Source organism: Electrona antarctica (assembly GCF_951216825.1).
Source record: "Electrona antarctica genome assembly, chromosome: 16".
Classification (NCBI taxonomy): domain Eukaryota; kingdom Metazoa; phylum Chordata; class Actinopteri; order Myctophiformes; family Myctophidae; genus Electrona; species Electrona antarctica.
In genome coordinates, this window is record NC_136797.1 from 42,007,302 (window position 1) to 42,074,069 (window position 66,768).

General features: G+C 41.9%; 3 protein-coding genes across 6 annotated transcripts; 1 reads left to right on the plus strand and 2 right to left on the minus strand.

Annotated features, from left to right (window-relative positions):
• Positions 1-9,929: 9,929 nt before the first annotated feature.
• Positions 9,930-31,945, minus strand: tmem38b (transmembrane protein 38B). The gene is made up of 6 exons (XM_079524191.1): positions 31,476-31,945; positions 17,809-17,965; positions 15,573-15,757; positions 14,560-14,647; positions 13,583-13,700; positions 9,930-11,356 (listed from the first exon to the last, which is right to left on the minus strand). Exons 1-6 carry the CDS (start codon positions 31,597-31,599, stop codon positions 11,048-11,050), a joined length of 981 nt encoding a protein of 326 aa, XP_079380317.1. The 5' UTR covers positions 31,600-31,945; the 3' UTR covers positions 9,930-11,047.
• Positions 31,946-35,906: 3,961 nt separating this feature from the next.
• On the plus strand, positions 35,907-41,870 carry LOC306939941 (mitotic-spindle organizing protein 2-like). Of its 4 annotated transcripts, none has more exons than XM_079524776.1 (5): positions 35,907-36,019; positions 36,424-36,603; positions 37,261-37,421; positions 37,923-38,054; positions 40,673-41,870. In XM_079524776.1, exons 2-5 carry the CDS (start codon positions 36,437-36,439, stop codon positions 40,810-40,812), a joined length of 600 nt encoding a protein of 199 aa, XP_079380902.1. In that variant the 5' UTR covers positions 35,907-36,019; positions 36,424-36,436; the 3' UTR covers positions 40,813-41,870. The 4 variants fall into 4 exon arrangements, with proteins under 4 accessions (XP_079380902.1, XP_079380903.1, XP_079380901.1 ...); XM_079524777.1 differs by having other exon boundaries at positions 35,913-36,047; XM_079524775.1 differs by lacking the exon at positions 35,907-36,019 and adding an exon at positions 36,095-36,193.
• A 9,811-nt stretch (positions 41,871-51,681) lies between these two features.
• LOC306939263 (kelch-like protein 17) lies at positions 51,682-58,179 on the minus strand (the record flags this gene model as incomplete). Its single annotated transcript, XM_079523818.1, has 4 exons — positions 51,682-52,042; positions 57,513-57,656; positions 57,756-57,947; positions 58,048-58,179. The coding sequence occupies 4 exons, from the start codon at positions 58,177-58,179 to the stop codon at positions 51,857-51,859; spliced, it is 654 nt and encodes a 217-aa protein (XP_079379944.1). The 3' UTR covers positions 51,682-51,856.
• Between the last annotated feature and the right edge of the window lie 8,589 nt (positions 58,180-66,768).

The following is a 66,768-nucleotide window of genomic DNA, read 5'->3' on the forward strand; positions in this document are numbered from 1 at the left end:
GAGCTGACTCCTGGATCACAGATCCTACCAAACTAGCTCTCTCTCAGTCTCTTATTTCCTGAGCGCACGCGCACGCACACGCGCACACGCACACACACACACACACACACACACACACACACACACACACACACACACACACACACACACAATGTTAGTGTGGGGTGTCTGAGTGGTGTATATTGGTACTATCCACCACCATGGAGAATGGAATGGGGTTTGATTCGCCACACAGCACACGCAGTACCTCTGGCTATTGGCCGGCCGGCGCTCCAACAGTCACAGCTGGCCGTGTTGGTGGCTGAGACACTGGCTGGGAAGGTGGTTGGTAGGTGGAAGGTATTCACCGTCTGTCTGTCTGTCTGTCTGTCTGTCTAATACACATGGGGATGATTACACATTGATTACAGCTGTGGAAGACATGAACATAGCATAGAAATCCAAGACCTAGACAAGACAGGCCAAGCCTGTAACTAAAACAATTGCAATTCTATAAAAGGTGAAATATATATGTATATATATTATTTCCAGTCATAATGGGGCATGAAGATGTGAGAATTCAGTCATGGCATTCACAGCAGAGACGGTGATGTTCTCTGCTCCATGGTCAGTCATGGATAGGGTTGCCAACCAGAAATTGTAATAAGTGACACCCAGCCACCAGCCGGGTATCCCTTATTTCGAAGAAAATGTTGATAAAACCTTACTGTATATACCTGTATATGTACAGTTTTTGTAATATTAGCCCCACTGAGCCCCCAGCATCCATATTCTGGGGGGAACATTAGCCAAAAATAGCCGATCTACCATTAAAGGGGAAAACCACCCATTTTCAACATTTTACTATGTCATTAATATACCTTAGAGCTGTTGTGTGGAAATAATAAAAAAGTCCCCCCCATTCTGTGTTTCCTAGAACTGTAATTATGAAAAAAATCATTAACATGGTGAAACACATCTTGATGACATCATCAAGATGTGTTTCACCATGTTAATGATTTTTTTCAGACCTCTAGTTCTAGGAAACACAGAATGGGGGGGACTTTTTTATTATTTCCACACAACAGCTTTTGAGCTGCTGAACTTGTAAGATGTCCTCGATTGATTCCCCCAAAAAAAGGAACAAAACGTGTCCCCTATCAGTTCAATATGTGGACAAGTTTCCATTCCAAATGAGGGACAATTGCTTTATTTCCGAGGACGGTTGGCAACTCAATGCAGCAGAGATGGTGATGTTCTCTGCTGTGCATGGCAAAAGCCACAGAGGAGAAAGAGCCCATAGTGTCCTTGAGGAGAATCACGTCAGTGTCAACAGACCGCAGCCTGTGACATCACGATAGAGGACGCCACTGACACGGAGCAGGTGCACAGCCACCAGCAACATGATTACACATCCACAATCACACGTTTTTTAACCACTACTTAAAACCCTATAGCTGACCGCAGTCCCCTGGGGCTCTCTATACTAGGCCTCCTGTTTTCGCTCGACGCTAAAACATCTTTGCCAAGAATAGCCGCTTTAATATCTCTACAAGCTCACTATACAGTGTCATTCCATCCATGCTTCATCTCTGTGATAACCCAGACATCTATACGTCCTTGTCAGCTAATAACACCAGATGTTGTTGTGGTTGATGAAGAGTCCAGGGAAGTGTCTGTATTAGAGATAGCTGGCACCTTTGACCCTAGCCTAGAGGGTATCAACAAAAAGTCTGGCAAAAAGTAATATGTTGTCTCTGTTGGCAGCCACCATAGATGCTGTTGCATAGAGTACTGAGTGATATGTTTATTATGATGCTATGATTTTGTGCAACATTAATATGTGGGTCCTTGTATGCTCTTATATGTGGACATGGATAAGGTGTTAAAATGTGGCTGCCTCTAGTCTGTACACACATGATACTAGTGTCATGTCAATGGCTCATAACCTGACTCTCTCTCAGGTCGTCCTCAGACGAGCCCTCCATCGTCGCTTCCAGTCATCCCGGTTCTCCAGACTGCCTGAGGGGATATTAGCTTTTCTTGAACCACTTAACCCTCTCTTCTTAGTAAAACTGACCTGAGTTACAACTGTACATGGACCGCTCCCCCCCGGTCTACACACAACTCTTCTCCAAACATAGCCAATCTACAAGCACACAGCTTGTCGATCTGCTATTTTCCATAATGTCCCCCCCAGATTAGGTCTGAACTTCAAACGAGAATCAAATAAATGGAATTATCAGTCCAAAAACAAAACAAACAAACAAACAAACAAATGCTTAGCCAAATGAAAAAGATTTGAGAACCAGATGCAGCAGCAGCAGCAGCAGGCCCCAGTAGGGTGTACATGTGTGAGCAGCTCATGTTGGCTCCACTTTCTGTAGAAACACAGAAAAACTAAGTGCCAGCCAGGGTCTCACTAGTGGTTGGAGGGGTTTGTGTGTGTGTGTGTGTACGCACACGTCTGTGTGTGTGTGCACGCACGCACGCACATGTGCAGCTGAGCTGAGCTCTTTGTGCCTTTTTGATGGACTCGGCCTTTGTTGTGACACACACACACACACACACACACACACGCACACGCACACACACACACACACACACACACACACACACACACACACACACACACACACACACACACACACACACACACACACACACACACACACACGTTGGTGTGTGGGCAGCTATACCATTGGCTCTCTCCAGAGGAGTCCCTTCCCTTCTGTCTCCTGCCCTGTAGCAGGCTCCTGTGTGCAGCTGCTGGCCAGCCCATCAGTTCCCATGCGAGGCACCCTGCCATCCGAGGAGGGCCATGCCTCCTCACACCGCCACCATGTGGTCAACATCTGCATGCGCACCCTCTCAAGTCAGGAGGATTGAGGCAGTTTGATGTGGTTGTGTGAGTGTGTGCGCGCGCGAGGGCCTCAACTGCTACGGTCGCTGAATGTGAATGAGAGAAGGACAAATAAAGTTAGAGTACTTTGTGCTGCGCTGCCTGACGAACAGTCCAAATCTTGAGTAGGCTATATACTTTACCTCTGAGAATATACACGTTTAAAGCTGATGTATCTATAGGGAAGCAGTTCAACTGACTTTGATGCTACAATACTACTACTACTACTAGCTTGGATTTATCTAGCGCTACCCAAATAAGTCTCTTTTAGAAGAAAAGGAAGACACATTTAGCTGGGGACCACCTTCCCGTCATATCAGGGATCCCTGGGGAAACCCAGAACCCACATTGAGAACCACTTGCGTTGCAACGCGATCAGGGTCGATCAGCTATTCTCTGGGAAAGCTTTCCCCATAGGGTTAGGGTTAGCCCTAACCCTAACAATACAATGACAGAAAACAGAAAAGACATTAGCAGCATAGAGCCCAAAGTACTCAAATGTTTTAAAAGTGAAAGTTGAAAGTATCAATGCTGCAATATAGAAATACTCTACACTGCACTCTACAATGCACTACAAAAGTATAATGTAAAATGTACTACAAAAGTGTACTACAAAAGTATACTACTAAAAGTAAAAGTACTCATTATGCAGAATATTCCATTTCAAGTTTTCAAATGTATGAAAACCTTTTGAAAGTAGCAGATCTACAAGCTCATGGCGACGCATTGTGAGCTTGTAGATCCGCTATTTTCAAATAATATAATAATAGCTATAAAAGTATAGTTAATGTATGTTTTGTAATAACATTCAACGTTTGCCAACGTCTCCTATGTCCAAATCAATACAGCATGGCATTTTGGACAAAATCTTATCTTATCCATTCTTTAGTTTTGGGTCTAAGGGGCTAAATCTCATCAAATGGTGGTCTGTGGCTCAAATGCCGAATAAATAATGGACCTTGATGTGAAAAGGGTTGAAAACCACTCTATATTGTATCCAAGATGAAGTCACCTCAGGAGCCTGTCAGTCACACACATTGTTCAAATTAATTGAGAAACCTGTGAACATTCCCACCTCAGAAGATCACACTTCGTGAGAAAGCATGGTGTTTCTTTCTTTCTGTCGACGTCTGCTCCTGTTCAGTCATCTCGGCAGGTTAGCTTGAACAATTTCCAATTTAGATGTCTGCTCTGACACCTTCACTAAGACAGGGTTCAGGAGATGACTTATGAAAGTAAATTGGGCATCACACTGTGATGATGAAGAAAACTAAATTGGCAGGCAATCAAAAAGTGTGATCCTATGTTCTACCTGCAATTATTCAAGCTTGCTGTGGTGGACATAGTACTTTACTTGGACTCGCTTTAGGTGGACTCGACTACAACACTATAACTGTGTAACACAAAATGTTATAAATAATACTGAGAATACTAATAAACCATCAAAGTACAATACATAAACCCAAGATACATAAAAACATACACAACATTTCTAATATTATTCAAAAATAGTTAGAAAATCACAGAAATAGGTGCAAGAGAAGGAACTGGTCCTGGACCCCCTGTGGAAGACCCCTGGTATTAGCTACTGCCTACTAGTGTTATCAGAAAACCTTTTATTTTTTATACAAAAAACGTTTATGCTTCAATTATGATCTAATTTGACATTGCTCTGCAACAGGAGCAGTGCGAGGAATGTAATGAGTACTGAGATGAGTCCGGGGGTCCCGGGTGAAGAAAGACCCCAGACAAAAGTGAGAAAAGATTATTCTGGCTACTTTAATATTTTAAAATGTACAAAACAACCCTAATATTATGAAAATCGGACATTAATTGTCTGGCGTACTATTATGGGAGGTTCCAAAATAGATGACCCCTCAGAAAAGGGGTGGGGGTCGGGAAAATTTGTACCCCATCATTTTCGAACAGTTTGGCAAAAGAATCCTACGGAAGTACACCTCGTACCACACTATAACTAGTAACTAAAGTTTTCAAATAAATGTAGTGGAGTAAAAGTATAATATTTACATCCAAGATCTAGTGGAGTTTCCAATCGGAAATTGGAAATACTCAAGTAAAGTACCTCAAAATGTCCTTTATAGTAACTTTCCACCACTGGGTTTAAGTGGTTAAGGAATACATTGAAATTAAATTATAACACACGTCACATGACATAGCCCTGCTTGGACAGGAAGTGATGGTGAAAGTGAATAACCATCCTCAGGTCACTGAGCTGAACGGCTGTCAGTGTCAAACATGACCTGATAGCAAAAGCAGCATTTAAAACGAGCTGCCATTTGTGTGTGTGTGTGTGTGTGTGTGTGTGTGTCTGTGCATGCGTGTCCTGGGGTGGATTGCACATGCATGAGTGTGTTGTGGATTAAAATTGAAGAACAGACCGACAGTCATATCGGGGGTATTGAAGGGTTGAAGTGGTGTAACTTGTTGGGCAAAGAAGGAGGTGGCAGTCCAGTGTGTGTGTGTGTGTGTGTGGGGGGGGGGGTCTACTCAGAGAGCGATCCAGAAACAAGCACTCCATAAGGTCAATATCAGGATCAACCTAGTGAAAACATAAACAACAGTTCCAACGCCCTTGCTCCAAATAGAACCACACGGAGAAACAGTCTAATATCTATGGTTCTCAACGTGGGTTCCAGGGAGGGGGGGGGGGGGGGTTCCAGGTGGTCCCCAGCTAAATGATTGATAGTTAGGAGAGGAACCTAACAGACCCTTACAGGTCTGTAACTCTGAGAATGTGCGAATGGTTTTTGTACACTCCCAGAGCTAAATTAACACTGAGGGTTTTTCAGTGTACATTGGGGTCTCAGAGATTTTAGAAAAATAGTGTCAAATGAGGGTACAGGGACTAATACATATCACTGTTCTATGATCAGTGATTCTCAACCTTTTACATTTCAAGGGCCCCCGATTACCAAGGATCCACATTCAATGTAGATCTCAAGTTAACCAGGCAGCCCCGACTGCATAGATTAAGGAGCATGAAGCCTCTCTTCCACATCTCACTTCCAGCACTTCACCTCACCTCAATGTCCACATTGCAAGAACGTGTTTCCATAAATGACCCACAATATGGACAGGACCTCCCCAGGAGGATCATCATACTCGACGACGATGGTGGGTATGTGCGTGCGTGTGTGTGTGTGTGCGCGCGAGTGTGTGTGTGTATTGTCTGGGCCCTTTCAGGATCTGAGCTGTCATCGACATGTCATTGAAGGCGATGCATGTAGACCAGGGCTGCATGAAGTCTTCCTTGTTTTGTTGATGACCTACTTTCCTAGGTCACACAGTTCAACATAATAGGCGCGCGCGCCTATTATGCGCGCACACACACACACACACACACACACACACACACACACACACACACACACACACACACACACACACACACACACACACACACACACACACACACACACACACACACACACACACACACACACACACACACACACACACACACACACACACACACACACACACACACACACACACACACACACACACACACACACACACTTTGAGCCTTGAAATTGACAGGCATATACACAGTATGTGTTGCAACAAAGGCATGTGCTGCAATTCCTTGTGCAAAAGTTATTTACAGTGTCACTAAAGTGCCACATGACTCAGCAGCAGTCAGCATACGAATATGGGCTTCAGGCGAAAATCTAAAGATGTAAGTGATTGTCTCCACCAGGCCGTAGGCATGGGGAGAGAGTATGTTTTATTTGGATCTGTGCTCTTTTGGTTCCGACTCACATATGCTCTTTAAGCTCATAACATGACACGATGTGAGCTTGTATGTTGGTTAATTCCGGCCAAAAGATTTGGTTTAGAGCAGTGGTTCCCAAACGTTTTCATGTCAAGGACCCCCAAATTGACACTCATTAGCCAACGGACCCCCATTAGAAAACATGTGCCAAGGAAGCCACAGAAGAGAAGATTTTTACGGCGCTGGCAGTGATTTCACCGATATTCATTTCAAGGACACATTTGTCACCTGGAATGTTTTAGTGTTAGTCTTGTGTGACTAGACTAGTGGACTAAATAAGATTTTAGTCGACTAAATCTACATGTGATTTAGTGGACTAAAATGTATCTTGGCGGGCCTTGATGCCATCATAATGGCTGATTTTACACAAAATAGCAGATCTACAAGCTCACGTGTCGCAGCGTGCCACGTCGTGAGCTTGTAGATCGGCTATTTTCAGCTTACAAGTGCAAAATGACTTGTCTTTTAGTTTGTCTTTGAAGTTTGAACATCTCCCATCTTTGTTCTTATTCCCAGGGGTGCTCTGGTCCACGTCTGAGGTTACACAGATGTGAGGGGGGTGGGGGTGTCAGGAACTTTTAAACGGGTGAGGTAGCAGTCAGGTGATGATGTTACCCTGATGCAATGTTTCAGCTTAAAGGGAGGAGGTTAGCTCCAGAAGCTGTGTGGAGTTTTACTTATTTATTTTTTTCTCTTTCAACTCACGTTCACATCCAATTTAGATATTCTCGCTGTCAGGTGGAAACCTTGTACTTTTCAGGAAATAGAATGGTCAGCAACGGTGAAAATTGCAGATCTTATACAAGCTCACTGCTCTTGCTTGACACTCTTGTACGACGAAGTACTGTAGGGCATTAGGTGACCAAATAAAACATAAAAAGGTTGAAATGTGGAGATGCAAGGTTTCTGCCCGACAACGACAATGTTCTCTACATATCTTTGTATTATTTAAAACAGCGGACCTTGGGTTGGACATACTTGCGGGGAAATAGCAGCTGAATGATGTTGAAAAACATTCCATATTTTGTGATATATTTTATCACAGCAGAAAGATGCTTCACCGTGTTTTTAGTATGTTTTAGGCACAGCTAGCAGGCCAGCAGTGGAAGACCTGAGGGGGGGGCGGCTCAGGACATATTTAGGCAGGCAGTCATGTAGGTAGGAAGTTGCGAGACCATTGAGAGCTTTATAAACAAGTAAAATAATTTTAAAATCAATCCTAAAAACAACCGGAAGCCAATGCAGTGAAGCTAAAATATGTTCTCTCATCTTAGTTTTAGTTATAATTACATAAGTTGTAATCTGTCAGTTGTTTTCTTTGGCAGTCCAGAAAAAAGTACATTGCAGTAATCAAGCTGAGAAAAAACAAAGGCGTGGATCAGCATGTTTGCATCATCCAATGACAGATAGAAGAGCCTAAGGTGAAAAAATGCGAGATAAATAAAGATAAATAAAGATACTGGCGTTTATGATTATAGAGCAAATACAGTCTGTCTGAACCAAAGCATAGAACCAGAACTAGATAACTTAAAGGGGAATACCAATCATTTTCAACAGTTTACTATGTCATTAATATACCTTAGAGCTGTTGTGTGGAAATAATAAAAAAAGTCTCCCCATTCTGTGTTTCCTAGAACTGGAGGTATGAAAAAAAATATTAACATTGTGAATCACATCTTGATCAAGATGTGATTCACAAGGTTAATGATTTTTTTAAGGAAGTTATCATGAAGATTGTCAATGCTTTTATTTTTTTATGGCCCCTCTTAAGTCTTACATCACTACTATTGCCATCATTATTATCTTTTGGTCTAAAGGTGCTTAAGTTTAGGACCATTTTATGATTTCAGTTTACTGTATGTCGTCAGCAATGCATGGTATAGTGTAGTGTAGGCTACTCTGTATTGCCGGTCATTTCCACTGTCCAGACCTTGAATGTCCATATGAGCAACATTTCAGTCTTAATTTCTTCAGACAAAGCACAGCAGTCTGTGATGAAAGCCAGATGCTATGTCTCCATGGTTCCGACCAGGTTGAATAGTTCATGCTACAATTCTGATGAATACAAATAAAAGGTTATTTTAACCAATCTCTATTATTACAAATATCACTAGTACATTGGGGGGCGACTGTGGCTCAGGAGGTAGAGCAGGTCGTCCAATGATCCATGGGTCGGCGGTTCGAATCCCGGCTCCTCCTGTCTACATGTCGAAGTGTCCTTGGGCAAGACACTGAACCCCAATTTGCTCCCGATGTGCTGGTTGGTACCTTGCATGGCTTCCGCCGCAATCGGTGTATGAATGTGTGTGTGAATGGGTGAATGTAATGCACAATCTATGTAAAGCGCTTTGGATAAAGGCGCTATATAAATGCACCATTTACCAATGCACCATTTACATTTGCAGTGGTTGGAGGGGTCTCCCTACTCCATTCCATTGAGACCCTGGTGTTGGTTTAGATTTAGACGGTAGTTTTGTCTGCTCATTTCTTATTCTGTATAGTGTATGACTTCTCTCTCCTGATGGGATACAGTTCATATTCCAACCTGAAAATATATTTTCTGTTTACTAAAGAGCTGGATTGACAGGGAGAGCCCCGTTACTGTACAAACACTCTATAGCAATGATTACTATCACAATATTAGGAGTTATTTAAGTTCTTTCAACAACACTTTACAGTAGCTTTAAGCAGACACCGGATTGGACACCAAATTAGATACACCATCTTCTTTATTGTAGTTTTATCTCTCTCCGTTAGTCGAGACATATAATGTATCGATTGTAGCTTTCAATATGTTTATCCTTTTATCATTCATTTTGAATTTTCTTAGGTAGTGGGTACTGTGTTTACAAATGTTATATGTCCCTGTTATTCTTGTATTTGTTGTTACTGGCAGAACTGGCCTCTTCTCTTGGCCAGTTCACACTTGTAAAAGAGACTTTAGTCTCAATGTGGCTTTTATTGGTTAAATAAATACATTCTTGATCTTTGTATCATTAATTTGTATTTTAGTCAGTGAAGACTTCATTGATTGTACACCAAATAGCAAAAATAGACAATAAGCTCACAAAATCGTCACATTTAAACATGAAAACACTTTCAGCGACAAAAACACCAGGTTGAAAGTTGCTAAGGCAATTGTAATATTGTAATATTTGTCTGTCCACATGTCTAATGCTTGAAGGTGCGAGGCTACGATGCAGAGCTGTAGTGCAAAGTGTATTATGTAAAAAAAATGCTAGAGGCTGAAAATCACGTCGACACATTTTTATTGTGCATGTGAACCCGTTTTCTCTCCCGATTTCCCTTTACAGCATCCACACAACAAACCGAACACAGCAAAAAGAACAGCATTCCATTGTTCAAGTCTTTACATCCACACATTCATGAGTGCAATTCTTTGCGCATAAATAGACTAAACCATCTGAATAGTTGTAGAATATATAATATCTCTCTTGTGAAAAAAATGCTTTGAATCATTTCAGAGCAGGAAACTTTGGAACAGAATATATACAGAAAAGAGCAGACCTGATCATAGACCAGCAGTGTCCCCAAAACCCAGAGGTAAAAAAGGATGCGTCACCATTTAGTTAGAAAAAGTATTAGCTTGCTTCCAGTATAAATATAGAAACTTTTGAGCTACATAACTGTTGCATTGTTGGACGTCGTATATCACAGTTTATCACAGCTTCACGTCATAGAGCGTATGGAATATACACGGTATGCCATAAAAATGTAAAATAAAAACCAAAACACGTTTGACAACATCATCTGAATTCGTCTCGCGATCTCAACATTTCACGGAGCACAGAAGACATAGGGGTATATTTTTGCCATACTATATTATAGATCTTCTCCTATCAGAACAATGGGATTTAGTTTGGAAATTAGTATTTCTAACTCAAATGTCTACATTCACAAACCTTTTGCAATTGTAGACCCCATTTCTTTTGGTAATAAAAAAGGCTCTCAATATGTGAAATACAGTACCTGTTGAACAACAGTCACTTATGCCTGTGGTTCACAAAGTGGTGTGAGCCAGGACCCCTAGCCCCCAGGGGTCCTGGCTTGAGGGGGTTCCAGGGGGTCCCCGGCTAAATAATTGATAGTTGGGAAACAAAATTGTCCCCAACGGGTCTGTAGCTCAGTGTACAAATGGAGCCAAACGGACAATCACTGGTCCCAGAGATAAATAATCGTATAAAATGGGGGTCCACAGAGTGGCACAGACTCATGCATCAAACTGGAGGTCCGTGAGATAGAAAAGGTTTAGAATCAGTGACTATAAATGTATCACTTTGAAGAAACCAAAGAAAAGAAACCGTCATACATGACGTCTCGAACCTCGATTAGAGCTGAGAAGAAGCCATTTAGTCGGTCTTCTTCTCCCCCTGTCCCTTGGCCTTGGGGGACCCCTTCTCCCCTTCCCCCTGGCCTTTGGCTTTTGGGGACCGCTTCTCTCCTTCCCCCTGGCCCTTGGCCTTGGGGGAGCCCTTCTCTTCTCCGTTGGCGGTCGCTGGACTATGCTGACATGCGGCTCCGTTGGTTGAAGCGGTGCTTGTGTCGTCGGCGGGCAGAGCGGCGTAAGGGGAGGAGCCGCGGGCGAACAGGGTCTCGTGGACCGCCGACTCGATGACAGCGAAGGGCGACACCGAAGAGCCCGTCAGCATCATTCTGGTCTGGAAGGTGACAACGAGAGGGTTAAGTCTCTTGCTCGGGCACACTTCAACACAGACTGGGCGGGCCAGGGATCAAACTGCGACATTCCGATTCACACACAGCCACTCCTCTACGGCCTAACCAACTGCCATGTGCGTGTGTGTCAGACAGAGTTGGAGTAGTCATTGTATTTCTGTTCTTGCCATGCCAAGGTTGCATATGTATTACTGTATGTGTATTGGATGACAGTCTGATGAGTTTAAGAAATTAAGTAGAGCCATGTGGCCCAAGGCCCAGAGGTCAGGAGCATATCTCCTGACCTCTGGGCATATTGTCCACGGAGTGTACATCAAGCATGAGGCAGCTTGATGTACACTCCGTGGACAATAACGCTAGTATGTCGCAGGGACTTGCCCCCGATCCAACCCTTGATGCCGAGTGCATCGCGTTCCATTTTTATAGTCCGTGGTATGACTCAGCCGGGGATTGAACCCCGGCCTCCCAATCTCAGGGCGGACACTCTAACCACAAGGCCACTGAGCTGTTTAATAAATCATAATATCTATCTATTTTACTCCTATCATATGCATTCCCTGTCATGGCTGAACTATCACACTCCACTCCATGTAACGACAGTCTGCACTCCCAACACTAGGAGCTTGAAAACAATGCACAGACAGGAGTGTCCACCTAGCAGGACTTTGGACTTTGAGGAGCCTTCTTCTCACTGGAGACGATAAGGGCAGTTTCACATTCCACGTGTTCATTTCGTATTTTTACATACACACACACACACACTCCTTGACACTGCTGCCATCATGACTGCTGATGGTTGCGGAACGTTACACAAAAAACAACAAAATAGGTGGGGAAACAAGTGTTGGATGTGATGAAATGTCTGTTCATTAATTTGACAGATCAAGAGTTTGGGGGGGGAGGGGTGGCTAACAGAAGACATGGTAGATTTATCAGTGTTTCATTCAAGAGCACAAGTCTCCCAGAGAAGAGAGAGCAGAGGGAATGATGCAAGCTGATGAAAATGATGCAAAAGCCCCGGCCCTATGGGTAATACCCAGCTAATGTGAGTCACCGTTGATACAACTACAAAAAAACACACACAGGGAAGGAAGGTTATTTAGAAGATAAGACTTGGGGCAATACCACATGATTAGAGTGAGTTCAGGACCAAAACATTTCTTAGACTGAAGTTATGAGAAATGTGCTCTGAAGTGGTCCTTGTCACAGCTGGTCCTTGTCATTCAGTGCTAATGAATGACACACTGTTAATTAGAGCCCGGCCGATAACCTGCAGTTTTGGGTCCGATGCCAAAAACTACATTTTGACCACAGATTACCGATGACTTATCAATATCTTGCCAGTGGAGTTTTCTAATACATTTTCTAAACTATTTGAGAACATTTAACTGATGAGCAAAGAAATATAAACAAATGCGTTGATTTTCTGTCCAATTTAGTGGAGGTAGTCTGCCGTTTATCACATATTTCTGTGGAAACTGAAATGGGTCACACTGCACAGCTTGGTGCCTGTCCGGTTGCAAACCACAGTTTGGGGATTCTGTCGCAAGTGGTTGCAAGGTGCAAGTCATTGCGAAGCAAAGCTTTGGTCTGGACTGGGCTTTACAGATTACACCTCTTAACAGGATTGTGTCTGCCAACGGCTATTAACAGGATTGTGTCTGCCAACGGCTATTAACAGGATGGTGTTCTATCAGCAACGCTACTCAAGTATTTTACTTTAGTTAAAGTATCAATACTGCAATGTAGTATGTACTCCGTTACAAGTAGAAGTCCCGTATTCAAAATGTAAAGGTACAAAAGTAGCGGCATCAAAATGTACTTATAGTAAAAGGTACTCATATTGCAGAATGTCCCATTTCACAAGTTCAAAATGTGTACAAAATCTTTTGAAAATAGCCGATCTACTCACGATGAGCTTGTAGATCGTTGTAGATAGTTATTTTCAAATGGCCAAAGGGTTGGAGTGGTTAATGTTTGTTTTCTAATCAAAATCAAAATCTCCAAAGTAACTAGTAGTAACTAAAGTTTTCAAATGATTGTAGTGGAGTAGTGTAGTGTATTGGTCCGAGACATCATCTTTACGTTCTACGAATTGAAGTACGCCTCTAATCTCAAACTACTGGATGAAATGAAGGACAACCTTCTGCTGGACATGTATCTGGCTCCTCAGTGGTATACTATATTGTATGTGACGGTGTGCAACATACCTTGTTGACCACAGTGAAGACGGTGTAGATCAACATCAGATGGTGTTTCTGGAGTGGCAGGTAGTTGGTGTGCTGCAGGGCAAACAACACTGCCCCTATCAGGGTGATCTTGGTCGGGCTGAAAAAAACAACAACCATGATGTTAAGGCAGCTGTGTCCAAATAGTAAAAGAAATCTATGAAAATCTGGGAACTAAATCGTTACCAAGAAATTTCTTCACCAATGTGTTTCTAAAAGGTGTCTAATAACATGTACTAAAAGTTTGAAATTCAACTCCCGTGGGAAATTGAGTTATTAGCATAATATGTGACCATACCCATAACATCCTATATAAGGCAAAAAAGTCCAAATTTCATCATTCTTTAAGTAGCATGTGACATATGAAACTAGGGGGTTTTCATGATTCTGAATACATTCCAAGCATTAGTTTTGCACAAAAAACACTCCTTGGGAGGAAAACGGCCTCACAAACGTGATGAGGTCAGCACATTTGGTCAAGTGGATATGGCCTAATTTAGCCCAAGGAGTGTTTCTTGTGCAAAACTAATGCTTGGAATGGATTCAGAATCATGAAAACCCCCTAGTTTCATATGTCACATGCTACTTAAAGAATTATGAAATGTGGACTTTTTGCCTTATATAGGATGTTAAGGGTATGGTCACATATTATGCTAATAACTCAATTTCCCACAGGAGTTGAATTTCAAACTTTTAGTATATGTTATTAGACACCTTTAGAAACACATTGGTGAAGAAATTTCTTGGTAACGATTTAGTTCCCAGATTGGTCAAATACCTGATAAAATGCCCTTACTAAAAGGGCCGGCAACCTTTTTAACATGTGCCATATTTACATTTTCTTCAAGTCAAGTGTGCCATATCTCTACTGAATGTTTCATCTTCAAAACTTGGCATCACACATGTCATTTCTTCCATGCGGGCCAATCTCTCCCCCGTCTGTAATGCTGAGAACTTACTAGGACATTTTGAGGAGTTCGTTGGTCTCTGGCTTCCAGACTCCTCGAACCAGCTGCTCAAAGTTACTTATCAGCCCACCGCCAGCACCTTGTGAAGGGAGAGAGAGAAACACATTAGCTAAATGCCAATACTCAAATACTCCTCCGCCCTCCAGTGTGACCCGGAAATAGTTTGCGTCCCAAAACTTAATTTGCTTTTGGAGGAGCAGAGAGCGAGGAGACAGGAGGCTCCCCAAGCCAGATGTGGCGAAGAGACATCAAATGTAGTTTTTTTTTACAGAAGTAGTGACTATCAGTCTCCACGGGCTATGGAATGCCAGGCTTCAAAGGGATGATGGAGAGCAAACGAAACTTTGATCTGCTCGTATTCTAATAATGTAAACATTATGCACTGCCTACGTTCATGTGTGTCAGTGGTCTGAGAGTTAAACTCTCCCTCTTGATTGAACTGGAAGAGATGAAAAGCGAGCTTGACATTCCTGTTAAAATTGATCCAGTGGGCGGAGGGCATTTCTGCCTTTATTACTAGTAAACAGTAGAGTCAGAAATCTTGGATCCAAATATTGTACTTTGACTCCACTACATTTATTTGAAAACTTTAGGTACTAGTTACTTTGTAGATTTGGATTATTATTACAAAACAACATACATTAACCACTTCATTGGCCATTTGAAAATAGCCGATCTACAAGCTCACAATGTGTTGCAAGCAATGACACATTGTGAGCTTCTAGATCAGCCTTTTCAAAAGATTTTTGCACAATAATGCACAATGAGTACTTTTAGTACATTTTTATGTCAATACTTTTGTACTTTCACTCAAGTACATTTTGAATTCCAGACTTTTACTTTTAACATTCGAGTACGTTTTCCCACCACCGATAACTGACGTTGCTTCAAGGTCAATCTGGGTACCCATCGGCAAAAGGAAAAACAGCGCCGTTTTTTCCTTTGAAGTTGACGTTAGTCAACAGTCTGTCTCGAGAGACCACTTCAAGGTAAACCACACACACCTTTGGCCCATCCGATGGTGATCATGACCAGCAGGCTGTCCTGGTATTTGCCGTGGGCCATGAGGACGCCTCCGAGGACCTTCCACGTGCGTGTCACTTCCTTCATGCCCGTCAGCACCAGCCTGAGAGGAAGCAGTGCCGCAGTACAGTAAACCAGGTCCAGGGGGCAGTAGAACACCAGGTACCTGACAGACACACACAGAATGGATCATCTCATTAAAACAGTGGAAGAGAGATAGGTACTAGGATAAAAGGTAGCAATATATACCAATATATAGTGTGACACGGTAAAAATTACCCTTATTCAAACTTTTAGTTGAGTAAAAAGTGCAAAGGTTGACATAAATGTATACTTAAAGTTTATATTATAAAAGTATGCATTATGCAGAACGGTCCAGTTCACAATCAATCGTTTCAGCACCTTATGTTGACAGTACAATCATTCTGTACGCTAGTTTTTTATTCCTAGGATAGCTCAGGTTTAGGAGCGCTCGTTTTACCACTCTTTTACTACCGTGGATTTTATAATAGTTTTTGGATTAAGGTTGGTGAGGGGTACGTTAATAGTTTTTGGATTAAGGTTGGTGAGGGGTGCGTTGCTCCCCTGCTTGCGGTTATGTTTAGGTTAGAGTTAGAGATAGGGTTAGTACAAGTCATAGAGTACTAGTAGGCATAAACACTTGTGTGCGGTCCAAAACACAGCCCAGCGCTTCATACTCCACTGACAACCAATCACAGCGCTCCAAATTCCCTCCCATCATAGGAATAAAAAACTCGCATTCTGTACATACATGGTACACAGTCTCCATTAACAGTTCTTTCCAGCAGAGATCCTTGAGAAGTACCATTTATCACCAGAAGAGGGAGCTAAAGCCTCATATATATTGGGTTGTGAAGCTCATTGAACTTCTCTCTCCCTAATGGCCTCACATTAAAGAAAACAAGAGTAAAAGCAGTGGTGGATTTAGTTTACTCTTTTTAAAGAGTAAAAGTAGTACAAACTAAAAGTAAGTAAAAAACGAGTAAAACTGAATACTGATCCTGGTGGAGAAAGGAACTAAATTGGTCATAAAATGTCAATTATACTAAAATGAGACGTGGAAAAAGTACTCCGATTTCGACTTATTTAAAGCCCAGTGCACACCAATGACTCACAATGCAAACTACAATTTAGCAGACGCTCTTAATCTAGAGTGATTTACAGTAAGCAAGAACACCACACGGTAATACATCAAATACATACCTTACTTATGATCCTTGATGAATATTTCTGAGAACCTAACATCCGTCTAATAGTAGAATATCTGCACAATGAAACTATAAGAATACACTATAGAATGCCATGTCTACATAATATGCCACCTAAATTACATAATTTTCACCTTTGTATATGCCTGCAAGGTCATAGAAGCACGGCAAGAAGAAAAAAATAACCCAAAAAAATAACAGAATTGCCCAGTTGCAGCAGTTCAGTAATCAGAATATGTCCAGGTCAGGACATCGAATCAGGAGAGTTAGTTTATCCTGAGAGAACTGACATGGGTGGGCAGCATGCATTTTCAGAGCATGTTCAATGAATCGATAATGTTCCAGCTAGGATCAATGGAATTAACTTAGTATACTTCAAGTTCCCCTTTAGCAGTATCACAACTTTTAAGAACAATATACTATGCACCTTTTCTTTTATGCCAACGTTATATCATCATCATCATCTGAATCTGGACGTTTTGCCAATTATTTGGGGGCCACTTGCAATACACTCACAGCCCACACTAGTGGGACTCAACCACAGGTGGGGAAAAAAAACGGAACTGAAACACTAGGTTTCAGAACATTGGACACAATGGAATGGACAGGGTGCATACAGTACGTTGGTTAGACATACCAACAGTCCAACAGGCATTAGTCCGACAACACAGTCGCTCCCGACATGCGTGGCCGGTTACAACTAACCCGAGGCAGGTTCAAACTCACCCATGGCTCCCGACATGTGTGGCAGGTTAAAACAAACCTGTGGCAGGTTAAAACTAACCAGTGGATCCAGACATGCGTGGCAGGTAAAAACTAACCTGTGGCTTCCTGTGAAGTATAGGGTGTATTGGAGTGTGTAGTGTGTCAGACTAATGCCTGTCGGACTGTAGCATGTCGGACCAAACACATGCACCTGGAGTGTGGACAGGGTCAGGTTTGGACACACAATGGACAGGGTTAGGGCTGAAATTTCCAGGTCTCTCACCAGAAGATTGAAGCCAGCAGAACGCTGGTGCCGTTGGACAGCGGGGCTATGGGGGGCTCGGCCAGCATCATGCTAGACAACACGGCACCTCCGAAACAGAAGAGCATGGAACTGAACCAGCACGCAAACGGGCTCCTCCGTGACAGCTCCAGAGCTCCTGCAAGAACACGACAGCAAAAGTACGGCTTATTAGAATGATCATGTATTCATTTTAGACGGCTTGTTATTATCATGTATTTGGGTTTATTATTATTTTTTAAACCACTGTAGACAGCTATTTATTATCTTTTACATTATGAATCTATTTTAAACAACATTTGTTTTTCAGCATCCTTAACCTCTTAATCTATTTTCTATATAGTGAATGAGAATCGATCTGATTCACTATGATCGGCGAAGTAAGGTGGGTGAATTTCTTGACTGTGCAGTATAAGATGTAACATTTTTTAAACCTTTTGCCCAAAATAAAGATGCCAGGTTGTTAATGTAGCAGAATATCTTTCACATCGTGAGCTCAGTGGCCTTGTGGTTAGTGTCCTATCAGCACCCTGTGACTAGTGGGAGGACGGGGTTCAATCCCCCAGTCCGGTCATACCAAAGTCTATAAGACATGTCTGAAGTGAGTGGTGCAACAGCGCCCCCTGTTGGTACCCTAAACATACATAGGGACGGACAGACGGACATTGCTGGTTCTAGGAGTGGTTGCACCACTCAAAAATAAAAAAGGAAATTGGACCCAATGCCTCCCTGCTTTGCAATCAGCCACAAGGGTTGGATTGGGGGTTCCACAGTACCTCTCAGGCCTCCTCCATAAACCTACTCTGTCACGGAACCTGCGGTCCACAGACTTGGACCTCCTCTCTGTCCCCAAAACAAACACGCAAACCTTGGGGGACAGAGCCTTCAGGTTGTCAGCCCCCACCCTGTGGAACTCTCTCCCAATAGAGACTTGCAATGCTCCAACACTGGACTCTTTAAAGGCTGCCTTGAAAAGACACCCATTTTCTCAGGCTTATGGCATATATACACAGTAGTTGTTTGTTGTTTTGTTTGGTTGATTGTTTTTCATTTTGTAAGGCCCTATATCAATTCAAGCCATTATTATTATGTCCCACTCCCTGCTAGCGTCATGCCCAGAGGGTGTACTTGTACATGGCTGGGGAATGTTCTAGTACATCAAGCCACCTCACGCAGAACAGAAACAGGAGCCTATGGGGGCCACATGACTCGGGAACCGTTGGTCCCCAAGGCTACTATCATATATTTCACATTAGGTAACATTATGGGAATGGGTGTCGCAGGAATTTGTACATGTAATTTGTGTCTTGGAGATTAATTATAATTCATGTTTGTACAAAGCCCATCCCAGTCTGGACAACGATCATACTACTGTGCCAGAGTCACTCCAGAATCACCAAAAACAATTATTCTAACCGGCCTACTACAATAAAGACTATGGGTGCTTTCACGGTTTACCCTGGCATCGCCATTTTTGGGGCAAAGATAAATGCGAAAAAGAATTAGCATCAAAAGCAGGAGGAATCCTAGTAGAGTCCTGGGGTTTAAGTACATTTAAGTACGAGCCTAGGCTTTATGAAATTTGAACTCTTGTACAAATCCCACATTTTAGTAAATGTTATCTCAAGTTTACAGCATTTACACTGGCAATACTGTGTCAACATTGTAAAGATAACAGTGGATTAACGATTGCTGAAATGTGTACCATATACATCTACTATATCTGTAGACCATTTTAACCTGAACTACATGAACTCTAGCTTTCCTATTCTGGGGCGAACAGTCAGTGAAAATAGCAACTCTACATGCTCACAACATGTCGTGATGTGTTGTGACTGTGAGCTTGTACATTGATTGATTATACTTTCTGCAAACGGTCTTCAGATGTACAATTATACAATAATGCTAAAAAGGATGAAACAAAAAGACTAACGGTTTTGGTGTAGAGGAAAATATATATGAGGGGGCCTAGTATAGAACCCTGGGGGACTCTGGTCAATGAAGTATATAAGGTTTAAATGGTTAAGTTATAGCAGTTACCACCGATAACTAATACATGTGTAATAAATATCTATTTTGAAGAGTTAGAGATGAACTGCAAAGTCAAGATATTGTTCATCGTTTGTAAATATACTGTATGACAGACTGTCAGCACCCTGTGACTAGTGGGAGGACGGGGTTCAATCCCCCAGTCCGGTCATACCAAAGTCTATAAGACATGTCTGAAGTGAGTGGTGCAACAGCGCCCCCTGTTGGTACCCTAAACATACATAGGGACGGACAGACGGACATTGCTGGTTCTAGGAGTGGTTGCACCACTCAAAAATAAAAAAGGAAATTGGACCCAATGCCTCCCTGCTTTGCAATCAGCCACAAGGGTTGGATTGGGGGTTCCACAGTACCTCTCAGGCCTCCTCCATAAACCTACTCTGTCACGGAACCTGCGGTCCACAGACTTGGACCTCCTCTCTGTCCCCAAAACAAACACGCAAACCTTGGGGGACAGAGCCTTCAGGTTGTCAGCCCCCACCCTGTGGAACTCTCTCCCAATAGAGACTTGCAATGCTCCAACACTGGACTCTTTAAAGGCTGCCTTGAAAAGACACCCATTTTCTCAGGCTTATGGCATATATACACAGTAGTTGTTTGTTGTTTTGTTTGGTTGATTGTTTTTCATTTTGTAAGGCCCTATATCAATTCAAGCCATTATTATTATGTCCCACTCCCTGCTAGCGTCATGCCCAGAGGGTGTACTTGTACATGGCTGGGGAATGTTCTAGTACATCAAGCCACCTCACGCAGAACAGAAACAGGAGCCTATGGGGGCCACATGACTCGGGAACCGTTGGTCCCCAAGGCTACTATCATATATTTCACATTAGGTAACATTATGGGAATGGGTGTCGCAGGAATTTGTACATGTAATTTGTGTCTTGGAGATTAATTATAATTCATGTTTGTACAAAGCCCATCCCAGTCTGGACAACGATCATACTACTGTGCCAGAGTCACTCCAGAATCACCAAAAACAATTATTCTAACCGGCCTACTACAATAAAGACTATGGGTGCTTTCACGGTTTACCCTGGCATCGCCATTTTTGGGGCAAAGATAAATGCGAAAAAGAATTAGCATCAAAAGCAGGAGGAATCCTAGTAGAGTCCTGGGGTTTAAGTACATTTAAGTACGAGCCTAGGCTTTATGAAATTTGAACTCTTGTACAAATCCCACATTTTAGTAAATGTTATCTCAAGTTTACAGCATTTACACTGGCAATACTGTGTCAACATTGTAAAGATAACAGTGGATTAACGATTGCTGAAATGTGTACCATATACATCTACTATATCTGTAGACCATTTTAACCTGAACTACATGAACTCTAGCTTTCCTATTCTGGGGCGAACAGTCAGTGAAAATAGCAACTCTACATGCTCACAACATGTCGTGATGTGTTGTGACTGTGAGCTTGTACATTGATTGATTATACTTTCTGCAAACGGTCTTCAGATGTACAATTATACAATAATGCTAAAAAGGATGAAACAAAAAGACTAACGGTTTTGGTGTAGAGGAAAATATATATGAGGGGGCCTAGTATAGAACCCTGGGGGACTCTGGTCAATGAAGTATATAAGGTTTAAATGGTTAAGTTATAGCAGTTACCACCGATAACTAATACATGTGTAATAAATATCTATTTTGAAGAGTTAGAGATGAACTGCAAAGTCAAGATATTGTTCATCGTTTGTAAATATACTGTATGACAGACTGTTGTCATGTTAAAGTTCACAATAACAATGTTATTGTGAACTTTAACATGACAACGGTCTGTCATACAGTATATTTACAAACTAGCATCCAATAAACATTAACAAGGTTAACATGGAGTAGACAGAGAGAGGAACAAGATGAGTAGAAGCACTATGGCTGGACCACATTCAGTGCAAAGTGCACGCCACAGACAGCTCACAGTTAAACTGCTGTCTGTCCTGGGAGTTAAGATAACATGTTACTCAACTCAACACACTGTGACAGGGGGCAGCCCTGTACCCCTGCCCCCTTATTACAGGAAGACTCTGGATAATGACTGTTGTCACAAGTACTCAGGATGAATTAGGAGCCATTAGTGTACATTTTACAGTGCTTAAGTTATATTTAGAATTATTATAAGGTCAGCCAAAGGATAGAGAACGCCACAAGACAAATAACTACTAGCATGTCCTGTTCTTCTCAGTCAGCACACAGAGTCAGATTGTGTGCACATCTTATGCCTGCATTTAGGCCAGGTGCTGGACATCAATTAATTTAGGCCAGGTGCTGGACATCAAGGCATTTAGGCCAGGTGCTGGACATCAAGGCGAGAATCAAGGAGAGGATAAAAACATCCACACACCGTTTTATAGCTCTGAAGAACTTACTTTAATTACTGACGCAAAGGGTCGAAATGTTGAGCTAGTAATCAGTTCTTTGGAGTCTTAAAACAGTGTGTGGATGCATTGTGTGGATGTCCTTGCTTCTCAGTCAGCAGACATGCCTTGACAAATTACATAATAACCAATGTTAAATTTACCATGTTTATGACTGTGTGTGTGTGTGTGTGTGTGTGTGTGTGTGTGTGTGTGTGTGATGTAATTTATATAGAGTACTACAGCTGCCATGGCTGTAAATCTATACTATGAAAGAATGAGTTAACCCACTGCAACACATTATAGTTCCATTTAGTGTAGCTCATTTCTAAAGTAAGTGAAAAGAGGGTTTATTTTACTTTTATACTAAAAGCCTTGATAAATAAATAGCAGTCTGTCATGTGTATCCACATTTCAAATCCTAACCCAACAAATGCTATCAGGCACATTAGTAAATGATTTGCTCAGCATTGGCCAAAGCAACTCAACCCAACCGCCGGAAGCCCAAAAGCCTGATATCTCCACTGGCCGAGGAGGGATTCCCCCTTGACGTAAACAGTAGATGTTGGGCTTTAACGCCAGGTACAAACCTCAAGTGTTACACAAGCAGCTATTCAAATACATGACCAAGCCATAGCAGCGAGGCTATGCAGAGCAACACTGCTAATCTGAGGGGATTTAATCCAGATTACACATCACGCTCCTGAAGTGGAACAGTCAGACCAGGGCATCTATCAACCTCTCCCAACTGTAACTCATGATTTCTTTTAAACTTTGATGTACGGCATTGTCGCATCTCGCATGCCAAGAATAGGCGATTTGATTGCATTGCAAATTGCAATGTGTTGTAAATTACTGCCAGTCCATGTTCTCAATTCAGTGGCAGAATAAAGCTCACCACTCTTGAAACACACACACCCATACTGGACCCAATACAGACTTACCGGGTGGTTTGCACTACACACCACACTGTCCTGTTAAGAGGATTTAATGAGGTGTTGTGCACAAAGTCACAATCGTTGAAAAATATTTTGACAGAAGGAGAGGCGATAGACAGATAATTTGACAGAAGAGAGACAACACAGACAGATTGCAGACAGACAGAAGCCAGGGGGAGGAGGGGGATTTCATTTGTGGGTAAAATGAATCTTTCCATCTGTCATGTTTGCATAATATCTCTTTACATAACAGACGTGGTTATGTAAAAACCCATAGCAGACATGTATAAGACACAGAGACTTAATGTAAACCTTTCTCACAATTATTTGTACAGCAGTACAGCTTCATCAAGTGACGCACATCTAAAACACATACAATAGACTACGGTACAATAAGCATGTAATTATTGTTAAATAAACACAAACAATACAGCCAACTAGTACCATGCATTGCAAAACATCAATTGAATGTGAGGTTATATTTTCACATACTCCTACATGATGGGGCTTCATAGTGTAAAGCAGGGAATGTCTCTTATGTCGGCACACAATAAACTGCCAACTCTAATATTTTATTTAACCAACAAAAGCATGGTTCTGAACCCCTAAAGTAGGTCAATCATCACTGGGTGTCGTCACTCAATCTTCATGGTTTATTTACCTTTTCCAAACCAATGCATCTTAAAACAAATACACTATGGCCAGCTTGCATAAAGTGGGTGATGTGTTGCTTTTGTCGGTTAAATAAAATATGGGAGTAGGAGCAGTCTAGATACAATGTATCGTGTGTGGACATTCCCTTCTTTCCATGAGTATTTTTGGCCCAGCACTGTTTTTAAAGAACTGTGGGGATGGTGATGATCTTATCCTTTATTCATAGGACTTCACGGTGTGCCACCATTAAGCCCTATATACATTGTTGTACGAGAGAAAGTGAATGTGGGCTTGTAGATCTGACATTATTCCCTTATAATGATGTGTTCAAAAATAGGGAGGCCAGGTTGAAAGTGTGCATGCAGAGGGTTCAGACCTCCCCCATAGTGGTCGGATGTAACTAATGCATTGTCATAACATGACAATGTACAGTACAGCTGTACAGATGAGTGGAATGACTGGAGGCGACTGGAAAGAGAACATGGCCTACCTGTCTATAGAGACACACAAACCTGCAACATCAGCAAAAGTAAAGTGTTAATAATCAAGAAAGTTGATTTACCACTACTTAAAAAGGTACAAGGAGTGAAATGCAGTATGGCAAGATCATTCATGTTAAATGTTAATGACTCTGCACTTTGAAAACACCTTTCTAGATTGAGGTCATCTTCCCAATAAAAGCCTGAAGACAATTCCTCTCATGCTTGAGGGGATAAGAGTTTGGAAGATCTTCAAATATTTTCAGATATCAATGTATGACATAGTTGGAAAGCTTAAAATCATTGGAAAGCTTTACCAACTATCATAACGTCAGTCAGAAAAAATGACTGAGGGCCTACTTGAGATCAAAACGCTGGGTCACATGTGTATAGTCGTTGCCAGATATTATGTCTGTTTACAGTGTGATATGCAAACTTCCTGTTTTATCACTGAGGGACTGGGCGTGGTTCTGGTTTGTACATTTAACAGCCGGAGACACCATGCTACTGTAGTAACTAAACCAGAAACACCACATTGTTGTTCAGCGCAGATTAAACCCACGTTTGTCCATACTCTTAACTTCGTTATGAGTCGCCGTCAGACATAAAGTGAAGTCTTGCATGTCCAAAACCGTTACTTTTCAGGAAATGGGGAGGAAAAAAGAAACTGTCTAGTTTCTGCTGCCCTAGTGTAGCGATTCCTAAACTTTTCAGGTCGAGACCAATATGGTAGATGTTTGGGACCCAAACTAGTGAAAATAGCTGATCTACAAGAGCTTGTAGATCGGCTATTTTCACTACTTCTTAGTTTTTCGTTTCTTTTATTCATGGAATTTCTTCGATGTTGTTTGTTTATCATAAAATAATGTATTTTAAAAGATCTTTTGGAAAAAAAAATGTTTATGTAGGAAAAGAAAATGAGATTTTTTACTGTTTGGGAAACAGTGTTCTAGTCTAGTAGTGGAGCCAATGTAGTCGTTCAGTCAAAGGCTCTTGTGTTGCGAGACAGACTTAACCACTTTCAATTTGGCGTCCCTAACGTGTCAGCAACTCAGCATGTCATAGGTGAAAACCTTTAAACATTTGCTAAATGTTTGAAAGTTGAGCTCTACAAGCTCATGTGCCATGCATTGAGGGTTGCAGAGGTTAAATACCTGAAAAAAAAACATGAACATTAATAGAACATATTAATAGAAAGGGTAATATGTAAACAAATTAAGAAAAAATATGAATTTCCAGAACACTGATGATAGTGCTGTCAAACAGCACAGATATGAAATCTATGAAAAAGTTCAAACTGCAACACAATTTTATACAATATATGCCACGGGAAGTGTACAAGCAGTTAGTCCTTGTGAAGTAAGATGCTTTAACCACTTGAACCGTAACGTGTACTAGCCTCCCTATTCTGAGGCGAAAACAGCAGATCTACAATCTCACAACGAGCTTGACTTGTAGATATGCACCGTTTTTGGTGAAAATATTTGGTAGAGCCAAAACTGGAGGAGGCCAAGACAGAGCCCTCTGGCAAGCCAGTCCCTACTTAACCACTAAAACTAAGTACATGGTTCATGTGGTTTGGATTTATGTCTAATAGCAGCTGTTGGCCTCTGGTTCACTAGGTCACCATTTAGGCTAAATAGTAACAGATAGTTGCACTGACAACACCTTCAGTCAGCATCATTCCATTTACTGACAAGCAGCTCTACATGAAGAGGCCACTTGGCAGGCCTCTAAACTGGTACTGCAGGTACAATTACACTAATGCAAAGTTAAATGGCTAAAATAAAATGTTCACTACAATATTTGCTTTAATATACTACATGAAACATAAAAGTCCCTTTGATTTCCCTTTTTCATAAAAAACATTCCATTACTACAGCCTATATTGTTAATGTTTCAACCCATATAATAATATAATTAAACTGAAAGTATTTTGATTATTCGTTTTGAGTATTAGCCTCGATAAAGAAATAGAACGGCATCATTTTACAGTACATACAGTAATAGTATAAAATGCTAACTCACATAAAATCTGTGGAATAACAGATTTATAAAGTTCCATGGTGGAAACAGGCTTTTCTGAGCATGAAACAATGAGCATGACCGAGTGCTGTACATTTAACCAGGTTTTCACCAGCTTGTAGGTGCATTTTTTTTTTAAACGGATGAAAAGCAGAATAATGTGGACATATTCTTTCACATGCAACAATTTCACCAGTTGCTTCTAAGTGTGAGATTCTTCTATCCCCACATTGGAAACCATGGAAAGGCTACAGTAAATGTTTGGTGCCAATCCATTGTTTGTGAAAAAGAAAGCACTCTATTTGTTGTGACCACACATCCAAAACTGCTATTGTGACACTGGGCTTGGGCCCTACATCCCATTATAAACCTGCAGGTACAGTCAGTAAGTGTTAAGCCCAAACCACAGTTCTCAACCCTTGTGGGTTGAGACGGGACAAGACGGTTTTAGCGTTCGTCCCAGCGGTGCGATATGTCCTGTTGCATGACGAATTTTCAGTCAAACCAAGTGGACCCAAGTGATTCAATTCAATGGACCAAACCACACCAATGGGTCGCCATGCAACTCCTTGTGGTTTGGGCTTCATGAATACCCAGTATTTATATATAAATATATTCTAATAAATCCATACATCAGTGCTAGTGTTCTTATCAGGCTCCAAATGAAGCAACAGCATGATCAAGATCCTAAAAGGGTGGTTAGACTCCAGTGTTTGCATTTGGAAAAGAAACATTTACAATTCAAATGTTAGTGTGACAGAGACCAGATCCAACACAGCCCATTAGTTTGCTGCTCTGACTCCAGTATTCTCTCACTCTCTCCCTCTCTCTGCAAAGAGTGCTCAAGGCTGCATTTCAATTGCCTAAAGCAGTTTCTTAACTTAATTTATTCCTTTAAAAAAAAAAAAAAAAAAGGAAATCAAAAGCAAGCCGCCTTTTCCTGGACTTGCTGCATCTGCATTTATATAGCATCCAAAGTGGTTGACACTTGTGACTTGACAATATGCGTTACTTCACCAAATAACACACATTCACACACTGACCATGGAGGAAACCATTCAAGGCACCAATCTGCTGGTGATTAGGGGTTCAGTGAAGGAGCCGGGGATCAAAGTGATGCCCCCCAAAATAAGTAATACATTATCACTCAGTACCTTTTCCATTGGGAACCTGAAAGTGTTATAAAGTACTTTACATAAAGCACACAAGAATGTCCTTTTTGTGAAGTTCTTTATGACAACCATCATTTCATTGGACTTGCAAAATAAACATGACTTGTCCCATAACCTTTGAGAACCTGTTCTAAGGTTGCTATAGTAACAAGATGGGCACTGTGCTGTACAGTATAATTCAAAACAAGAACAAATCTCCAACCTAACCTGTCATTCACAATCATTCAATCCAACATAGGTCTTTCTTCCTATATCTTTGTCACAATTTTTTTCTCTCTCTACCCTCCTCTCTTTACCTCCAGCTAGAGGGATTAATTATAGGAAATGAAAATGTTTACAGATTCCACACATTTAAAAAAAATAGAAATATGGATTCAGTGTTTAACTTCATTTTCACAACTTCTTCAAAACTTTCACTTAAATGTAATTATATTCTTTGTATGTCTTTCGTTTACATTCCGTCTCAGTCATTTTGTTCTCCTCACATTCAGTCAATTTCTCTTAACACATCTCCAATATCTGTGGACATGATCTCTAGTCCACAGGGACGTTGCTAAAGAAACCATAACATGCTAGTTGTGTCCTTTCTGGCATGACGATGAGGTTAACTGATGGAAATATGACTACTAATTGTACTTCTCGTGATGTCACCATTTTACATACAGTTATCATTCTACTAACACAACCAGCTCAGTAGTTAATAGTGTCCGCCGGATACGAGAGGAATACTTTCAGCCTGTGACATTCCTTTCCTTTCTAGGGAAGAACTATAACAGTGGAATACCTACAAACAGATTTAAGCACTCAAACTCGATCTGTATATTTATTAGTTGACCGGGGTCCCCCCAGGGCTCTATACTAGATGCACTCGTTTTTCCCTGTCAACATCAAATCTCTTGGTGAAAATAGCACATCTGCAAGCTCAGATGCGCTATTTTCACCAAATGATCGCCCCATGAAGTAGCCCCTTAGCATTCATAACACTATAAGCCCTATAGAGCGTCGCAGTCCCGACCCCTGTCATGACGACACCAGGCCCAGGAAATGATTCCCAATGCATTTTTCCCATAGACATTTCAAAAAGTTGTGACAAATCATGACAATAAACACAATATTTGGACCAAACAAATAATTACAAAGAAGAAAAACAACAAAAAGTGTTGTAACCTGCCGTTTTTTTCTTCTAATTATTTTTTTGGCCCAAATAATTGTGTTTGTTGTCATGATTTGTCACTACAAGAGTTGGCTTTGTACGACGCTTAAAATGTCTTTAAATAAATACTTTTTGAAAAGTCTATGAGGAAAATTAACGGAGAATCATTTGCTGGGCCCTGGTAGGGGGCGGCCGGCGGGACTGCAACGCTCTATAGTGTCATGTGCTATTACACACAAACACACTTGGGTAATGTGAGGCTATGAATTGTGTCACTGACCTAGTATTTTTAGTGTTCATACTCTCCCTCTGTGTATATAGTTAGATAGATGGGAGCAGAGCACAGAGGGTTAAAAGGCCACAGAGTTTCAGATGCCTTCCAAAGCATGTCCTAAAATAGAATACTGGGACTACAATGGACTGATGAGTGACTGATGAATGTGCGTGTGCATGTGTGTGTAAGGTCAGCCCTCCCAGTAAAAAGTCCACCTGTCCCTCCAGCTAAAATCTAAGTGACATAATAAACTTGGCACCTCGCCTATCTTTGGCCTGAAACACTTCAGAGTTATGCTATTTGAAGTGGAGCTTTTGATTTTATTGCTTCTCCAAGTTCAAACAAACACAAGACCTGATTAATAATTTACGTGCGGGCATTTTCATAGTTTCACTCAACATACCTAATCAGTTTGTCTGTTAGTTATTGTAGTTTATGTCAGTAGTGAAGTGAAATCACACAGTAACTAACAAACAAAGCAACTGTGTGGACACGAGGAAAAACCTATTGGAGGAAAAGGCTGCCATGCTGCCTGCCACGCAGCCTCTGATATTTTCTTTTTTGTCATAGACAGTTTCTTTCTCTTGTTACAACACCTGTCTCTCAGGTTTACAGTAGAAAGTGGATTTCAAAACATTTGGTGCCCAATAGACACACCAAAGGACAAGTCAAAGCAAGTTTGCACAAAATATATTAACACAATGGCCCTGGGTGAGTGTTTGAACAAGCTGAAACTTATAGTTGAATAGAGAGAAGAGGAAGCGTGGTCTGTAGTTATCAGAAACTGAAAACACTAACAGGTGCTCATTGGAGAGGGTTCAAATAGTAGGATAACATATTTAAGTTCCTTCCCTTGTAGTAGTGGGCTGACATCCAAGTGTGAGACAACAGGTGAACTTAAAGAAATTCCAAGGCAATCTGCTCAGTTGAGTTTTAAAAAGCCTTTAATGTCATGGCTTAGCTAGGCAAAAGTTAAAAACGACACGTTCCGGCTATAATAGAGCCTTCATCAGGGTCATCTTCAGCCCACTACTATAAGGGAAGGTACTTAAATACGTTTACCTACTTGTCTTTGTCTTATAATTTTTCTCACACAGTCCAGTCAGGTCATTTTGATTATGCATTAGGGCAGTGATTCTCAACCTTTTCTGGATGAGGCCCACCTGAAAAATCACCCAAGCACTCTAGCCGCAATTTGCAACTCTAGATTTTTTTATAATGGGATGAATCTAGAGTTGCAATACCCTCCATTGACTCCCCACTCATCCAATTTGGTTTGTGATCTGCTTGTCTTAAACAACGTTAAACTCACAAACATTGCAGCTGTAGTCCAAGCTTGAATTATCCTCTTTCAATCTGCCGAGCTTGTTTTTCATAAAAATCCCCCGTATGAGCTACTTTCTGTAAAGACATCCTCTGCAGGTGATTCTTTTTCTAAGTGTTGCAGTTTGGAAGCACTCGTTTTTGTTAACGGGTCGCGCTGCTGCCTCCTGCATTATGTGCAAATTCGAAACAGGTGGTACGCAGGACCGTTCAGTGACTTATGACGAGTGCTTCCAAACTCCAGCACTTAGAAAAAGAATCACCTGCACAGAATTTCTTGACAGAAAGTAGCTCATAACATGTCTACGGGGGATTTTTATGAAAAACAAGCTCGGCAGATTGAAAGAGGATAATTCAAGCTTGGACTACAGCTGCAATGTTGGTGAGTTTAACGTTGTTTAAGACAAGCAGATCACAAACCAAATTGGATGAGTGGGGAGTCAATGGAGGGTATTGCAACTCTAGATTCATCCCATTGTAAACAAATCTAGAGTTGCAAATTGCGGCTACCAAGCACTCCTGGGCCACATTCATTTTTATAACATGTTTATTTGAATGATCAATCGATTGTGTTCCACCTTGGATCAATGGAACTAACATTATAGTATAGTTAAGTTCTTAAGTATTAGTTTTTCATATTATCATTAAAAATAGTGTTTTGCCAATTATTTGGGGGCCCACTAGCTCTGGTCCATATCCTTACTGCTCTTGCTGCCGTTGCATTAGAGCTATGGACCAGAGCTAGGGGCCCACTTGCAAAACGAGGTTGAGAACCACAGGTTGAGAACCAGTGCATTAAGCTAAATTATTATAGTCATTGTTTAAGGTCAGGCAAGCTCCAAACAAAACTGTGTACCATGGTGATTTAGTTTTAAATTCTTAAACAGATAGTGTTCAGGACTGGAGGATAGTGATACTGAACATAGAACATATGAAGTTACTAGGCAGTTTGGGTTCAAATTAAACAAGCTAATGCAATTATATTCTCTTAATTTTTTTAATAAAATAACACACAGCAATGATGACAGCATGCCTTATTCAGAAGGTAGAGAAGAGACATTTGAATATTCAACAATATATTAATAAAGGAGAGTGGAGACCGATTACAGCCTGCAGAGAGGCGGTATATACTAGGCAATTCGATTTGAACTAAACTAAATATAAGTGAAGTGGATCAATTCACCATCACTTCGAAGTTAGTTAGCATCATAATGTTGCTCACCTGGCTGCTCGCGTAAAGCCATGACTGACACGATGTAATGTGCCATGTCAAAGTATGGGAACATTGACAGGCTGGACAGTCCGTGGGACAGCTCGTCCAAGTTCAGCATCCCGAACAAATCCATAGTTCTGATCGTCCGTATTCTGTCTGTAAACCGTGCAGTCTGCCGTCCGCTGTTGTTATGATGCTGTCAAAAAAAAGCTGTTGACAGGCTTGACGGACGCTACGGAATTAGAGTCTTATTAGCAGCAGCTGTGTAGGCAGGCTTGAATCAACGCCAAAATGGTAAATGGTCAAAAGCTGGCTAATGAAGCCCCGAGATCTACTTCGGTCGCTGGGCAACAGACCTGTGCGTCGCCTCCATGGACAGCATCACACCTTTATGTGAGCCGAGCGCATAGATGGAGATACATTACGGAATTCCTGCTACGTGTTCCGCCATACCGCTGATGATGATGATGATGATGTGAAGGGGGTGGAGCTGCTAGCACAGCAGCGGCTGTTGTGATTGGATCAGCTAAAACAAACCCGCCCCCGTCACTGCGTGTGTGTGTGTGTGTGTGTGTGTGTGTGTGCGCATGTGTGCGTGCGTGCGTGTGTGTGTGTGTGTGTGTGTGTGTGTGTGTGTGTGCGTGTGTGAGTGTGACAGGTTTGTGTGACAGCTCTCAGTCACTAGTATGCCATAATAATAGTTTGTATTACAGTTTAATTACATACAATAAACTGGTGAACGAGTTAAGCCTTGCCTTACGTGTCACAGGTTCGTCACATCACTAATCATTGGTAAAAAAGCACCAGAATTGTTTTAACAGTACACTGTAGGCTACTGTATTGCAAGTAGAAGAGAATGATACTATGTAATATTATGATTTATGTAGGGTGTCACGGTAAAGTTAGAATTGTACCAAGACTGTCAGAAATGTAGTCTATTTTATTAAGTTAAATAAATGGTGTATGTCTGAATGTCAGACTGGATCGAAGACATATCTGGCAGTCTTCGTCCAAGGCTATATAACTACAAGTAGCCGACATTTACTGAAGTACTGTACTTTTTTGTACAATTTCCAGTAGGCCTACTTCTACTCCACTACATATCACCAGGGCAGGAATTTCACGGCGGCCACGGCGGCCATGGCCGTCGTTGCCCCTCTCTTTGGCCTTGTGCCCCTCGAAAAAGTATATGCCCAGACGGCCACAGTGGCCGCGGTGCCCATGTGCCCCGACCGGCGCCCACAGCAGTTCATTTTACCGTGTTTCCTCTGCGCAATTTTCCAGTCATTACGGTAACCTTCCCCAAACGTCTCGCGCAGACTTGTATTGTCTGTAGGCTATTGTAGTTGTGTTGCCATTTGCCAAGTGGTTTGATTCTTTTGCGTTACTTTGCCTCCTCCCTCCTCCTCCTCCGCTCCATGCACGCATACACGCACTGACAGCTCTCACTCACACTGACACTCAGCGCTTCAGGATTATTATCACACAGAGCCCGTGTGTTAAGACCAACGTGACTCGTCTTCATGGACATATAAACTCACAAAACAACACCACGCAACAGCATAGACTGCAGGACTCCTCCACCATTTACCACGCTATCGTCTGCTACGTTAGTTGACAGAGTAAATTGTTTAAACAGCCAACGCTGGCCACTACACGGCTAATACCGCTAGCCAAACGCTAGTAGCCAAGCACCAGAGCGCGCTCACTGTACACCACGCGTCGCTCGCTTAATAATCATTCATTTCTGTATCAATGCGGACATAACGTGGTAAATGTTCATAAGCACACAATTGTACAAAATGCTTTTTACACTTGACTTATCTCCAGAGTCCTCAGTCCTGCAGCCCCACAATGCCATATGCCAGTCTAGCCATAAAATCTACATTGATTGATTGATTGAAAATTGTATTAACAGTTTGCAGAATTACAGTACATTTCAAGCACAAACTCAATACAAAGGCTGTTAACTGTGAGTGGACGACCCAATTAAGCATTACACTTGTTTACAACAGGGTCCACCATGTTCAATTCATCAATATGTTATGTTATGTTATTCAATATGTTATTCAATATATTACTTTAGCACAAAATATAGGCTTTTCTAAACCAAGCCCTCATTCAAAAGTTATGTAAGTAATTAAGTAAATGTTATTTATAAAGCACCTTTTGAAACAAAGTTAGAAGGTGCTGAACAATTTGCACAGTATAAACAATAGAAGAAAATTAAAAACAAGGAACATATCACACAGTTGTGACTATAGCAGAAGAAAAACAAACAAGGCAGAACAGAAACATAGGGCTATAAAAATGAATGTAGCCTATTTAAGAAGAACTATTCTGAACCAATGTTCGCCTTTAAATTAAAAATGTAATCATCCTTAATCTTTAAGCTAAAATAATGATTTACTTAAAATCATTGTTTTAATTGATGGCCTTCATGCCCTGGCACTTGGCCTTGTGCCCTCAAAAAGTTGACCACACTAAAGGCCAAGTGGCCTTGCCCCTAAAAGGATGAAATTCCAGGCCTGCATATCACAGGCAAATATTGTACTTTTACTCCACTATATTTATGTGAAAACTTTAGTTATTTGTTACTTTGTAGATTTGGATTAACATAACATAACATTAACATAACTTCAGCCCTATATTAATTTGGCCATTTGATATCAGATCTACAAGCTCACAATGTGCCGCAATGTGACTCATTGTGAGCTTGTAGATTTGCTATTTTCAAATATAGTGGAGTAAAAGATTTATACTTTTGAAAACTTGAAATGAGACATTCTGCATAATGAGTACTTCTACTTTTGGTAGCCTACTTTAAGTACATTTTGATACCAATACTTTTGTAGGATATTTTTTGTTTTACTCAAGTACATTTTGAATTTACTTGTAACAGTGTAGTTCTACATTTTAGTAAAGCCTTTTTTCCACCACTGATGATGTTCTTTGAGGAAGACTGGCATTAGTTCATCAAAATTCAATCCACATTCAATCAAATCAAACATATTTGTACCCCTGACAGCTAACCTCTCTTTTAGTAGTAGTTTTCTAATTGTAGTAGGCTAGGCTAATAATAAGGTAGGACGTTGGTTGAATACAAAATAATTAGAATGTATAGCTCTGGTAAATTAGAATCAAGCACGATTCTTCCTGACCCTGGCTTCTTGGTTAGAGTGGGTGACAATGTTATCACACGTAAAGATGAAATTACCTACCTAGGTTCCATCCTGGAGGCTAATCTTTCCGGTGATAAAATGGCCACCAACGTAATCAAAAAAGTCAACCAAAGAACAAGATTCCTTTACAGGATCTCCTCACTGGTCGACAAAAACACCTTGAAGACCTTAACAGGAGCCCTCGTACAAGGCTTCTTTGACTATGCATGCACCTCCTGGTACCACAGCACCTCAAAGGCCCTTAAAACTAGGCTCCAGACTTCCCAAAACAAACTGGTCAGGCTCCTACTTGGCCTCACCCCCCGAACCCACCTCACCCCTGCCCACTTTGACAGACTGGCATGGCTTAGGGTCGGCGACAGAGTACAGCATCTTGCAATGGGTCTGGTCCACAAGATTCGATACTCCACCAAGATACCCATGTACCTGTCTAGATACTTCCTTAATGTTAACGAAGTCCACACCCACAACACCAGAGGGAGTACAACGAACCATGTACAACCCAGATTCGGCTCAAACAAGGGACTAAATTATCTTCGCTCCTATGCCACCAAAATGTGGAACGCCCTACCAACAGTCATTAAGACATGCGAATCCCTTGACTCCTTCAAAACCGCTCTCAAAGGGCACCTACGGATGGCTGCAATTCGAAACTGGCCCCCGTAAAATCTGAATGTACTGTAATTCTGCAAACTGTTAATACAATTTTCAATCAATCAATCAATCAAACCCAAACATGCAATAACCAAAAACATGCAGCCACAAGGGGGCGTAAAAGTCAACATTTCATGCTATTTAAGCCTAACATTTGATTGTTTAACGGGGTATGAGTGTTGTGGTTTGATTGAAGATGGATTGATTGACATAATTTTTTATTAACAGTTTGTAGAATGGGTACATCTCAAAGAAAGTATAGGTCAATACAAAAACTGCTACGAGGATAAAACCAGGAAAGGCACTATTGTTTACACCAGGGACAGGGTCCTCCATTTTCAATTCATGAAGACATTTAAAGACATACAAATATACAAATGTATGCAAAATATAAATAAAAATAATCAAATACACATCAAATACAGTTAGAAAAAGGGAATATGTAGACGAACAGACGAAGACCAAGACAATGACACAGTAACATTTTCGCGTCATTAACCTACTTTTAATGCAAAACGTGGTTTGTAATTATATCCATGATAAAAATAAAATAAAAGTTATATTATTTATTATACGGCAATCCGAAGGTGGCGTGTCCCTCCGTGGATGACGCGTTTCTGAAGAGGTCTTTCACTGCGATGACGTGTTTTATGTGGGACCGTGTTGTTTGTTGTTAAATAAATAATCTGACAATCGGAACGTTTTTCTAACGAGACCGTATGTAATCACTCATTATTATTAGCAGGTATTAAAGTGTATGTGCGAGCTACAATTTAGGCTTTAGTGAGAATGTAAATAAAGCATGTTAACCCATTTTCTGTACTGAACGAATCGATTATTTGTGTAGATTAATTTGTTCATGATCTAAACGCTGTGAATTATGTCAATAATGTGCGTTAGTTGATTTACCGCACGTATATTTGTACGTCTCTAAATGTTATGATGACTGAATTGAAAATGGTGGACCCTCTTGTAGAACAAGTGTATTATGGTGTCGTCCACTCACAGTTGACAGTTTTTGTAATGAGTTGTACTTGAAATGTACTAGTGTAATTCTGCAAACTGTTAATAAATACTTAAATCAATCAATTCATTGTAATTGCATATATTCTCCTCTATAGGTGTCCGTCCGTGATGTCTCAACAGCCGCAGCAGTCTGCGCCCAGCGCCCCTGATGTGCTGGTGACCAGTAATGTCCAGAAATATGCGATGAAAAAGAAGAAGATTCTCAATGCTGAGGAGAGCGAGCTGTTTGAGCTCACCCAGGCTGCTGGGATCACCATTGATCAAGAGATCTTCAAGTAGGTTCTGTTTAGTTTCAAGGACCCCCACTGATTTGATTGATTGATTGATTGATTGATTACCTTAATGGCGACACTGTTAACATGAACTGCTTGCATGAAATATGGAATGCTTAAAATTAAATTAAAAAAAATTATTCAGGGTGTAGAATTGGCCTCTACAGTATAGTAACTTAATAGTTGTTTATGCTGCACTTGACCTAGCCTTGATGACCAAAGGTACATTTCTAGTATAGTATGTTATTTAGACAGATGGTAGGTTCATTGTTTACCTGCAGTGGTATCCTATAGTTTAGGCACTAGCATTTACACTGTCTCTCTGCATTTGATGTATGAGTTTACCTTGCTTTTTGTAAGTTGCTCTGGATAAAGAGCTAAATGCCTAAATTGTATTGCAATAATAATAATAATGCAGTGGTTGTCAGTCACAATATCCACAGCTGGTGTCATGGCACACCTTACCATACAGATTGGTTTTGTGCATGAAAATAAATTCCGGAATACAGCTTTATCTTTGAGAGTGTACATATGTAACCAAAAGAACCCGTAAGGGTCGGTGCATATGATTACATTTCTACACTTGCAGTTGCAAATGGATACATGGAACACAGAGGGGTTTGCTGTGCAGGCTAAATGGCTGCTATTTTGTCCAATTAGGATCATTGTGGATCTGTTGAAGATGAACGTGGCGCCCCAGGCAGTGTTCCAGACGCTGAAGTCCATGTGTGCGGGGCAGAGGATAGCTGACGCTACGTTGGGGGACTCGTTGACCACCTCCCACACCACCAGTCTGACCACAGCACCTGCAGAACACAGGGGTCAGTTTCCACCAACACGGCACGCGCTGCTTGCAAAGTGTTTCCACAAGAATTCAACCGGAAACAGGTTTGATGTAGCTGGGAGCCAGGCATCGCAAGGCTTTAAAAGTCATTAGTAAAATCTTAAAATTAACCCTGAAACTAAGGCAACCAGTGAAGGGAGGCTCGGATAGTTGACTGGTGTCCCCCAGGGCCCTATACTGGGTCTAATAGTATTTCCCTCTACACGAAATGTTTTTGCTGAAAATAGCAGCTCTACAAGATCAGAAGGCGTCCCATTATGTCGAGTCCTTAGCTTGTGGATCTGTTATTTTCTCTGAATGCTCCCCTCATAGGGACACTAGAGTTTTTAACTGAGGAGAGACATTTTCTTTAATAGTGCACCTACCAGCAGCAGCACATCTCCACTGACTCACTGACATGTGCCGTCATTTTACTTTCTTGTGGTTTTAATTTTGGTTATGAATCCACAAAAAGCCTCTTGTTTCTTGTTTCTTGAAGAAGATGATAGTGTGGTCTCTGGCAAGAGCGCTAAGCCTCCTGCACCTCCCCCTTCATCCTCTGGTACCACCCGGCCCACCAGGGTCAGCACTAAGATTGTGGTCTACGGCGCGCAAGACACTCACTCTCAAGGTCCCCGTTGCTGCACTGTGTTCTTGTGTAACTCCATTCGTATGCTTGGCCTGCAAGTCGTGTTTTGTACACAAAAAACATACAGTACAGTGCCTGTTCATTCATTCCGTGGAAGCGAGGACATGGGTGTTCGAATGTGTGTGTTTATTTATGCATGCATTATGCATGTGTGCAATAGTGCACGACTATTGATTTTTACTAGTTGCCAAGTTTTTCATAATAGTTTGATAGTTTGACTAGTTGACTAATTGTCTTTTAACTAGTAGTTATTATAATAGTCGACTAGTTTGACTACTGCCGACAGTGTCGACTAGTTTTTTTGTGTGAAACCCCTAGTGTGCATGTGTGTGGATGAGCACAATTGAACCTGTTCAAGGGTGTTGTAAAAGTGTATCATTCCCAATCATCTCATTCTGGTAGATGGATTCACCTTGTGTTTGTCAATTGTTGTTTTAAAGGGGCTATAAAGTGAATTACAAATATAACAAACAAATCTTTAGACACATTTTGTGTATTTCATCAAGTTGTCTGTAACTTGGGCGGCATTTGGTTTTCATAGTTGTAGATATAGTTGTATATAGTAATTTTGGTGATTGTGCATTGACAGATTGCACCACCAAGCTGGATTGCATGTGTCAGTGCTTGATTCATTAGTCTCCACAGTCCACACACAAGGCTTGCATGACAAAGATGTGCAAAGTCACAAATAGTAAACCGGATTATTGATTAATCCAATATAATGTACATAATTCAGATGGCATGTACTGTATGCCGACCACAGAACTCTATAACAGGTAGGATCATTTGTTTATAACTAATGGACCATTCTGTAGAGGTTGTTCAAGTCATGTCTTTATTCACACACACTTTCATTTTCAGTTTACCATATACAGGTATATCTGATGTGAGCGAAATACTCACACTGTAGAGCTGAGCAGTGAGTATCTTCTCAAATGAGGAGAATCTAATTGCAGTGCGTTGGATATGGGGTGGAAATGCATAGACATAAAAGGGTACTCTTTCGGCTCTGGGGCATGTGTCTCGAGAGTAGGCAACATGGATGCAAGCTTTTGCGGAAGCATACGGAAGCATAGCACGGAAGGGGACGTTCGGTAGGCCAATTAGAGGCAATGTAACATTTGTTTTCTCATGCCAATCATTTGGATTGAATTGATGAAGTCTGGAAAAGACGCGCTGTGATTGGCCAGTAGTCACTTGAGTGGCACTTGAGATGCAGCATGCCTTCCGCACATCCGCCTAACGCTGGAGACACATGGCGCCGCCAATGAGGCTGCTGAGGCACCTATTTATTTTTTTAAAATATCTATGTGGAAATGGGCTCTATGCACACAGAATTACACTTCATACTTCCAGGCCGCTTCCCTACAACTACAGGCGTTACCGATGAAACAAATTTAGGCTCTGTTCCATTTAGTGTACAGTGGTTTTCAAACTTTTTTTAATTTCAAGGACCCCCATAACTCTGAGAGTGTTGGTTCCATTTTGTACACTCTCAGATGGTTCCATTTGTACACTCTCAGAGTTACACATCCATACGAGGCCATTGGGAACCCACTCACGGACACTTCGAGACCCACTGGTGTAGCAGAGTGTTTCCAGTGAGCCAACATCAACATGCACAATAGCAGCACCCTGACTCTGTTTGACCAGAATGGAACAGAGCCTTTGATAGTATCATTGGTAGCAGCTGTGAGGGAGAGGGAGCAAGGAAGAGGCCCAAGTTCTTTCCAAAATGGCGTGTGTGCATAGAGCCCATTGGCACATCTACCTATGATTCAGTCGATGGGAGCTGGAACAGATAAATACCTGAGACTACTGCAGAGCCATTTGTTTTGATTGATTGATTGATTGAAAAATGTATTAACAGTTTGCAGAATTACAGTACATTTCAAGCACAAACTCAATACAAAGGCTGTTAACTGTGAGTGGACGACCCAATTAAGCATTACACTTGTTTCCAATAGGGTCCACCATGTTCAATTCATCAAAAACATTTAGAGACGTACAAATAGACACTTCTATATAGACAAAGGACAGAACAGGAATTCATCATAAAGGAGGTAAAAAGGGAAAAGAAACATATACAGTGAGGGAAAAAGGGGGGAAATTGTCCTGGCAATGAATGCAGATTGTAGCCTTTCCAAGACAACATCTGGGTGATTCTGTCGGTTTTGTCCAGTAGGAAATGTGTGGGCCCTATTTTACATACACCCGGCTTAAAGTGGGCGACCAGCACTGCGCAAGTGGCATTGTTGGTTTCCAACTGACACAGCGCAGTTGTCCTTTTCACACCCAGCGCCTATGATTTGTATAATAGTAAATCGACATACAGATCACTTTATTAGGTTAACATTGTGAGACTTCAGTTTTTATTTGATCTAAAAAAAAAGCAAATGCACCTTTGTGCCCCTTTACAACTAATGTGGATGTTGATGTGTACTTTTGAATGCAGTCCATGCGATATTGAAAGAACATAATCATGACCCACTGTATCTCATCTTTCTGATGCATGTTTTCTCAGTTTTTGTTAGATGTTATTTGAAATATGTGATGTAGGTCATACAGGAACAATCTTCTTGTTTGTTTTGTGCTCACAGTGCGCAGTAAAGCAGGAGCTGGTCACACTGACAAGAACTCCTCCAGCCAGAAAGTGCAGCGCCAGCCCAGTGCCACCAGGGGGCAGAAGACAAAGAGCTCTGGCAGCAGTAGCTCATCCTCACAGATAACTTCAACATAATTCATAAATTAATAATTATAATTGGCACAGGAGTTCTCAGACCTTTTTATAATTTCAAAAAACCCCAGCGTGCCATTAGGACACAGACACCCCCATAAGCCATAACTCAGTGTAGAGATGGAACCAAATTGGTTCCATTTGTACACTCGCAAAGTTACAGACAGGTCCGTTTAGTTCCTAACTATCAATAATTTAGCTGGGGACCCCTTGGATCCCCCTCAAGGACCCCTGGGCGTCCCCGGATCCCTCTCTTGAGAACCACTGAATCCTTACCCATCTCCAACTGTTGTCTGCCACACTATGTGGCTCTGAATTATTTACATTTGTTAAATAAAAATATTGGAAACAAGTCTTCAACTGCAAGCAGGTTTAAAAGAGACAAATATGATTGCGTAGGAGAATACTGTGGATGCTTAAAGGTAGGGTAAGTGATATTTTTTTGGTTAAAACAAAAGGTTTTTTGTTTAAAGGTTAAATCACTATATTGTAATCATTGATATAGATTGTTTGTTCAATAACAGGGTTCTCCGTCTCTCCAGCTCATTAATAAATGAGTAGGTGACGCTTGATGACACATTGTCAGCCAATCAGGAGAAAGGCTGCCTTAATGTTTTATAGGGTTCCCGTTCCAATTTTGTCTGCTAATTTCTTTGTCATCACTGAATCTGTATCCTGAGTTTGATTTGGTATCCCGACCTGAAAATGCATTTTCTGTATTTAAAAAGCTGGATGGACACTCGTTACTGAACAAACACTCTAGCAATGAGTACTATCGCAATATAGAGCTTTTTAACACTTACTTAAACCAAAGAAAATCACTTACCTTTTAATAAGTGTGGTACCCATGATGATGCTTACCTTGCATTATCTGGTTTTGTCTTGCGTCGCTCTGTTAAATTATTTTGAACGTTTCAGTTTAGGGAGATGATGTTATGTTTAACAAAAAAAGAAAGAAAGAGGTTTTCACTTCAGTGCTTCCTTTTAAGTGATCAGTTACATGTAAGTATTCAACTGTTGCATTTGTTTAAAGACCACCATTTATAATTAAAATAAACATTTTTTCATAATCTGCAGTGGTTATTCTGTTATGATCAAATAGTGTTGTCGTAGCAGTTCTTTTTCCTTATGGCAGGCTAGCTAGTCAGTAAAACATTTACAATCCAATAACCTGGACAACAATTATATTATTTGTTTGTATTGAAACGGGGAAAATCAGGTGCAATCAGGCCTTTCAATAGACTGAGTAGACGTCTACCCGTCTACTCAGGTGCTCAGTAGGTTGATTCCTTCCTATTGTGTAGGTTGATCTGTGCAGTTTAATGCATCGCATGCAGCTACTGGAGCTCAGTAGGTGATCATTCCTTTCAATGCAGCCGTGGTGTCTACCGCGTCGAACATCGAACATGCACTGCTCCCGTGCTTGCGGTTATGTTTAGGTTAGGATTAGAGATAGGGATAGTAATTTCGGAACAAGGAACCTTCTGACTAACGACACGGCACCGCTCCAGTAGCTGCATGCGATGCATTAAACTGCACAGATCAACCTACACAATAGGAAGGAATCAACCTACTGAGCACCTGAGTAGACGGGTAGACGTCTACTCAGTCTATTGAAAGGCCTGATTGCACCTGATTTTCCCCGTTTCAATACACTGATCCCATTCGAAGCGGGAGCACCAGCCCATAAGCTGCCACGTGTTGGTTTTGGGGTCGTATCTCTCCACTGAGTTCACGTACGTCTTGCCGCTCCAGCCCCCCACCGCAAACACGTAGCCACCCAGCGTCACCAATCCTATGGATCACGTAAGAGAAACAAAAAAAATACCCTGATCATTACAACTGATGACCGTGGTCCTTGGATCAGTGGTTCTCAAAAATGTCATGTCAAGGACCCCCAAATTGACACTTATTATCCCACGGAATCCCCATTTGAAAATATATGCCAGGGACCCCATAAGAGAAGGACCCCAGTTTGACATGCATTAGCTGAATACAGACCCCCATTTAAGGGCATTTCTATCACTTTGAGAACCACTGGATAACCAAAGCAACAACCCAAAGTTGTTATTCCAAAACTATAGGTTAAATTGAAGGCCAAAGTCAACTGGGTGGGCCGTGGGGATAATGCAAGTCGGCCTCCAGACACACCTGTGGGAAGTAACTAAGTACATTTACTTAACAATTTTGAGGTATTTGTACTTTACTTGAGTATTTCCAATTGCCAGTACTTTTGCTTCTACTCCACTAAATCTTAGAGGCAAATATTGTACTTTTACTCCATTACATATTTGAAAATGTTGTAGTTACTTTGTAGATTTTGATTATCAAAACATACAGTAACTACTTCAGCCCTATAAATAGCCGATTTACAAGCCGATCTACAAGCTCACAATGCTTCGCATTGTGAACTTGTAGATCTGCTATTTTCAAAAGATCTTTATACATTTAAAAACTTGAAATGAGTACTTTTGCTTTTGGTGCTTTAAGTACATTAAATACGACATTAATACTTTTAATCAAGTACATTTTGAATTCCAGACTTTTACTTATAATGGAGTATTTCTACATTGCAGTATTGATACTTTTACTCAGAGTAGTATAAAAGAGAGTAATGACACTCCCGTTGACTCTCATTGTAACAATGGAATGCGGAAGTGCTCATTCTATCTCAATGGAATAGTTCCAGCCATAGGAGCAATGTTTGGAACTATCGCCCATAGGCACCCGCTTTGCGGCGAGATCAAAGCGTGTCACCACTCTCTTACTACATTACTCTGCTTTTACTTAAGTAAAACATTTGAGTACTTTTCCACCATACTCTGAAAATGCATGTGCCCCCCACCCGTCGAACACTTCCAAGATTTTCAAGTTGGCCCTGATCCAGAAAGGCTTGAGATATAATAGAGGTATAGTCTAGTCTTACCAACATCGCTACGGGCCTCATTCATGTGAGCCATCTTTGACCACGAGTCACAGGAAGAGTCATAGCGCCACACCTCGCTGCTTAATGAACCATCAGGGAAGTCTCCTCCGGCCAAATACACAAATGGGCCTGTGGTGAGTGTCAAATTAAAAACATTTTATGACTTCATTGTTAAAGACATAAAGACTATCGGAGCTCAAAATGCGTTGCCACTATAAGATAATGTGCATAAACAACTTGCAAGGTCTTCACTGATACCAGAATGTGATGTCACACAACATAACCATCTATCTTCTTATCTATAAATGCACCAAGTCTCTGTGCATACTTACATGTGTGTAAAAGTTGTACACACTTATGTAATCCACGTAACTCGAGAACCGTTCGCCCCACCGACTTCAAATTTGAGACACGCGTTCCACACCACCACAGGGAGTGCAGTGCCCGGTGTCGAGTCCGTCGGATACACCGTTGTCCAGAACCAGCACAAATGCCTCTGCCCGGGCTTTGGACCTGATCACCCCTATATCTCCATATAGAGCTGGCCTGTACCCTCAGGGTTCCTTGAGGCAGTTCCAAATGGACCCCTTACAGTCTGGTCCGTGAGAATTATGGGTGTCCTTGTAATGAAGTTTGAGAACCACTGCATCATAGGTACTAAGGTACGAAAACTAAATCAAAACTAAGCAATGGTGACTAAAACTATGACTAAATACACTAACAATTTCCTCAACGAATAAAAACACTAAAATGTTAGGGAGGGTGTCACAGGGCAACCCGTGCCCTATATAGCAGTATCTGAACATTTTCAACAGGAGAACTGAGAGTTTTAAAGGTGTGTTTACATTGATTGATTTATTGACACTGTGGGGAAATAAAAAGTTATTTGTGGGAACACCCGTCTCTCCTCTGCAGTGCTGGCAATCCTGTTGATGGGAATGGGCCAAGCACTGTAGAGGAGAATACAAAACCCTGATGCTGGCATTCAAAGCAACCAGAGGTATGGCTCCCCCATATCTTGCAAGTATGATTGAACCCTACAAACCCTCCCGCGCACTCAGATCAGCCAATGCAGGGAAGCTGGAAGTACCCTCACTAAAAACGCCGGGACAACGCTCCACACGTCCCAAACTCTTCTCCCTTCTGGCTCCAAAACTGTGGAATGCACTCCCCGTTGCAGTCAGAACTGCAGCATCACTCCCAATCTTCCGCCGTAGTCTGAAAACCCACCTTTTCAGACTCCACCATGGCCCATAGCACTTACCCTACCCCCTTAGACAGCACTTTTTAGACTTAGATAGCATTTGATACAGCATGTTATGTAGACAGCACAATAATTGCATTGTATGTAGTCATAGCACTTCATAGTATATATGTACAGCATAGTATAGTATATATGTATAGTTTATATGTACAGTGTCATTATATAGATATGTTCTAGCTACGTTCTTAGCTTACGCATGTTTCTTGATAAATGCTTTTTATATATGTGATGTATTCCCATGCTTTTGTTCTTGCTAAATGTAAGTCGCTCTGGATTAAGAGCGTCTGCTAAATGCCTAAATTGTAAATTGTAAATTGAGGGGTGTATGTTGAGTTTATATCATTCTTTGACTTTATTATTTGTGAACGAATTGGCGCCTGGAGAACATTCTGGAATACAGACTTCAATATGTCTTGATGTAATTGTGTAAAATAACTTATGGGCCTTGGTTAATTTATAAGAGTTACCAATTAGCAATCAGGTGATTGTTTGCCTCACCTGCTTAAAAGGTGAGCTACAGGTGAAGGCAGGAGTTCAGTCCTTGCTTGAGGCTAGAGTGACAACATCCAGGGGAGAGCTGCAGGGCCTTCGTATTTATAAGGTTTTCCCTGTTTATATATATTTTATCTGATGACACGATGACTCTGTTCCTACCCGGAAGGAGGAGTGAAATCGCATCATGCGCGTTTGAGCAACTTAATGCAAGTGGATGGGAGGAGAAATCCGGTGCCGTCTCTATTCATATATACTCTTAAGGGTGGGGCGGAGGTGAGCGGGTGGGTTTGACATATGACCTTACTGGGCTGCGTTCACACATTCAAGACACCTGTCTTGTGTCTGTCTTGTGTCTGTGTATAATGGCCACTCCAATGCATTTGGCGAGAAAGGCCCTTATTGCTCCCAGGAACAGCTCAACTGATTTAGTCGTATGGGGGATGTCATCAGTATCGCTCCTCGTCTTCAGTTCCAAATTTGCATTTCCACTTTGTTTACAATGTCCACCATTGTTCATTTTCCAAGCTGGCATGGAATGGAAACAAGCCTGTGTTTATCTAGCATCAGTATTACAATGACGCAAAGATTAAATAATTAGCATATCAGCACCCCCACCACCTCAGGACATTGTGATACTGCAGCTAAAACTGCTTCACAGTCCAGAAAGAAATGACATGGATTGTTTATATCAGAGTGGTGATTGAGGCTCAAATATTTATAAATAAGTTTGAGGGACATAGACAATATGATATTAAATATTAGGGGCCCCGAATGGATTAGAAAGCTAAATATTTATTATAAAATAGCCCCCTGACTATTTGGTGCCCCAAGCGGCCGCCTAGTTTGCCCTGCTGCTGAATAACAGCGCTACTGCCGTAACTGGCGGCAGCATGATTATTTGAATGAATGAATATTTATAATAGGCCTAATATATCGGCCTATATAGGTGAATATTTTAATTACCCCTTTTCATCTTAAAGAAAGGCAGCAGTGTCTTGTGTTTATATAAGAACAGTCTTTCAAAGAACTATATGAGATTTGAGCTGCGCAAGAAAATGCCATGACCAAACACAGTTTAAGGGTCTCTCTCTCTCTCTCTCTCATGTCATTCCGACTCCCCTAGTCCCGACCTGTATTTAAAACGTACAGATAGAAAACTAAACTTCTGACTTTGACACACACACGCACGAGCAAATTAGTGGGGTTCAGTCTCCATGTTAAATTCAGTTGTCATTTACAACTCATGTAAAAGTTTAACTTTCACTACTAATTTGAAGGTGAGGGTCTATAGAACCATTTTGGTTCGAGTGGCAACCACCTAGATAAAATAATTGGCCTCTAGGGGGCGTACCCCCCATTAGCCCTACCAAAATATGTTAACTGTTGTAACTTTTGATTGAATTATCCAATCTGAACACATGAGTTATGTATGGATTCACAATCAGGAGTAGCATTTGGTACTTAGACCATATTACACATATAATACCCCCCCCCCCCCCGTATTGGTGTATATCCACAAAAATAGCAGTATTTTGATGGAATTGTGCACTTTACGATAAAAGCATGACATTTGGCACACAGTTGGAGAATGCCATAAGGAACATTTTTGTATCACAGATTTGTCCCGTGGTAACCATGGCAACCATTTTCTCAAATGGCCGCCACCTGCTGTTATTTACCAATTCAGGTTCTAGACCACCTAGAAGCTTGATTCTGGTAACTAATCCAACATTGTCAAGGATGAGATGGGGTGAGGATCTATTTCAGGTGCAGGTTGAGTTGCTACTGACAGGACATACAGGAGGTGGGCTTTCTGACCTTTGACTCGTCCCTTTCAGGCGCAGTGTTTTTGGTGCAGGAGACCACAGGAGCCTTTCATGACATCGTTGCTGCGGCAGTGGCACACTCTGGGTCTCTGGGGCATTGTATCTTGGTGGCCTCCTGCCAGTGTTTCTCCATACTTCTCATGAGCTCTGTGTTCTGGGGCTCTGTTATAGTCAACATACATTGTCTTGGCTGGAGGTTGCTTTCCAGGGCTCTGGCTGGGCCCTGCAGGGTCCAACTCAGTCTTGTGCAGATGGCTGCTGGCCCACCTGGAGGCCCCAACCTCACTTGCTCGGTTGGTGTGATTATAGTTGGGGTGGTCTGCCCCAATCAGGATGAGGGGTTTGACCCTTTCAAACTGCAACAGTCTAGCCGAGTGTCTGTATTTGGTTTTGAGGCTAGATACAGGAAACATTTGCTCAACTAGCCCCAGGTAACTTGAGGTGAAGGCTCCTTCGATTTGGTAACATCGCTCAGTGGCCTTGTGGTTAGAGTGTCCGCCCTGAAACTGGGAGGTCGGGGTTCGATCACCGGCCGGGTCATACCAAAGACTATAAAAATGACACTCAGCATCAAAGGTTTGGATTGGGGGGTAAAATCTACTAATCAAATGATTCCTGAGCGCGGCGCACGCTGCGGCTCACCGCTCCAAGAGATGGGTCAAATGTGGAGAACAAATTTCACTGCGGTAACGTGTGTGACAAAATCGTTCGACTTTGACTTTGGCTGAGATGATGGAGACACAGAGAAGGACATTGATGCCCCCGTCAGTGTCTGCACATCCTGCCTGATAGTTCTTAGGGCAGATCTTCAGGTGTTCCGTTGAGGCCGAGTCTTTCCACTGCAGTGGGAAGAAGCATTGTGCGTTCTGACCCATCGTCAAGAAGGGCATAAGTGTCGAGGGAACGGCCACTGTGGTGCAATATAACTAACTACTTTCAGTAGGATTCTTTTCCCGTCATTTGGCTTGTCAAGGTAGAGCACCTCGGCAGTGGTGTTCACCATGCAGGTCTCATCTATGGGTGTCTCTCTCCGAGTCTCGCTACATGGCCTCCTGAGATCACACTGGTCAGTGTAAGAGTGCCGAGCGGCCAAGGCGATAAATGAGTAGAGACCAGTCCAGGGGCACCTTCAATAAGGCTTTATTTCTTCCATTTTTCTCAATCACTTTGACAGTCAAATACAATGCAACCTGTCATCACCCGGGTTAGAAATAACTGACTCCCTTTTATAGGGTGGGGACCCATTACCTGGTTAGTCCATACCATTCCTTAGAGTAGTAACCTGTGGGGCTGGGTAAATGTACTGTATTTTTATTTATTTTTATTCTCTATTTGTGATGTACTGTCTAACCTTGTGGGCCACGAGCCTGTAATAAAGTTTATATATACATTCCCCAGGTAACAATAACAATATTCCCCACTCCTAGAATCACACAATGCCATTTTACATAAACCTACTACATATATATGAGATTTACATTGCTTCTTCACTAGTCTTCTCATTATACTGGTCAATTAGAAAGTATGCTGTCTTATTTATTCCTAAACTAATGTGCCTCTATCTGTTCATTTGTAGGTGTATGATGAGATCGGCACGTCCGCCCCTTCAAGAATCACAGACAACTCAGTGTCCCCCCTGCATAACCCTGAGCTGCCCACACCCCCCCTTAGCTTCAATAAATGCATTTGTTACAATTTGTGTCCTTATTTACATTATACCATACATGTAGAATTGGGTTAGCATATGCATTAGGTATAGTAACGGCGTCCGCCGTTACAGTCAGCTATAGGTGTGATCTACCACGCCAGCACCACTTCTGGGTTCGAATCCATTCTGTGATCTGTTCTGTCGTGAGTCTCTAGTACACTGAAGTGTTCGTTATGGACAGTAGGGCTGCAGCCTCACACTCAGCTTCGTCTTCAGAACCATGCAGAACTGTGGCATATCTGCCCATTTTCTGAGGTAACCAATGTTTTGTTCAGGTAAGCGTCGGCCACCACGCAAGCCTCTTCAAGCTACTAGGACTTGATACTTGAACCGCTGGGTGGTGTTGGATGGCAGCAGGTTCGAGTGATAATTTGAGGCAGGCAAACTCACTCGGGTCTGTTGGTGAAGTCAGGGATGGTACAGTAGGTCCTGGCCCCCTGTATTGCTGCTCCACTGTGTTATCTGGTGGGGGGCTATCTGGTACAAGGGCTGGTGTTCTGGTTGGCGAGCAGGATGGGGCTCTGACTAGGAGTACACAGACTGGTGTTCTGATCTGACCTCACTGGGCACTGAAGACTCAGGGGCAGAGCTGGTTTGTGAGTTGACTCTCACATGTCAGTTTGAACACATATACAGTACTACACTGATATTACACATTTCGATGGTTTGACTATTATCTAGCATGTTCCTCATCCTTGAAAATGCAGGATTATTCACCAGAATCAAGATCCTATGTGGTCTAGAACTTGAGTTATTGTAAAATAACAGCAGGTGGTGGCCATTTTGGGAAATGGCAGCCAGGTCACCACGGGACAACTCTGCGTTGGCCCCATAGCCAAAAATGTTCATTATGGCATGCTTTAACTGTGTGCCAAATGTCATGCTTTTATCGTGCACGATTTTCGCGCTGGGCTAAGTGGGGTATTATATTCCAATGTCTAACTTTAGTTCCCCACATACTATATTGTCTAATTTATTTTGTATTAATTTTTTATACAATTACTCATTCATGATAAAATAGGTATAGGCACTAACATCACCATTCTAGGTTCAACAGAATAGAAGTTAGGTGTAATTTGAAGTAATTCCATGTAAATTAGCAGCCATCTTTATTTGTTTTCCATATCAGAATATTCAAAACATTAATACTTCAAATCTAGTTAATTCCTCAAACAGTATTGACTTGATAAAGCAAAAGAAAACCAAGAAAAAACAGCAATTGTAAGAAAATTAAGACATTATTCAAAAAAACAAGATTCCGATTTTGGTCATTTTGGAAATTGGGCACATATTTTTTTAATTTGTAGACTTGCCACTCGAACACAAATTGTTCTATAGGCCATTATCTACAAATTAGAAGTGAAAGGTAAACTTTTACATGAGTTGTAAATGACGGTGTGTCTAGGGACCCCACTAAATGGAGTGAACGTCCGGAGGGTGCGGGTGTCCTGCAGTGCTGGACGCCTGGACTCATATTAATTATATAGCCTACCGTATGCAGTCAATTATTATTATTTTCTCTCACGTGCGCTGTCATGTCACATGTCATCCTGACCGTGCCGTTTGCTTTCATGGACAGATCAACAGCCGAGACAGATGTAGGCCTACATCTTTATTTAATTTAATACAATGGGCGGATTAATGACAGATTAATATGCTTGCGCGCGCGCGCACACACACACACACACACACACACACACACACACACACACACACACACACACACACACACACACACACACACACACACACACACACACACACACACACACACACACACACACACACACACACACACACAGCCCATTATGTGCGCCTTTGCGTTGAATGGCGGCGTTTACATTTCGGAGGGGGGGGGGGTTGATTGTGTAGCCTACGTTTCGGAGGGTGTGTGTGGGCCACTGTGGGGTGCTTGGTGGGGACTGGGGGAGGCGGGGTTGTGTGTTGGGTCGGAATGGGGGTGCGTCGGAATGGGGATGATTCGGAATGGGGATGTGTCGAAATGGGGAGGAGTCGGAACGGGGGTGCGTCGAAATGCCGTGTGTGCGTAGAGTATAAGATGTTTATTGTATGGATCCCCATTAGCTGACGCCGGGGCGACAGCTAATCTTCCTGGGGTCCATATAAAATACATACAAAAAGTACATAAATACATAATTACAAATACATTCAACAAGAGTAAATACATAATTACAATTTATTCTATAAAATGAAATGCAACATAATAAGAATAACATTAAGGTCATGTGGTCAGCTGTAACAAGTGTTCCTTTAAAGCATATTTGAAAAATAATTGACTTTGTGTTATATTAATGTGAGGTGGTAACATGTTCCAAAATGATATTGATCGATACATAACCGTTTGTTTAAGAAGGTTCGTTTTTGGAGCAGGGAGTGTTAAATGACCGAGGCTGGCAATTCTGGTGTTATGATTATGTCTGTCACTTGATTTTAATAACTGTTTGAGGAAGTAATCTGGTGTTTGATTAGAAATTATGTTTCTGACAAACATGAGGACACTGCAATGGAGTTTGTTTTTAACAGATAACCAGGACAGGCGTTTATGCATATATTCAATATTTGTACGAGTAGAACAATGAAGTGACAGTCTAGCAGCTCGATTCTGAACAAGTTGTAGTTTGTTCAGGTCTGCTTGAGTCGCAGCTGACCATACAACCGGACAATAATAAAGGTGACAAAACACCAATGACTGCAACACTTGACCCATGACTGAGACTGAAAATGCTACACCAAAGAAACATAGCTAGGCATATCACAATTATTATTTTTCTCTCTGCCAGGAATGTCTTGGCATTGGAAATCCCAACTTAGAAAGCCATGTTGGCAAGCAACATGCATGCATGTGTGAGGCAGGGGGTCCCTGTGGTCCGGCGTGGCCTGTGCTCCTCGGAGAGAAACCTGTGGCAGGCCTGGGACTCCAGCACACCCAGAGACGCAGTCACCTCCAGAAAGTAGGAGGGCATCATATGAGCCAGGCGGATATGCTCCATCACCTTAAAGAACAAATAGAAGACATATAACTAGTCCAACTGCATATTGACTGAACAACAACAACGTCATCATCTAACATGGATTTCACCTGCTGAAAGACAGGTTAGAAATAGGAACTTGTTCACGAATATGCAACATGCATTCATACCCAAAGCAAGGGTTAGTTTTAACCTGCCACAGGTTAGTTGTAACCTGCCACGCATGTCGGGAGCCACAGGTTGGTTTTTCTTTTAACCTGCCGTGCATGTCAGGAGCGAGCGGTGGTGTCGAACTAATGCCTGTCGGACTGTTAGTATGTCTAACACAATTTAAACGTATGCGCCCGAGTAAAAGCCCCCCCTCTTTATTTTCTATACTGTAGGCCTACACGTTTTCCCTTTTTTTCTAACCTTGTTTTTGATGCCCTTTATTTGTATGTCTTTAATGTTTAGATTAATTGAAAATGGAGTACCCGTCTTAGTGCTTTTTCTGGTTTTTATCCTCGTAGCAGTTTTTACCTGTACCTTCCTTGGCTTGAACTGTACCCATTCTGCAATCTGTTAATAACATTTTAAATCAATCAAGCACCAGCATGGCCTGGGACCATATGGCCCTCATTTATCAATTGAGTGTAAATTCTGCCCCAAATTCGAGTGTAGGATTCGTAGTACACCCACGTCGGGTCGGCATTTATAAAGTGATCGCAGACAGCTGATCCTTCCTAATTTCATTCCTAGCAGTAATAAATGTGACGGCTGAAATCAATCTGGCACGCCCTATAAAATCTAGCCGCGCCCTCGGTTTTGCGACATGAACAACTGCAATACGACCTGGAAACCATGGTTACAGGGGAAAAAAAGTTTCACTCGCTTGCCTAAGTTGCCTTGCTGCCCCCTCCCATACACACACACAGACGCACGCACGCACACGCAACTTGTTGTATCTTAAATAAATAAACCTGCATGAATTAAATAAAGCTGTAGGACTACCCTGTCTGTTTCTCCTCTCGCTTCCCTTGCTGCCCGCCTCACCCCCCCGCACGCACGCACGCACATATCGCAATTTGCAAGCAACTGTCACTGTGTTGTTAGTTGTATATAAAATTATTAAAGTCTTTATTCATTTAATATACAACAAGATATATTAGTGAACGAAAACCTGAACCTGTGAACCATGAATTATATAACAAATAGGCGCGCACACACGCTGCTGTTTTGCAAGGTGCATCTCCTGTCCTGTCTGTCTCTCTCTATCACTGTGGTCCGTCCGTGACACCGTGACCAATTGACCATGCACGTCCGACAGTCTATTTAAATTGCCTCGCTGTCAACTGTCAATTATATGAATATTGCAGCCAAAACCGTAGCCTCATGTGGCACTGGACAGTGGTGGTGGTGGTGGTGGGCTGCAGGCTGGCTTAGCCTATACTATCTCCGATGCGTTCCCACTTGTGCTGGCACGGCACATTTGGCATTCGAGCGACGCGTCGGGTTTATTAAACGAGGAGGAGATTGCACATACTGTAACTCCAGAAAGACATCGGCCTGCTGTAGATTAGGCTACAGTAGGCTACCCATGTTGGGACTCTCCGCGCTGCAGCACTGCACTATACTCTCCAACGTCCCATCATGGAAATATTTCAGCACAGACAGCCCAAATCCTCATATGTATGCGCTCATCATGCAAAACACTGTTTAAATGGCTTACGCATCTAACTTGCAACATTGTTTTTAAATGCGCGATTTTAATTGCTTGCTTGTAAAGTTGGAAATCTCATACTAATTTCATATGACACAAAGACACATCGTTGATGTATTCCTTTACTTTTTTTTTCTTTTTTACATTTAGCCCATATACATACCTATACAGTTTTATATAAACATTTTAGGAGTGAATACATATGTTTCGATGCCTGCGACAGCCTCTCAGCTGGTCAAACAATGCTGCTCCGCTGTTCTACGACAGAAAAACAGGTGAGGACAAAGCGTACGACAGCTCCCGACCAGACGTGATTTTTGTCTTGGCACAAGATCATTTTCAATCTTTGGCGCAAATCGTAAATGCCGAAAATTGCGGTAATTTCGGCGTACACCCATATTTTGGCGTACGCACGGTTGATAAATGAGGGCCATAGACTGTAATTAGGCCCTCATTTATCAACCGTGCGTACGCCAAAATATGGGTGTACGCCGAAATTACCGCAATTTTCGGCATTTACGATTTGCGCCAACGTTTGAATTTGAACTTGAGCCAAGACAAAAACCACGTCTGGTCGGGAGCTGTCGTACGCTTTGTCCTCACCTGTTTTTCTGTCGTAGAACAGCGGAGCAGCATTGTTTGACCAGCTGAGAGGCTGTGCACAGACATCGAAACATAGGTATTCACTCCTAAAATGTTAATATAAAATTATATGTATGTAGTATGTATGTAGGCCTATATGGGCTACATGTAAAAAAAAAAGGAATAGGCCTACATCAACGATGTGTCTGTGTCATATGAAATTGGTAGGAGATTACCAACTTTACAAGCAGTTAAAATCGCGCAATTAAAACAATGTTGCAAGTTTAGATGCTTAAGCCATTTAAACAGTGTTTTGCATGAGCGCATGCCGGTGCCCCCCCCCCCTCCTGGAATAGTTAACTGGATCGAGAGTGCATGCTGCTATAGTCAAGTCTACCAACCAACGGTTAGGCTATATAGTGCAATCTACAGCCATGTCTTTCTCGAGTTACATCTCGTCGTTTTAAGGATAAACCCGACGTGTCGCTCGAATGCCAAATGTGCCGTGTCGGCGTGCCAGCGCAAAGTTGGGGACCGCTGACCGCATCGGAGTTAGGTATAGGCCAGCCCACCAGTGCCAGTGTGCCACATGAGGCTGGTTTAGGCTGCACATTTATATAATTGTCAGTTGACAGCCCAGCCACTGCACCGACTACTGCGACTAGCGAGGTAATCTAAATAGATTGTCATAAACGTGCATGGTCGCGGTGTCATGAACGGACCACAGTGATAGAGACAGACAGGAGAGGAGGAAAACAGCAGCGTGTGTGTGCGCCTATATTTGTTATTTAATTAATTGTTCACATGCAGGTTCAGATTTTCGTTCACTAATATATTGTTGTAGGCTATATTAAATGAATAAATACTTTAATAATTTAATATAGGCTACAACTAACAACACACGGCAGGCGCGTAGCGAGGATCAAATGATTGACTGGGCAAATTAGCATGGGGGGGGGGTGTGTGTGTGTGTGTGTGTGTGTGTGTGGGGGGGGGGGGGGGGGGGGTAGCGCATCCCCGGCCGATAGTGAAGTGTGAACTGTGAACGGTTTGGGGAACCATTTTAAAACAAAGGCGGCTTGCATGCTGTGGTTTACTAACCAGAAATTTGCATGCACAAGGCTCAAAGTTGGGCCAGCTCTAAACTGACTGGGCCACGGCCCGTATATGTGCGTGTGTGTGTGTGGGCAGCAAGGCAAGCGAGGCGAGAGGAGAAACAGACAGGGTACTACAGCTACAGCTTTATTTAATTCATACAGGTGTTCGTTCTTTATTTATTTAAGATAGGCTACAACAAACCAGTTGGACTTGCAAGTTGCGTGTGCGTGCGTGCGTCTGTGTGTGTATGAGAGGAATACCGGACATCTCACCCCGGTGAGTTGTCTTCACTTTTTGACATGTCGGGGTGAGTTGTCTGTACTTTCCGCTGGGGCGAGTTGGGCGAGAAAGTACGGACAGCTCACCCCGGTGAGATGTCTTCACTTTCCGGGGTGAGCTGTCCGTACTTTCTGACATTGCGGGGTGAGTTGTCTGTACTTTCCGTGGCACCCATTACAGTAGGCATAATTCAATTTCGGATCTAACTATCGGTTCCTACAGACGTGCGCAGTCACGGCTAATTATTTATTTATTTAACAGTAGAATCCGGTGAAACACTTGTAAGGAGTGGAGCGTCTCTCTCTCTCTCTCTCTCTATGCAGCATTGAGGGGGGGGGGGTCGTTTGTGGATAATGTTTGCGCTTCAAAGGCAGAGACGCACAACGGACGCATGATCAATCAATCACAGTTCTAATAGGCCTATACTGACTGAATTACATCTGAATAGCAAAGCAATATCGATGATGATCTGGCTACTGCTAGTTACATTAGCATGTGAGAAAAGTGACAGCCATCTGGAGTAACCAAATTGAGAGGGGTTCAGTTCACATTTCTTCAGAAGTTTGCACACACACACACACACACACACACACACACACACACACACACACACACACACACACACACACACACACACACACACACACACACACACACACACACACACACAAGCCTTGAATTCATGGTGATCTTTTGTTTAAAGACATTTTCAACAATTTAAGATCTCCATTTTGGCAGGAATATGCTTGGAAGATGGAAACAATGTTGCACATTCATCTAATCATATGGGTAGGCTACTGGGTAGCCTACATACAAACAATAATGTTTGTATTTGTAAGGTTTATTATGCATTTGACCTTGACATACTTAAAGGCGAATTCGACATTTTACTGTGTCATAAATATATTTACATCTGTAGCCTGTATTGTATTGTGATTGTGCTATCATGCCTTGACTTAATTATACTTATATATTGTAGAAATTGTTGTTGTTGTTGTAAAGTTCTGAAAATAGACTACTTCAATATCCAATAGGATACATTTGACCGTACATTTGACTCTTGTGTTATATTCTTGTGAAATATTCATTAAAGTATAGCTCAAAGGCTACATATTCAGTCAGACTTTTGGTGAGTTGTCCTGACAACTCACCCCTAAACGTGAAGACATCTCACCCCGAAAGTGGCCAAAAGTGAAGACATCTCACCCCGGAAAGTGAAGACATCTCACCCCTGGAAAAGCAGGGGTGAGATGTCTTCACGTTTAGGGGTGAGTTGTCAGGACAACTCACCAAAAGTGGCAAAAGGGGTGAGTTGTCTTGTTACCTATGAGAATGGGGTGACTTTTTTATTGACTTTTTTCGTCATGTAACAATGGTTTCCAAGGTCGTACTGCAGTTGTTCATGTCGCAAAAACGAGGGCGAGGCTTGATTTCATAGGGCTTGCCAGATAGATTTCAGCCGTCACATTTATAAACGTCCGAACGAAATTAAGGAAGGATCAGCTGTCTGCGATCACTTTGTAAATGCCGACCCGACGTGGGTGTACTACGAAACCTACACTCGAATTTGGGGCAGATTTTACACTCAATTGATAAATGAGGGCCATAGACTGTAGAAAATAGGACAAAACACTGCACTGAGGTTGTCAGCAGCAGAGGGCGCCAGTTTGCTGCCTTTATGCGATGTTTTGTCTTGTCATATGAAACTGATATCATCACTAGCATTTGATGTGATTATTAATCTTCTGTTGATTGTGATTGATTAATTGCTTCGACATTGCTTTGACTTCTCCATGGTCTTTCTTTCATCAGATGACACACTGAGAAGTGACTGACCTTTTCAAAGCTCTGCCTGTTGGTAGGACACTGCTCTAGCCACAACATGGCAGCCTCAAACACCATCTCCTCATCAGTCACATTGATGTCGTCACAGGCAATAATCTCTGTCAGTTTGTCCACACCGAGAGAGAGGAATTCTTTCTAAGAATATAAAATAAAATAAAATACAGTAAGTAATAAAACACCTTTTAATGAGAGGAAAAAGCCAACAACTGACAAGTTAGAAACTCAATGTCTGACCTGCTGATAGACGAGGCTGAAGTGTTCCAGAATGTAATCCATGCTGTGTTTCTCCAACATTTTACAGGAGTAGGCCTCAGCAAAGCAGTGAATCCCTACACAGCTCTTTTCATCCATGTGATGCTCCAAGTATTTACAGCAGGCCTCTTGAATAGCAGTGACCCCCAGCAGGTCTGCTGCTGCTAGAAGGGCCTATAGACCAAATAAACAAAATAGCACTATGGTTTAAAAGCCCCGATATAGGCCATACATGGACACAATAAATGAAAAAAAAAAAAAGATAATACGCTACCTGGACGTTTTCCGTGGAGATGACCACCTTTGAAGTGTAGGCAAAGCTCACCAACTGGTCGAAGATCTGAGGTTCTATACCGAATATGTTGACCTTATCTTGCCTGGACTCCACCATGCCATTTGTAAACATTGCCTGTGCGGGTTAAAAAGGTGCAAATTCAATTCTGGTCAAACAGAGTCAGGGTGCTGCTATTGTCAATGTTGGCTCACTGTAAACACCAGTGGGTCTCAAAGTGTTCTTGAGTGATGACTTGGCACTGCTGGTCTCAGACAGGAACAAACTGCAGGTTGAAAAGGCCCTCAGCTCTGAACTCGGTAGAATCTGCACCTGGCTCGCTGATTATAACAAACTATCTTTACACCTGCCGTACCAACAGCCATTATAAGACATGTGAATCCCTTGACTCCTTCAAACTGGCCCCCGTAAAGTCTGAGTTCCCCCCCATCCACTTTTCCCCCTACTGTTTTTCCCTATTTACTCCTTTTTATATGATTATTTCCTGTTGTTTTGTATAGAAATGCTACGGATTGAATGCCATCCCTTTAACAACACCAGGTCAATAAATGTTCACAATGGCCGCGGTTACATGCAGGCTGATCATTCCGAATAAATACTTCCGAATGAAATACATCCGAAGTAAAACAAATTGCTGCGAGTTTACATGGGAAATGGTCATTCCGAATGAGCGTTTACAAGGAGATGTGATATAAGACATGATACATGTTAATTCCCGTGAAACTACGCCATCTGTTGGACACATAAAATATAGGCAGTTCATTCATTATGTGACTGTCTCAACAATAGGCTACAAACATTACAGACGAAAGACGATACTTTGAAATCCCATCATTTCATTCTGCAGTAGCTTTGAGGCTGCTGGTTGGATAGGGGCGGGCATATATGTTTACCGTCTTTTATTCCCCACCTGCGGCGGCTCCCCTTCTCCGCTGGGAAGGTGATCATCTCGTTTGTATTTGTACTTTATTATTCTACAGCACGGCCAGGGCACGCAACACACTGATTATTATTGTATCAAGGGTCGATCGTTAGTTTTGAGAGAGAGAGAGAGAGACTGTTGAACACACACACACACACACACACCGTGTCCCATCTGTGGTCTTGTACATCGCATAAAGCATAATGCATAGCTTATCTGCACAATACACCATCGCCGCATCATTATGGCTAAAGTAGGCTACCAATTGGGTGTTTTATACTAGAATGATTGCAGCTGCTCATCAATGCAATTAAAAGGCAAGTTATAGCCTATAAAAGTTTAAAGGGATAGGATGGACATTATAGCGATAATAGCGTATTCTTGGGACTGTGTGTGTGTGTGTGTGTGTGTGTGCAACACATTCACACACATGTCATAATTTTACCTCGCATTCTGACGTTTGGCAAATACTTCAATTACCTCAATTCTTGACGTAAAAAATATTACGTCATGGCGTGACTTAAGTGTAAAAAGGTCACGCTCTGACGTTTTTTATTTTTCTGTCTAAAATAATCTGAAGCTATATTATTATTCATGTCATGTTGTCAGAGCTGATATCAAAATAATCTGAAGCTATATTATTATTCATGTCATGTTAGAGCAGGTCTGAAATAAATGTCAGAGCTGATATCGACATATAAATATGAAATAAATGCTTAAACATGACACTATGTCTAATGTTATAACCATTGGGTTAACCAATGCTATCAGTTTCCCTGCTAAAGTATGCAAATTCCGCTAAAATCCGCCTTTTTGTACACAATCGTTTTGGAAGATAATACTAGTCTTTTACTAACTGGCTAACAGAAATAGCAGATAAAGAAGTATTAACACTGATAGTTTGTAAAAAATGTGTTTATTTTGGTCCGCCTAAAGCTAATTCATGCTAATGTTCCAGCTGGGGGCACTGGTGGAAAATACGGAAATGGCTTCCTATTTCCAATAGCAGAAGAAGAAGACTCGAACGAATTTAGTGTAAACATTGTAACATTATGTCACCATAACGTGGTTATTATTAGTTGCTTTGGAATGTACCTGCCATGAAAATTAAGGTCATAATAACGCAGATCGCATCGATATGTAATATTAGTGCGATAATGCACTTGTTTAGCTACAGGATTGATATCAATATATTAGCTAAATGTAGCTAACGGCTATCGTTGCGGCGTTGCCAGTTTCTGCGAGAGAAATAAGCAACCCGCCCGGTATATGAAAACAAGACCAAAGTAAGCGAAAATAGCCGATCTACAAGCAATTAACAACACAAATCTTGTCCAAATCTGATATGGGGTCCCAGTCCCTGGCACAAAATACATTTTTTGATGTAGGGTTCTTGGACAATACATAATTCTGGGGGTCCTTGACATGGAAATGTGTGAAAATCACTGGAAACTTTAGAAACAAGCCCCCCAAAAACGCAACCTGCAAGGCTGCAACTACCAATAAGCTCAAAGTCGCTTATAATAAGAGGACTTGGCAACCCTCGCAACAGGAAGTTAAGTCATTTGACACTACTCGGTGAATACATACTCTATGGGTGAATATAAATAATAAAAACATGTAGGACCAACTTCCTGTAGCGAGGGTTGCCAAGTCCTCTTATTATAAGCGATTGAATTCTGAAAATACACAAAAACAGTTCACTCTTCCTTACCTGTAAACGTGGGATAGAGAGTCCTAGAGACTGACATTTTGTCGGGACTCCCGCGGGTCACGGGATTCCCGCGGGATTCCCGCGGGATGGGATTAATATTTGTATTAATCCCGTGATCGTGACGGGACGGGAATGAAAATCAACAGGAGCGTGCAGGAGCGGGATTGACATCGATGTAGTCATCTTTCTGTGAGCCAACTACATTACCCATAATCCAGCAGTGCTAGTGCTTCCACAACACAAACAGTCAAACACCTCCTCCAATTGCAAACCAGTCGGGCTGGACGTCTTATAAAGTTTTATATGAAGACATCGTAATGCGGCCGTGTATGATTCTGCATCGCGCCGGTGCCGTGATTTAATCGATTATTTATAGCCAGATCATCCTGATGCATTTGTTTCCCCTGGCAGTGGCAACGTTGCAACTTTCAATTGTGATGCTATGTTAGCTACATGCTAACGCTGTTACAGCTCTCTGAACAGCTGTTCTATTCTGAGCGAATGTTCTACAATACATCGTCTCCTTTCTTTCTCCCAACCGAGTCGCATACACCAGTGGTTCCCAAACATTTTCATGTCAAGGACCCCTAAATTGACATTTATTAGCCCGCAGACCCCCATTTGAAAAGATGCCAGGGGCATAAGAGAAGATTTGTATTACGGTTCTAGCTGTGATTCTCAACCATTTTATTTTCAAGGACCCCCAGTTTGACATGCATTAGTCTATGGACCCCCATTGAATGGCATTTTTATCGCTGGGACCCCCAATTTATATTGTAAAATCAATGTTAATTTAACTCTGAGTGTACAAATGGAACAACATTTGGTTCCATTTGTACACTCCCATAACATAATTTGTTACAGACCCATAATGGTCCATTTGGTTCCAAACTATTAATTAGCTGGGGACCCCCTGGAACTCTCTCAAGGACCCCTGGGGACCACTGCCATACACATAGACTTGTACACTGAATAATTAATCATATAGAGTTAAATTGACACTGAGGTTTTTTTTAATCTTAATTGACAAAGCACTTGTTAACTGTTAAGCTTTAAGTTCTGTTCAGGGAAAAACCGTATAGGACTTAAATGAAGTGTCAGAACTGTATTTGGTAGTCAAAGTTAAATCCAACATTGCCCACTTTATTTATTTTAATTTTATTGGTAGGCTATCTGTCTTGAGAAGCCAGAAGTGATAGATAGATAGGCCTATAGATAGATAGATGGATAGATGGATCGATCAATCAATTGCCTTTCCTAATGACTAACATAAAAAAAAAAAAAAAAAAAAACAGGAGCGGGATGGGAGCGGGAGTAATTTCGAGTGGGAGCGGGATGGGATCAGGAGTCATTCTACAGGAGTGGGACAGGACAGGATTTTTTTTTAAACTCTGGCCCAGGATTGGGACAGGACAGGATTTTTTCTGTGGGAGTGGGACAGGACAGGAGTGAAAATCCACTCCCGTGTCAGTCTCTAAAATTAGAGACTAGTGTTTTTCCAGAAGGTCACTTGGAAGAACTGAAGCTGGTGGTGTGAAAGCTAAACTGAATTAATAATAGTTGCTTGCTTGCTTGACTTGTTCTTGGTCAGACTGGTCTGTATGCTGTGTATTTGTCATGTGTCCTCACTGTCCTGTGACTCCACCACTTCTGTCCTGATCAGTATAGTGATCAGCAGCAACACCTCCCTTTGTCTTGCAGACTTGCAGTTGACAAACACAGAGTCCTCCCACCCCAGCTCTCTTTCAGTAAACTGCAGTCAGGGTCATTTCAATGTGAAAGGCTCATAACAAAAGCCAGCGTGGTGATGGGTAGTCTCTCAAGACAGAGTGTTGTGTTGACTCACATTTTTAACTGTTTTATTATATTTTTGACACTTGGTTTGGCAATGTAAACGTATGATTTCTCATGCCAATAAAGCTGCTTTGAATTGACTCACATCAAGGGCGCTGTTTTTGTTTTGCCAATAGATATGAGTTTCTGTGTCTTCAGTGGCTCTTTTTCTTATTTCTATTGGGGACCCATAACATTTTTCTGGGACCCATTTGAATGACCACAAACATCAGTATAAAGTGCTCAGTGCTTAAACTGATATTGACACATTTAGCTATAATCTAATTTAGATGGGGACACCTGGAGTCTGGAGTCGGGACCACCCCCTCACCAATACCACTGGGGGTCCTTGAGAAAGACAGTGCAACGCCTTTTTTGTGGATTAGAGTGAATTGTGCAAACAAGGATTTCTCCCGGTCCCAACTCCCAACAGACCCGTCCCTCACCCCCAACACTCACTTGTTTACTAATGAATGGCACAGTTTCAGTACTTTTTAAATGGTGTACATTTTTTGACATACCAAACATATGAGATCCACCAAACAGGATTGTATTAACAAAAACAATATTCAGCTCCAGCTATAGTGTAACATGTGCAGTCAATGCAGATTATTGTTAATCTGCATACAATAATTCTGCCACTATATAATATATATACTAAAATATAGCATATGTGATATAGATCATGTATAGTATCTCCATATTTGGTGTCTGTCTTGTTCTTACAGACAGTGTCATATCGTATATTGGTGTATGTATTTCAGTGGTTCTCAAGGACCAGGGGTCGTTGATGTTGTTACATGGGGTCTCCAGAAAAAACATCTGAGAACACACAGGAATTTTAAATCAGGAGGTTTAAATCAGAATTTCACTTATACCTATACACAGTACATAGACCACAGAATTCACATCCGACCACATCGGGCCGAATCATGCATGCAGCCTAATAATGGGCTATCAACAGGAGTTATGTGGCCTGATGCATAATTCTCAAATTGGGTGTCCTTGAAATTAAAGATTTTGAGAATCACTAGTAGCTCGACAGACCTAGGTAGGCTACTTCAATGTGCAAATGTGCTTGGGGGAAACCTAAAGTGTGTGTGTGGAATTGTGTTGTGCTGCTGCATTTAAAATGTAAATAAGACACTGGCCAGCCGGCTCCGACAGTCTCTCACCTGCTGCTCTCGCTCTCTCTCTCTCTCTCTCTCTCTCTCTCTCTCTCTCTCTCTCTCTGTGTGTGTGTGTGTGTGTGTGTGTGTGTGTGTGTGTGTGTGTGTGTGTGTGTGTGTGTGTGTGTGTGTGTGTGTGGGGGGAGAGAGAGAGAGAGACTGATCTGTTGTTTTTATGGTTAAAATCAGATCAGGTGGTATCAGAAAATTCAGATACCATCTGTCATTGTGTATGGTACACCAAATAGCCTCCACACATCAAGAATTATCATTATGTTACCATAATGACAGATGTCACTGTGTTACCAGTTACCACAATGACAATTCTTGCTAGATTTGCCAAACAATCAGAGCAGCACTTTATCTCCCAGAGTCCCAGTGATGGGATAGACCGAAAATATAATGGGATGGACTTTGCCAAGCATTGGTTGATTGATTGACTTTATTAACACTTTGCAAAAGGCATGGTGGCACAGATTTATGGAAGAAAAAAAAATAAGCTAAAATTTGCCCAGGGCTTATTTCCATTGAGGTCCTGTGTAAAGCAACAAAGCCTATGGAGAAAGTGTTGGTTTGCCTTTTTTATGGGGGAGGTTTGCAGGTTGTTGTGTAAAGCTTTGTTTGTATCTTTCCACATTTGGTCTGAACTAAAATTGAATTTAGTTTAAACTTCCGTTACATTCTTTACAGTATTCATATAATATTTTGTATTAATATCAGGTACAGTATTCTTAATCAGTTTGTTAAACTTTAAAACAGTATACCGGTAACAACAGCTGTCCACTCCTCCCTATTGTATTAGAACAAAGGGGGACAATACAATGTGTATACATCACAGCCACATCTTCATTAACATCTGACTGTGTGTCTGTGTTTTGTGAGCTTGTCAAAAATGCCCCAAAGGTACAACATGTTGATATCCTTTCATTTATGTGTTATACTGTATACTCTGAAGAAGGCATTTTGTGCCAAAACGTTGGTCATCTTGAAATAAAAGTTTTTTGCATCGTGACTACGAGCTGTGTGATCTCTCCTTCCTTTACAAGTTTATATACCGTGGTCAGCACCTCCCTACAATTTACAATTTACAATTTAGGCATTTAGCAGACGCTCTTAATCCAGAGCGACTTACATTAGGCAGGAACAAAAGTATGGGAATACATCACATATATAAAATGCATTTATCAAGAAACATGCGTAAGCTAAGAACGTAACTAGAACATATCTATATAATGACACTATACATATTAACTATATATATATACTATACTATGCTATACATATGTAGGCTACTATGATGTGCTATGACTATATACAATGCAATTATTGTGCTGTCTACATGACATGCTATAAGTCTGTTTCAAATGCTATCTAAGTCTAAAAAGTGCTATCTAAGGGGGTAGGATAAGTGCTATGGGCCATGATGGAGTCTGAAAAGGTGGGTCTTCAGACTATACGGCGGAAGATTGGGAGTGATGCCGCAGTTCTGACTGCAACGGGGAGTGCATTCCACAGTTTTGGGGCCAGAAGGGAGAAGAGTTTGGGACGTGTAGAGCGTTGGCCCGGTGTTTTTAGTGAGGGTACTTCCAGCTTTCCTGCGTTGGCTGATCTGAGTGCGCGGGAGGGTTTGTAGGGTTCAATCATGCTTGCAAGATATGGGGGAGCCATACCTTTGGTTGCTTTGAATGCCAGCATCAGAGTTTTGTATTCTGTGCGGGCAGCGACTGGGAGCCAGTGCAGGGAGCGGAGCAGGGGGGAGACATGTGAGAATTTTGGCTGGTTGAAGACCAGACGAGCTGCGGCATTTTGGATCATTTGGAGAGGCTTAAGTGCACATGTAGGCCAGTAAGGAGCGAATTACAATAGTCAAGTTTTGACAAGACTGTTGTCTGGATTAGGAGCTGGGCTGATTCCTGGGTGAGGAACGGTCTAATTCGTCGTATGTTATAGAGTGTGAACCTACAGGATCGAGTGACAGCTGTGATGTGAGTTTTAAACGAGAGCTGACTGTCCAGGACAACACCAAGGTTCCTGGCTGTTGGTACAGACGTTACCAGGGCGTTGTCTACGGAAATAGTTAGCTCCCGCATAGGGCAGGACTTAGCTGGGAAGAAGAGAAGCTCAGTCTTGTCTGGGTTCAGCTTGAGGTGGTTGGAGGACATCCACTGTGAGATGTCAGCCAGGCATGCAGTGATGCGCTCTTCCACCTGAGTGGCAGAGGGGGGGAAGGATAGAAACAGTTGTGTGTCATCGGCATAGCAGTGATAGGATATATTGTGAGCAGAGATGATAGTGCCAAGGGATTTGGTGTATAGTGAGAAAAGGAGGGGACCAAGTACAGATCCCTGTGGGACCCCAGTTTGGAGGGTTCGGGGGGATGATAGCAGACCTTTCCAGGAAACCTGGTAGGTCCGGTCGGTGAGATAGGAAGAGAACCACTTTAGTGCTGTCCCGCCGATGCCTAGATCCGCTAGGGTGTCTAGGAGCAGCTGGTGGTTCACTGTGTCAAATGCCGCCGATAGGTCTAGGAGAATCAGGACAGCAGAGTGGGAAGCAGCCTGGGCAGCATGTAGTGCTTCTGTGACTGCCAGCAGGGCAGTCTCTGTGGAGTGTGCCTACTGTTGATGTGTGCTCCTACCTCTTTGTTTGTGTTGTATACCAACATACATACGTGTGTGTGTGTGTGTGTGTGTGTGTGTGTGTGTGTGTGTGTGTGTGTGTGTGTGTGTGTGTGTGTGTGTGTGTGTGTGTGTGTGTGTGTGTGTGTGTGTGTGTGGGGACAGGGACAAACTGCAGGTTGAAAATGCCCTCAGCTCTGAACTCGGTAGAATCTGCACCTGGCTCGCTGATAACAAACTATCTTTACACCTGGGAAAAACTGAATCCATTCTCTTTGGATCTAATAGTAATCTCAGCAAGGCAAATGGCTTCTTGGTTAGAGTGGGTGACAATGTTATCACACGTAAAGATGAAATTACCTACCTAGGTTCCATCCTGGAGGCTAATCTTTCCGGTGATAAAATGGCCACCAACGTAATAAAAAAAGTCAACCAAAGAACAAGATT

What these genes read in the sequence shown, in the direction of transcription:
- tmem38b (XM_079524191.1), bottom strand. Translation starts at nt 31,599, where the DNA reads ATGGATTTGTTCGGGATGCTGAACTTGGACGAGCTGTCCCACGGACTG. An exon ending in CACCATCGGATGGGCCAAAG is followed by an intron (nt 14,648 to 15,572) that starts GTGTGTGTGGTT and finishes TCCCTTCACAAG; the next exon opens with GTGCTGGCGGTGGGCTGATA. An exon ending in GAACTCCTCAAAATGTCCTA is followed by an intron (nt 13,701 to 14,559) that starts GTAAGTTCTCAG and finishes TGTTTTTTTCAG; the next exon opens with CCCGACCAAGATCACCCTGA.
- LOC306939941 (XM_079524775.1), top strand. An exon ending in ATTGATCAAGAGATCTTCAA is followed by an intron (nt 36,604 to 37,260) that starts GTAGGTTCTGTT and finishes TTGTCCAATTAG; the next exon opens with GATCATTGTGGATCTGTTGA. An exon ending in GCAAGACACTCACTCTCAAG is followed by an intron (nt 38,055 to 40,672) that starts GTCCCCGTTGCT and finishes TTGTGCTCACAG; the next exon opens with TGCGCAGTAAAGCAGGAGCT.